Raw genomic sequence first — 72,089 nt, 5'->3', positions numbered from 1 at the left:
GATACTATCCTTAGAAGACCCAACACACTCAACCAAAAGCTTATAGAACTAATCAACAAATTCAGCAGTGTCTGCATACAAAATCATCTGGCTGGTTGAGCTTTATTTGCCCAGAAACACTTCTGCTGATCTGCTAGTTGCAATCATGTGTCTGGGCCAGCCCGACAGCGGTGGGGCTGAGAAGGATGGTGAATGCCTACGGCTCAAACAGAAGCACACAGAGCTGGGAGTGGTGTCAAGCAGGAACTTGTTTATTACTCATGCAGCACTAATTTTAAAGCACAAAACCACAGGGGGATTTCCAAAAGGGGAAAACACACACACCAATCATTTCAAAGGTCAACCGAACATTTTGACTGCATGCCTCCTTTAAGCCAATCACTCCTAAGGGCACGCGCTGATCATGAGTAAGGAAATAAATGGGAGCCAATGGGCTTATGTGGCCACATATTTGGCGGTGAAATGCATTTTGGGTAGCTCCACTCCCCTTGCATCCACCCAGCGCCATTTACAGGCTGCAAAGGTATGAGCCCGGACAATCATGTGGAGTTCTGTTATCACTGGAATGCATTCATGTATCCATGCAAGGCCCAAGCTCTACTGATAGAGAGAGTATTGTGTTCTCAGCCTGTAGTTGTGATCTTATTAACTTCTGCTTGCTCCTGACTTCCCTGCTTTCAGGGCACATATTCTGGCAGGAAGAAATTGTACTTCTATGAGCCTTGGACTTGGATGGCTCAGTCATTAGCTCTAGGGACACCACTACTTTTCTGGGCAGCTAAAATCATGTAAGAACTTGTTTTCTTCTGGTCTTGGTGCTTATGGTGCCAGAACACTGCTGAGCATACACTGTAGCCTTCTAAGCCTGAAGCACAGCATAGTTGGCTGAGTTATTTCATCCCACAGACACCAGTTCTGATTGTCCTACCATAACTGTTGGAGACCTTGCACCTTCCAAAGGGTTCCTAGAAATTTCAGCTAATTCTCATTTCCACTATCTTAGACTAGTCCTTGTCCCCACCTCCACAGGGATGATTTGCCAACTCTAAGACTTTGTGGGTCTCATCATTGCTACACAAGTTTCTATAGCCTCACAAGCTCCCTCCCACTGGTTAAGTTTATAAACCCATGGTCTAGACAAGTGTAGCTCGGGTCTCAGAAGGAAGGGATGACTTCAACTGTAGTCAGAAGAGTTTATTGAGTGGTTTGACTGATTGGCCTATAGATTCACAATGGTTTTAATAAGGTGGGCTATATCCACTGGGGTTCCTGATAGAAGATACTGTCATTTTTTGGTTTGAGTAGCTGTAGCCTTAAGATTTTGCAGAACAATCGGGTAATGGGGGGGGGGGCTGCATGTTGAGGTATTCAAGCTTGGAGAGAAAAATGAGATTGCTTTTCATGATGGTTTTCTCATTCATTGGCTCAACAAGATTCTACTTCTTCTTTGCTGGAGTTAGTCTCTGAGCACTGCTGAATCCTGACCACCATCACTCCTGGCTTGGACTTTCCAAGATGGTGCTACCTCGTCTCTCCACTCGCCAGAAAAGATGAGTGGAGCTTTCTTAATTTCTTTGTTCTTCATGCTGTGTCCAGTTCCACCATGTTTCTTCTGTTGAATTCTGACTGCTTTTCTTCTCTTGCCAAGAGGTAGTCTTCCCAATGGTTGAGTTCCAAGTCCTGGAGCAAGCAGAATGTGCTGTCTTTCTCTATTCTGTCATCTTATTCTTCATCATTAGATATTTCTTACTTTCTATTAAAAGAAACATAATATAAATCTATTAAAATTATAAAATACATAAAAATTATAAAATGCAAATCTATTGAAATTTATTTAAATTGTATTTGTTTATTTAAAATATATTAAAATCTATTAAAATAGATTTATATTTTAAAATCAGAATTACACAGTATTCTCCAATAAGAATTCACACTTATAACTCAAAGACAAAGCAAATAGGTGTAAGGGGATGGAATAAGTTACTGTAAAATTCCTTGCATTATTTGAAAAGTAAAAAACATTAAACAAAACATGCAAAATGTTTAGCAACAGCATTAACTAACTTTACTTAGTTTAACAACAGCATTAACTAACTTTTAAGTGCATATAGAAATTTCCTGAAACCAATTGCATTTTAGGTCATAAATTTGTCTAACGACATTTTATGAAATCAAAATAAAAAACAGAATGTCTTATGGTGAAAAGATAGATAGTGGATTAAAGTTATATGAAGAATATGAAAAACAAAACTTACAAATGTGATAAAAGAAAAAATAAATCTGAAGAGTACTATAACTATGAAAGAAGTTGAATATATAATGTAAAATCTTCTACACACGAGAATAACTCAAGCCTCATATTGCTTTACCAGTGAATTTTAACATTTAATTAAAAATGCTATCAATATCTCAAATATTATTCCAGACAACACAAAAAGAAGAAACAATTTGCAATACATTTTATGAAGCCAGTTTACTATTGACAAACACCTGACTAGGATATTACAATAAATTAAAACAATAGGTGAACATATTTCTTTAATATAGATGCAGAAAATTACTAAACAAATATTAGCATGAGAAATTCGCAATATAAAATAAGGCTGATACAGAGTTTACATAATAAATAAAAAGTTGGTTTAGAATTTAAAAATAAATCAATATAATTTGACACTCTACCTGAATTAAGGTATAAAAGTATGTGATTATTTTAAGACTCAAAATATTTAGTCTCCATGTCCTTACAAAAGTCTCTACAAATTAGAACAGAATTCCCTTCATTTGATGAATTGTGCCTAAGAGTAAGACCCAAATAAATGGAAGGTATAGAGTACATGAATAATATCACAAATGGTTGGTAAGAGTCTGTGTACCATTTCCCAGAAAAAGAGATTGGTAATAACGACTAACACTATATCCAAACATCATCTGTAACCCAATAATTTTATTTTGAAGTGTACTCAAGAGAAATGCATACTGAGAAGTACATAATGAGTTTATCCACACTTCCAAGTGTGAAGTCAGTTTATCATTTTAAAAATCAATTGTTGGTAGCCGGGTGTGGTGGCGCATGCTTGCAAATCCTGCGCTTGGGAGGCTGAGACAGGAGGATCGCACAGGTTCGAAGCCAGCCTCAGCTACTTAGTGAGGCTCTCAGCAACTTAGTAAGAGCCTGTTTCCAAATAAAATATAAAATAGGTCTGGGAGTGTAGCCGGGTCATAGAAAAGCCCGTGGGTTCTACCCCAGTACCACACACACACACACACACACACACACACACACACACACAAACACACACACAAATCAATTGTTGAGCTGGGTGTGGTGGTACATGCCTGTAATCTTAATACTTGAGAGGCTAAGACAGAAGGATCATAGATTCCAGGCCAGCCTCAGCAACTTAAGACACTCAACAACTTAATGGACCGTTCTTCAAAATAAAAAGTAAAAAGGGCTGGGGGACATAGCCTGAATATGGATTGTCCATGGGTTTAATCTCCAATATCAAATAAAAAGTCAATAAATAGATATTTTTTATTTAATGTGTTTAACTATTTATTATAAGTAACAAAGAGTACAGTTTCCAACACATACAACAGCATGAATAAGTCTCAAAGATGTATTTTGTATTTTGAGTAGAAGGGTTCAGAATACTCTTAGCGTGGGGGAGCATGTTAATAGAAAGAAGTGTGGTAATCCTTGGAGGTACTTGAAATGTTCTGTATATTGCTCTGCTATATATGTTTATATGGGGTAAATACATACTCTAATTTTTAAAAACCTAGAAAATTGGAAGGTAGAAGTAAACAATTTGTCCATTTGGGAACTGACTGTGTTTTGCACAGGCTGTCCTCATTTGCACTGTTTCCAACATTGATAATAAGAGTTCACATTTATGTTTCCAATTATTGTTTATTCTCTATACGAGAACTGAGCACCAAATCCTAAAAATGTATTCATCATTATATCCTCAGTACCTAACTTATTGCCTGTCATTAAATATGCATAAATAAAAAATGTCAAAGGAAAATGTGAGGAATAAGCATTATAACATATATAATAAAGGAACATTTAACCTTGTGCAATGCCATTTCTAAAAGTGTATTATTTTCTTAACTCTTCATAGCAATACAAGGTAAGTTGGTACTTAATATGAGGATTTGCACCAAACTGCTTCTGTCTTACCATAGCAAATTTTACTCTGTGAAATGCACATAAGTTTGTATTCACTCTTAAGAATATTGAATTGTTAAAGTATGATTCAAAAGATATGAGAGAACTAGTGTGTAATGGTCAAAGAGCACAAGTTTAGCCAGACGTGGTGGCGCATGCTTATAATCCCCCCTGCTTGGGAGGCAGAGACAGGAGGATCACGCAGGTTCGAAGCCAGCCTCACTGGCTTAAGAGACCCTGTTTCCAAATAAATTAAAAGAAAAAAACATAAAATAGGCCTGGGAGTGTATCCCGGATGTAGAATACCACCAAAAAAAAAAAAAAAAAGCAAAAGTTTGAACAATCTTTAGCTGTGACTAAAGATGAGCAATGTAATACCTGAAGACTAATGTTTAATTTTTCACCTTGTTTCAAATAAACATGGTTAAAAAAATAGTTAAAATCTATAATATATTTCCAGAGCTGGGCGTGGTGGTGCATGCTTGTAATCCCAGCATTCAGGAGGCTGAGACTGGAGGTTCACAGGTCTCAGACAGCCTCAGCTACTTAGTGAGGCCCTCTGCAAATCAGTGTGACCAGTTTCAAAATAAAGAATGAAAAATAAATAGAGCAGGGGGTGTAGCTCGGAGGTCGAATGCCCCTGGGTTCCATTCTCAGACCTGCAAAAAATAAAATAAAATAAAATAAAATTTCCAGGCAGTTTAGGAATGATGCAAGTTCAGTTCATTTGGACAAATCAATCATTTTAAATAAATCTGTGTGTCATAAGAGACTGATGTTCTCAGGCCAGCACTAAGTTTGTTTCCATTATAATAGTTACTAGGCTATATATAAAGAATAAATGATGTCTCCTTTGCTTGTATCTGAAGCAAGGAAAGATTGCATCTGAAAGTGATAGCTGATTAGAGCAGCTGAATGTGAAGAATAAGAGCCCTTATATTTCCTAATCAAAAGTAAATGACATATCTCCAATATGATCCTTAAATTGTGATTCACACAAACAGATATGAAATTCTCAGCACTGATTTGTTATTAAACTGCTGCTCACATGAGCAACTATATAAATTATGTTTGGGGGGTTCATAACAACAGGAACATATTTATTCAATGAAGGGAAATTATTTTCTTCCAGAGTGACTAGAGAGCTGGGCATGGTGGCACATGCTTGTAATCCCCGCGCTTGGGAGGCTGAGACAGGAGGATTGATTCTGTAGGTTCAAAGCCAGCCTCAGCTACTTAGTGAGGCTCTCAGCAACTTACTGAGACCTTGTTTTCAAATAAAATATAAAATAGGTCTGGGAGTATAGCCCGCGGGTAGAAAGCCCCTGGGTTCCATCCCTAGTAACACACACACACACACACACACACACACACACAGTTACTAGAGAAATCAGTTAATCAACAAAAAATCCAAATGACTGATGAAGAACTTGAGGTACTTATCCTTGTACTATAGGAGAAAGCCCTTGGATTATCACCAAGGGCTTAGCCATTGATGAAGATAATTTTATGACATTGGACAACTTTTTATTATATAACCGACTTTAAAAATAATTAAAAAGGAGAGTATCAAAGATATCTAGCAGAAGGATCTTATAACAATCACAATAACTTGCCTTAATTATCCATATAATTCCATAATTTGTAGTTTGCTTTGATTAAGTTGTGTGTTGCGTTTGTGTGTCTTCAAGTGAAATACAATGAATAGAGGTGATTCCTCAGCTTTGATACATCTTCATATTTTCCATTCTATTGAGATCATTCACAAGTATATTTTTATGAGTTTTACAAATAAACCAAGGATAAACATAAAAAATAACCTGGGAAAGTTATTGCTACACCCCAAATAAAGAAAATGGTAATGTATTTCCACAAGATAACACTAATTCCTACAGTTCTAAAAATGAATGTTTACATTGACAAAAATATTTGTTTTTCTTCACTTGCAATGGTCAGAACATCCTACTTCAAGTAGAATGTATGGATACAACAAATACCTTCAGAGTATTTTAAAAGGGTATAGCCTTTTTAGCCAGCTAGAATTCCAAGGCGGAAGGAGTGGAAACTTTCTCAGCAGATGGGATGGCATAATGTGGCTGGAACTGGGGATTTGCATGAATATGAATTACAAATAGCACAGATAACATGGTGTTCAAAAGCTGTTAGGAATCTTGAATGTCAAAGTCATTTAGCTGACATTTGGAGGGACATAATTACCTTAAGAACATGGAAATAGGTTGGTCTAAATTGCATGGGCAGAGAATCACAGGACACACAATGGCATTGCTTTGGCAATAATTGTGACAAGTGGGCATGGCCAAGTAAGCCAAGAATGGCGCACATTAATGCAGTGACATTTTTTCAATGTGTGTTGCCCTTTCAGAAATATGCATACGAGACCTAAATAACCCCTGACCCATTATAAAATGAGAGGAGAAAAAAATAAATCTACCATAAGCCCTAGAACTAGCAATCTTAAAAAAAAGAGTTCATTCATATCACACACAAAGACTTATATTTTTCAAATATTTAAACTGCATTTAACAATTTTAGAACCAAAAGTTTTGTTGTTCATAGGGTTTCTTGTGATTTATTGAATGGTACCTAGAATTTTTGCATTGAGAAGATCATAACAGTTTCTGACTTTTAATATGAAGCTGTTAACTAAATTTTTCTTATTTAAAATAAATTACTAACCCCAAATTACTTATGTAATTAGAAATAAAAAGGTTTTCCATAAATGTTTCCTTTATTACAAAGATGTTTGAAATGTGAGACACAATGAGATGTTTAGGAAGTGTACCAGACATAGTACATAAAATAACAACAAAACATGTCTCTCTGAAGAAGGCAATTTACCATATGTAGGAGGGTCATAAAAAGAATGTATTTTAATTCCTAATTTTTGACATTAGTGCTAGGCCTTCACCACCAAGGATAATATTAAAGGATGCTGAGAAAAAGTAATGCTCCATTAGTATTCCATCAAATAATCACATATCATTTCTGAAGTATGGATTAAAATTCAACACAAGTGATGCAATAAACACTTTAATATCTACCCACTAAAAAGAAATTTAAGAACCCTAATTAATATTTCATTTTCAAAACTGAATGAGATGCTTGATCCCTTTACTAGATCAATAGTCCCAAGGTTGTAATAACACTTGGAGCCTCAGCATGTACACTTCAATTTAAACTTCTATTTACCTCCACTGATGCCAGCCGTGCTGAACCCAGGAGCCACAAATCACCATTTCCTCCTACCTATGATAGCACCTGTGGTCTACTCCACACCTTGTAATTCTTATCTTTACTCTTGTACTATTTGCTACTCTCTCATATTTACCAACAATTTATTTTAGTTATAGGATTAATACTATATTTAGGTAATAGTTAAAGATTCACTGATAGATCAGAACAATACTGATTGTTGTGTGTTATTGAACAGAAATTTCAACTTCCTCTTGTATATTAAACACTGTGCTGAAATCTGTAATACAAAGATAAATCCCATCCAGTCTCTTCTATGAAGAAGACAAGCCGGGCGTAGTGGTGCACGCTTGTAATCCCAGCATTCAGGAGGCTGAGGCCTGGAGGATCACGGTTCGCGGACAGCCTCAGCTACTTAATGAGGCCCTCTGCAACTCTGAGACCCGGTTTCAAAGTAAAGAATAAAAAATTGGGCAAGTGGTGTAGCTCAGAGGTCAAATGCCCCTGGGTTCCTTTCCCAGACCCACAAAAAAAAAAAAAAAAGAAAGAAAGAAAAAGACAGCATTAGGAGGCTGAGACAGGAAGATCCTGGTTTGCGGACAGCATCAGTTACTTAGTGAGGCCCTTTGCAAGTCAGTGAGACTTTGTTTCAAAATAAAGAATAAAAAATCTGGCTGGGGGTGTAGCTCGAGGTAGAATGCACCTGGGTTCCATCCCCAGAACAGCAAAAAAAAAAAAAAAAAAAAAGAAGAAGAAGAGGAAAGCAGGCTGTAAAGTCAGATGTAGGTAGATGAAGACCTAGTTAGAAAGTGGAGTGATTGACAGACACTAACGATGAAAATACAATAGAAATTTTAGAAAGCAAAGCAAAGTGAAAGATTCAAGGAACTTCTGCTAATGAAAGGAATAAAATTACTCATCAGAGTAAAGCCAATTTGTTAAGCCTAGATAGAACATTTAGAACATTTCAAGGTCAAGTTTCAAGAAATTCTCAAGATTATGCAAATTAAACTGACATAACATTTGAAAGAATGATGAAAATAAAACAAATGCTGGGCTATATCTAATCTGAGTTCAACAAAACCTTAAAATTTTTTTTAAGTATTATAAGCTATTTGGACCTAAAGAAGTTGATTGTGAAACACTATTATCAGAATTAAAACTGGCTCACTTATTTAGTGACTGAATACTGGCATGAACTCTAAGCTGGGCATTGTGCAAGGTTTTGTTTTGTTTGTTTTGCTGTTTTTGTTTTTGTGGTACTGTGGATTAAATTCAGGAGATTTCTACCTCCAAGCTACATCACTGATCTTTTTATGTTTTTGTTTGTTTTTTAAATATATATTTATTGGTGCATTATAGTCAAACATCACAATGGAAAACAAAACATGTGTGATTATACAAGCACACATCACCCAATTAGCCTTTATCCAGTCCCCATCCCATTCCCTCCCCCTTTCTCGTTTCCAAGCTTGATTTAGTGATTGACTTTGATATGTTTAACTACATCATGTACTTTAAAGAGTTTCCATCTTCCCCCTCCCATTCCCTCAGATAGGTCACCTTAATTGCTCCTCTCTAGGGCCCCTTCTTTAACTAGAGTTCCTCCTATTACCCATTTCATCCTAGTTTTCACATATTAGAGAAAGCTTCTGATTTTTAAAATTTTTTGTGACATTTCCCTGTAGATGCCACATGACAGGTTCTGATACAAGCCTCGCTGGCTCCAGCACCAGCCTCATCACTCAGCAGGCTCTGATCCCAGCCTTGCAGGCCCCGGCACCAGTCTCGCCTCACAGCAGGCTCTTGTCCCAGCCTTGCACCAGCCTTGATATTCGGCAGGCACCAATACTGGCCTCACAGGCTTCAGCACCGGCCTCACTGCTCGGCAGGCTCCAATACCAGCTTTGCAGGCTCCAACACTGGCTTTGCCATCTGTTTTTGTTTTGTGAAACAGGGTCTCACTAGGTTGCTGAGAGTCGCCTTATATTTTTGAGGCTGTTCTTGCATCCAGTCTGCTAACCTCCAGTCTCATATTCTCAAGTATTGGGGTTACAGACATGCATCACCACACCCAGCTGCATGTTTTTGAAAGAGATAAAGGAGCAAGATAGACACAGCCTGAGCTGGGCTTGGTGGCATGTGCCTATAATCCTAATACTTGGCTAAGACAGCGATCACAAGTTTGAGGACAGTCTCAGCAAATAGTGAGATTCTCATCAACATAGCAAGACCCTGCTTCAAGTTAAAAATATAATAGGGTGATCCCTAGTGTCTCTCTCTCTCTCTCACACACACACACACACACACACACACACACACACACATACACACACACACTGGTTGTCCTATTTTCCTTTCAACAGCAATGTGTTAATTTTGTTTTCTTCATATAAATCTAAAATCTCAAGTGATTATAGTTATATTTTCTTGTCATAATAATGCATACATGTAGTAGAAAACAAGTGAAATTGTTTAAAACTATAATATATTACTTTAATACTTGAGATTTTAATTTTTCTTAGATATATTTTTATTTAAATATAAATAACAGTATTTTAAAAATTTAGCTCTCACTGTATATAAAATTTAAAGTATTTTGTTTGTTTTTATGGTACACTACACCAAAAGTTCATTTATTTTTTATTTTTTAATTTAGAACAGGGTTCCACTAAGTTGCTAAGGGCCTCACTAAGTTGCCAAGACTGGACTCAAACCTTCAATCTTACTGTCTCATCCTCCCAAGTACTAAGATTTCAGGTGTGCTCTCACCTGCCCAGCTAAAATATGTTTTTATATTGCTTGATGTTTTAATTTTTCTCCTGTAGGTCTTTTACAAATGTGATTACTGTTTTCCTATCTTCCCTATACATTCAGCAAATAAATACTAGAAATATACCATATTCATGATGCTAATTTAGATGCACAGGTAGAGCAGGAAACAGGCAGACAAGATATCTTGTCCTCACGAAACTTGCAACAGTTCGTGTGTCCATTCCATAATTAGTTATTTAATTCACTATTTTTAACACAGATGTATTATTTATCACCAACATAAAGAAGTAATGAAAAATTCTTAAATAATTATATTATCAAATACTACATTACTGTCTAATGATAGTCCATAAAATGCCATGTGTATACATACGTAATGTTTTTGATACATTCTGCACAATTAAAGAATAATTTTACAGATATTCACTGCCCATCTTCTCTGTAAAAAAATGTACACAGCATTACACAATGAGGGATTTATATATTTTAAGGGTTTTACAAATTTATTAATCAAAAAGTAACATCTGAAATCATCTTTATTGATTATAAAATTGTACAATTTTTAAAAAATTTATTAGTAATCTCTATTATTTAAACTGTCTGTGTAAAACACGTGCCTATTACTAGATTAATGAATTCAGAAATCTATATCTATACCACATTTTATTATAAATAATCTATAATATGAATATTTAGATAAATATATTTGTAATATATGTGTAAATATATCTATATTTATTGATTTGTATGCCTTTCTTTAAAATTTTTATAAATATTTTTATTGTTATAAGATAGATTTGTAATGGAAATGTGCCTTCCTATTATGTTAAACACTCACCTTTGTTCTATAGATTTATATTTTTTATGAACTATTTCATTCTCTATTTTCTCATTCATATAACACACAAATAAGCATCTAACTTAATTTTCTCCCATATTCTCAGCATTATTAGCACCAGCAGTATCATAAGCTTATCTCTTTATGTCCAGTAGGTATGTATTTTTTTATGACAATACATTAGGTAGAAATTCTAAACCAGTATTCATAATAGCGAAAATAGCAGGCAGGCTGATCCAGTTTTTATTTAAGAAAAATTACAAAGGTGTTTCACCTTAAACTACAATGTTAGGTATTGACTTATACACACACAAACACACATATCTCTTTTACTAAAGCTAAGAAAAAAATTTTCTATTCTTATTTCCTCAAATTTTACTTTTCTTAAAAATAGGAGTAAGCTTAATTAAATGACCTATAAGCTATAAGCCTTTATTTAAAATACCATAATGTTTTATTTTTATTTGTTAGTAGAACATATTATTCATTTTTCTGAAATTAAAATTCTATTTGAACATCCTAAATAAGTTCTTGTTAAAATTGATTACAATTTATTATACTGCTAGAATTTATTTTCTGCTATTCTATTTTAAATTTTTGGTTCCTCTATTCCTACTTGAGACTGGTCTATAGTTTTGTTTTTATGAAATGTCTTTATGAGGTTTTAAGATTAGAACTTTTAGAGTTTATGTAATAAATAAAAATGAATTCAACCTTCTTTACATTTGACTACAATTTAAATGCTAATGGTTTCCATTGGTCATAATTCACTGCCTTAAGAACATATTGATTTTATTTGCGAAATTTTTAAAAAATAGTAGTGCCTGAAAATATTTGATAGAATAGCAAAATTCCATATGGCTTATTTTCATGATAGAAAGAATTGGTATTAGTCATTTTCTGGTTTTTCTTACAAGTTTCTAAAAACCATTTAGATCATTTATCAAGATCCCCAAGTCACTCATCAAATATGACGAGCATGTTTGGATGCCAAAGAAATCCTCCACACCTAGAAAGTCAATAATTGCTGTTATTTAAAATTCATAAAGTATTATTTTGTATGACACAGAACTATGTCTCAGGAAATAAACAACCACAATTGCAGACATATATATATTTTTTTAATTCACATTGGGTCAAAAGTGTCTCTTTAATGTTGATTCAAACAACATATAAAAGACATAGATTAACAGCACAGATTTTACACCTGCCTTTTCTTGCCAACATAATATTCATGAGTTTTTCTTGTTTCTAATCTTGTGTGGGGGGGTGTTCTCTTGTGTTCCTTATTCTGTCAGTGAACTAAATATTGTAGCACTTACAGCTTGGAATTACAATAATTATTTTTAAAAAATACTGGTTTACCATATTTCTTTTAAATAACTAATATGATTTGTACATCCTATAATTGTTACTTAGCATTATTCCACAGAAATTAATTACTGTGAATAAACAATTAACAAACCAATGTGAAACTGAGGTGTCATTTAAGTAGTAGGCAATTATCTTTAAAACTAATAATGCATTTATTCAACTATTTGCATTCATATCAAGGTACTACATTCTTAATGCCTTTAAATCTCAGATAACTATGACTTCAACTGGGTGTGTGGCTGTGGCATGACAAATTTAATTAGAAAGAGGAGATATGGTGCTGTTGAATTTAGTGAGCACAATATTTTGAAAGTTGAAACTGGTGACTTATGACCTTGTGAAGAAAAGACACTATTGCATTGTTTGTCTTGCAGATCATGGGCTGCTTGCACAAATTGTGCGTACATGACTGACGTCACTTGGCTCAGTAAACAATATGCCAAGTTATTCAGCATCCATGAGAACTGCATCTATGGTATTCATTCAACTATTTCCTTTTGTATACATTTTCTTGGAATTTTCTTCCACTTTCATAAAGTAGAATGGTTTTAATTTTTTTACTTTGGAATTTTTCTGTTTGACTTGACATTTCCTTTATATCTTTTGTGTCTCAGTTTCTTCTCATGTAAGTGGGTTCAGCTGAATCAGATGACTTTTCAGACCTAATCCCCATATAACAACAATAATGTTGTTTATAGAAGGCATTAGCATTGTAGATCACACTGATGAGCTGAATGTGATTTCAGGTCTCTTTATCTGCATTTATTCATAACTAACTTAATTAAATCTTCTTAGTTTTTAAAATAAAAATAAGAGTAATGGACCTAATCTTCATAGAAAATATTTGTTTCATAGTAACTAACACGTGGTCGATGCTCATTAAATGTTAATGTAATAATTATTATTACTTCTTTTGGCATTGCGAGAGATATTTCTAATAAAGTACTATTATCAAGAAAGGCAGTGTATCCTACACTATTTTAAAAAAGAAACCACAATAATAGTTTGAATCTTTTTGTTATTTAAGTATTTTATTCATCTGTGTTAAAATTTCTCATGTGCACAATTTTCAGAATCTTTGAAAAACTTTTATTGTTATCTCTGCATCTTCACAGAAAATTACTCGAATATTGTAGGCATATTGTGCCTGATTTTTAATAAATCATTTTGATATTCTTTTTATTTTATCTTGAAAAGGTTAAAACAATGAGGGCTGAATTAAAGTTAAGTGGTTTCTCAATAGGATAATAGATTATTTTCAACGAGGTATTACCTAGAAAGCAATGTCCACATAGAAGAAACACTCTGTAAAACACTGTTAAAACTTTAAGTATTAAAACTGGGTCAATTCTTTAAATAAAAAATAGTAGACATACAAATCAAATTCACAGGTAGCACAATTGGATATAAATAGTAAAAAATGTGCTAGAATTATTGTGCTATAAAAATTGAAAAAAATTGTGCATGTAAGATGTATCAGGGGAAATTAGATACCAAAAGCAGAAACAAAATCTGATGGAAAACTTTTTCTATCAGCTGCACATGTAAAGAAAATTTAAAGTTTGGATTTCCTATAAGCTCAATAGACAATGAAGCTGCCAAAAATGTAAGACAGCCTTAAGTTCTATTTTAATTGGAGAATAGGAGGTAGAGGAATCGTGTAAGAAGCCTTGATATTATCTAGAAAGAAAAAATGAATCCACACATTATTACCTGTATGTGATAAGCTCAAGCATTAGCTGGATAACTATTTTTTCCCATTTTGTAAGACTACATTGAGGATATGTATAATACAATACTTTATCTCCATGAGACATCTCTTCAGAAAAAAAAATGTTATTATTGATAAACACTTTCAACCACCATCAGGTAATGTTTTTATTTAAATTGATAATACAATGTGTTTAACTGATCATAATTTATTCTCACATCTGTCACTTAGAAACTCTAACACCCATCCATTTATGCAATGAGTGTTTATTATGTCAGCTCTTACTCTGTTACAGGTATTGAGAATGCATCAGTGAAGAGGATGGGAAAGAAATCTCTCCTGTGGAACATTTATGCTGGTGGCCATTGAAAGCAGAAAGAAAGACAAAACAAACAGCAAGGAAACCCACGGGGAAAATAATTTAAGTAAAAAGTGATTTTACAAAGGAAATTACATTTGTTGACATGATTGAGAAAGTCTGATAGACTGTACATTGGAGTTAAATCCTGACTAATTCAGAATAATTGTCAAACTCTAGAATCTGATTGTGTATTAAAGGGAACAGCAACTACAAAAGCCTTCAAGAAGACAAGAACCTACACTAGTTGCAAAAAATAAAAATGCTAGGAGGAGGTTACAGAAATGGCAAAAGTGTAGTGAACAAACAGAAAAGTCAGGGACAGTGCAGAATCAATATCTATAGTTCTTCAAATGTTTCTCATCTTGGACCCTTCATAGGGACTTCTGTAAATAGTCTCTCTACAATGTCCCATTACGCAACAATTCTTCTTGATAACCATTAGATAAAAACAAAGGCAATGTTCAATATATTTAATAGCAATAATATAACTGTACTAATCATTTGGACAGATATAAAAAGCAAGATCTTGAAAGCCCCTGACAGCATCTGGCTTTAACATCGTAGCTGGAGGAAAATTAGAAGATAGGAAGGGTCCTGGGAGAGAGACCCTTTTTGAGGTAAACTCTGGGAAGTAGCTACTCACCAAATGATAACCTGTTTTGATGCTTTAGTAATTAGTAACAATCCTACTGGTATGTAGAAGCTGACTTTCAGCCCTGCATGTAACCACATAAATATTCTGTGAACCAGGAAAGCCAAGCCAAGTAAAATCAAGAATTTTTTTGTCTCTACAGCAATAATGAAAAAATAAAAATAAATCACATTCTTATAGATGACATATAAAAGATATAATTTTAAATTCAATATAAAGGCATATTCTATCTTAAGTAGGATTCTAACACATTTTATATTAAATGTCACTTATTCATGAAGAAGTTTCTGACCTCATTAAATATAAATTAAGCTTTCCCAACTTTTCCTGTTTTCTTCTTTCCCATTCCGTGTCTGTTTCCTTCAAATTATATATTACCACTTGTACTTTCTTATTTGCTTTTGTTTTTGTTGTTTAAATATCAGTGTTGTGGATTCACTTTTACATGTGTGTGTGTGTGTGTGTGTGTGTGCATGTGTGTGTGTGTGTGTGTGTGTGTGTGTTCATCCTGGTTTGACTAGAATCCAGGGTTCTTGAGACCAGCACTTTTGCATTGTACATATTTGCATTCATACTAGTTGGTACACAGATGATTGATGATTTGTTAAATAAAATGATGAACCTATATGAATGACCAAATGTAATGCTATGATCTACACTCTCACTGTGATGATCATTTACATCTCAGTTGACAGTTACTATTGTGTGCCATTTATTAATGATTTAAGAGAGTAGGGGGCACCTTTCCTTTGTCTTTCTACTCCATTCTATTAGACAGTACTAGTCGCACAGATGGAAGTATCAAATGTTAGATTAAAATGTCAATGGTAGACACAGAAAACTGCTGCTTTCAAACAAAGATGGGATTGTTCAGGCAGAGTTTTAAATGCTTCAGCACTCAAAGACTACATTTCAGTTTCAAAAGATGGGATTTATTTCAGCATCATATGAGTTATGACGACACAAGGAGAATGGAATGTAAACCATCTATTTCTGCCTGCTAGTATGATCTTATTCTAAAAGTCATATGAAAAACCCAATGGTCACTGACAAAAAAAAAAGTTCCTGAAAAATCACAAGAATTGCTGTGTGATTATGTATTTCAAACACTGAATTAGGAGTCAAAGAGATAGTAAAATGGCCATAATCTGATGTGGCTTCTACCTACTGTGAAGTTGGGGAATCAATTAGTTTATCAGTCTGAGGAGCATGCAGGTTGCTTAAACCTTTCTTCACCTCAAGTAATCAAAAGACACTCCATTCTCATTCAAAGTTTTAGTTTGGGGACAGATAAGAGTGTTATGTGTTTTTTAACAGTTTTACATGGTACAGCATGTATAATAATGTGAATGTGATGCATTTATAACAGCACAATTAACAACAGCCAAATTACCAAACCCACCAGGATGTCCATCAATGTACGAATGGAATACAGAATGATGGGATATGCACACAACGGAGTTCTACTCATCAATCAAGAGGAACAAAATAATGTCATCTTTAGGAAAATGGATGGACCTTCACAACATTATGTTAAATGAGATTAGCCAGTCACAGAAAGTGAAGCATCAAATGTTTTCTCTCATATGTGGAAGCTAGGGAGTGATTGGGATACCTGAAGGATGCCAGATAATGAAGGAAAAACTCTCAGGGAGATGGTCTAGTGAAGGTGAGTGGGCTAGGAAGGATCAGTGAAGGAATCACTTCCATTGACATTATCAATGTCAATCTCAATTCCCTGTATGTGGAAGGTAGGGAGTTTGGGAGAAAGCCCACCAAATGTTGCGGGCCTCTATCTCACCATCATCACTAACAACTACATTATTATGTGAGGTTATAATGCACCAATAAAAATATTTTACCACACACACAAAAATGTAGTCATAACATGCATGCTGTGCCATAACTTTCTATCTTGCCAAAATACACCATAATTACTGTTTCAGTGAATGAAGATCTTTATCATTAATGGTGTCATAATATTCTCTTCTGGGGTTAACTATCATTTTGCTAAGTAACTACTGAAGAACCGTATACTCTGAAGCTTTGCAATTATGAAAGTTGTCTTCGAAATGCCACTCTAGGGCTTTTTCATTTTTTGTTTTTCTTTTAAAAATTGCATTTTAGTGTAGAAATAATGAATTTTTATTCTCATTAAATATTGCCAATAGATGGGCGTGGTGGCACATATCTGTAATACCAGTTCTTGAGAGGCTGAGACAGAAGAATCACAGTTTCAGGGACAGTCTCAGCTACTTACAGAGACCCTGTTTCGAAACAAAAGTAGGGCCGAGTGTGTAGCTTGGAGTTGGAAAACCCCTGGCTTCAATTCCCAGAATGACCAATGTATATATTGTCAAGCATTTCAATCCTATCATTGTAATAATCAATATCAATATAATATTCTTCCAGGGTGTATTTTATTATACTTACATGCATGTGCACACACAAATATGTGTGTATATACATACAAAAAGAAAATTTAGTGCCACTTTATTTTATGCATATATATATATATATATATATATATATATATATAATGTATTTGGGGTCACTCTGAGGATTAATTAAGAAGTATAAAATGTCAGAACTGTTTCTAATATTAATATAGTGATATTTATATAGTAAGTATATATAACATAATATATAGTAATATTCATATACTAAATATCTAATGGGTGTCATAAAAAAGTGTTTTAAAAATAGAATGTGATGAGTCCTTGAGACTTCTACCTGGATGGGAGTGCTGGCAGGTAAAGTCACTATGTGGTTCCCCAACTGCTGCTATCACATGCTTATTGGTAGCAGCTGGTTCTTTGCACTTCAGTGGAGGGTCAATGAGTATATCAGTTCTGTTCATATCAAATTGTCCACATTCTTTGAAAAGATCTGAAAGAATAATAAGCAATTTTCTTTTAACCTTTGAGTTTTAGACAATTACATTGTTTCTTCAAAATATATAATAAGCTGGTGGTTATGTGGTTGCAGATGGATTGTGTACCTGGAAAACACCAGATTAAGAAGACCAGATTTAGCAAATAAAAAGGCATAAATAAATGGATAAATTTGAGTTTCTATGAAATGTATAAATATTTAAAGTTATTTGCTTATCTGAAATGCAATTTTTTTGTGGTACTGGGGTTCCTGGAAGCCCTTCTACCTCTGAGCTACACTCTCAGACTTATTTTTATATTTTTGTTTGGAAACAGGGTCTCTTAAGCCAGAGAGACTGGCTTTGAACCTGTGTGATCCTCCTCCTTCTCTGCCTCCCAAGTGCGTGAAATTCAAATTTAACTGAGAGTACTTTCTCGTAATTAACTAGTGATTGTGTCTCAATTTTAAATTTTATTTTACAACCAACAATCATTTGCTAGTTATTTAGATAGTCTTATTTCTCTAGAAATTAAAAGTAAGCTTATTTTTATTTTACATAGAAAGTTTTTTTCTCCACTATTTTTTGGTGTTGTAAAACATACCTAAAACAAATTTTACTATTTTTGACATTCTATTTTATATACTTTTATTGATGAATTGTAGTCTCACATTATAATGTAGTTCAGAGTAGTAGAGACATACATGCACAAAGCAAAGATGAGATTTGGCTCCCTCTCCATTCCCTTCCTTTCTTCATATATGATACCTAGTTTGGCATTTGGAAGCCGGGCATGGTAGCACACGTTTGTAATGTCAGTACTTGGGAGGTTGAGACAGAAGAATCAGAGATTTGCAGCCAGCCTCAGCTACTTAGTGAGTCCCTTTGCAACTTAGTGAGACCCTGTTTCAAAACAGATATAAAAATAGGACTGAGCTGGGTGTGGTAGAACACACTTGTAATCTAAACAACTGGGAGGCTGAGATAGGAGTATCTGAACTGTGACGCCATGGATCTTCTTTTATCCTGTTTATCTTGTTTACACTTAATGCCTCACTATTGTCCTTTGGTGCTTACACTGGGTATAGGGTATAAATACTGATGATGGAAATTAAAACTTTGTCAATTGCATGGAAGGCAGTTGTCCAGTGATTCTTTTCAGATTCCTCTCTCCCAGGTCCCCGGGGATGAGACCCCACACTTATGGGGGCTTGAAGGAGCCCTTACCTGCTAAGAGAGAGGAGTCGCTGCAGGTATTAACCCCTGCAGGACTGTAACCGACACTTGTCCATCTTTCTGAGGATTTCGGCCTCAAACGGACTCAGTTTTATTGCCCCCCAGGACTGAGCAAGATCGTTTCAGCAATTAATTTTCATTGTTATTCAAGTTCTTTGATACTTTCTTTTGCCTGCTCAACCTCATTCCTTTGAATTACTGTTCAAGTTTTTCCATTTCAGTTACTGTAACTTCCAGGTCCAAAATTTCTTTTTAATTTCATTTTAGATTTTCTAAACCTTTACTATTATTTTCATTTAGTTTATACATCATTTTTACTATCTTCATATATTTCTTTTTTTTCTTCTTCCTCCCTCTTTTCTTTATTTTATTTATTTTTAATTGGTGCATTGTAGTCAATCATCTTAATGGAGTACAAGATGGTAGAGGCATACATGCACACACCACTCATTTAGCTCTTGCTTAATTGCCACCTCATTCCCTCCGCCTCCCTTTTTCTCATGTTTGGCTCATGATTGTCTTTATTGTGTTTATAAATGTATATCATGCATATTAGGGAATGTTCCTCTTCTCTCTTCTCATCCCCCTCAGTTAGGTCCCCTTATCTTCTAATCTATATGTTTTTCTTCTTTGTCTAGAGTTCCTCCTATGACCCCTTTTCTTCTTAGCTTCCACATATTAGGGAGAGCATACATTTCCCTATAAATAATGTAGTTGTGTTTTCTTTATGGCTAAGAAAAATTCTGTTGTGTACATATTCCATAGTTTCATAATCTATTTCTCTCTCTCTCTCTCTCTCTCTCTCTCTCTCTCTCTCTCTCTCTCTCTCTCTCTTCATTTACTGGGTATTGAACCCAAGGACATTCTATCTCTGAGCTATATCCCCAGCCCTTTTAATTTTTGGTTTGGAAACATGGTCTTACTAGGTTGCTGAGAGTCATGATAAATTCCTGAGACTGGTCTCGAATCTGCAATCCTCCTGTATCAGCTTCCCAAATATTGGGATTACAAGTGTGCACTTCTACATCCAGCTTATTTGAACATCTTTAAGGCAATATTTAAAAAATATGTGTCTAGCAGATTTTCTATTATACCTTTTTAATGGACGGTTTATTTGAATAGACTATGCTTCCTTTTTTATTTTGTTCTTTGCAATTATTCAACTTCTTTTTTTATAATTTTTATTGGTGCATTATAGTCATACATCTTAATGGGATAAAAGATGGTGGAGACATACATGTACACATCACCTAATTAGCCCTTACCTAATTTCCGCCCCATTCCCTCCCCCTCCCTTCTTCCCATGCTTGGCTTAGTGATTGACTTTGATACATTTAAGTATATCATGTGCTTTAGAGATATTCCTTATTTTCCCCTCCCATCCCCTCTGTTAGGTTGCTTTATCTGCTCAACTATAGAATCTCTTTCTTCATCCAGAGCTCCTCCTATGACCCATTTCTCCCTAGCTTTCACATATTAGGGAAAGCATCCGATTTCTTATATTTTTGTGACTGACTAATCTTACTTAGCATAATGTCTTCCAGTTCCATACATTTCCCTGTAAATGATGGAATTGTGTTTTTCTTTATGGCTGAGTAAAATTCCATTGTGTACATATCCCACAGTTTTGTAATCCACTCATCTGTTGATGGACATCCTGGCTGGTTCCATAGTTTAGCTATGGTGAATTGTGTAGCTATGGACACAGATACATGTGCATTAATTTGGTAGTTTGGTTTCCTTCCTTTTGGGTAGATAGCCAGAAGTTTTATTGCTGGATCAAATGGTAAGTTTGTTCCATTCTTCTGAGGATCCTCCATACTTTTTTCCAAAGTGATTGCACTAATTTGCAATCTCACCAACAGTGTAGTAGAGTTTCCACTTCTCCACATCCTCATCAGCATTAGCAATCAGAGAGATTCAAATAAAAACTATCCCGAGATTTCACCTAACTCCAACTAGAATGGCAATCATCCTTATTTCTTTTTATGCCTTGAAAATATTTGTTGAATGCCGGGCATGGTGGTGCATGCTTTTAATTCCAGCTTTCGGGAGGCTGAGACAGGAAGATCGCAGTTCGTGGACAGCCTCAGCTACTTAGTGAGGCCCTCTGCAACTCAGTGAGACCCGGTTTAAAAATAAGGAATAAAAAATAGGGCAGGGGGTGTAGCTCAGAGGCTGAATGCCCCTGGGTTCCATCCCCAGACCCTCAAAAAAAAAAAGAAATATTTGTTGAAAATTGGATATTTGAATCCATTGATGTAGTAACTCTAAAAATCATATTCTATCTTTTCCTAAGGTTTATTATTTTTGTTCTTATTTTATAATTTTGCTTTCTTTGCTGTACCTGTTTTTCTATTCTGAAGAGACACCTGATGTGTAGATTTAAGGTCTTCTTGGGACATTTCTGAGCCTGCTCTTTCCCCTGGATGTGAATGATGACTTTCTATTATCTCTCATTTATGCAGTGGGTTTTGAATGCTTCATATTCAATGTCTGATTCCAACAATGGAAAACAGAGAAAAATGAAGGCAGAAAAAAGTGATAGTGGATTAAATCTCCTGGAGTCACTTTAGCCAGAGGCAGAAGGGCTTACAATAATGGGTGATGTTACAATAACAATAATTATCATATATTTGTCTGTACTTTTGTAATTATAAACAGAAATCAGGGACTAGAGCATATTTATTATTTATTTATTTATTTATTTATTTATTTATTTATTTACTTTGTGGTACTGGGGCTTGAACCCAAGGGTACTCTACCTCTGAGCTGCTGCACCTGCAGCCTATTTTACTTTTTAATTTTTTTTTAATTTGGAAACAGGGTCTTGCTATGTTGCTGAGAGCCTTGCTAAGTTGCTGCAACTGTCTTTGAACTTGTCATTCTCCTGTCTTAGGTTTCCAATTACTGGAATTACAAGCATCTACCACCATGCCTAGCTAAGAAACTTAATTTATTAGCCAAATGAAAGTATTTTGTGTACATATTTTGAAAAATAGCAAACCATGGTGATGTATACAACTAATACTTTAAGAAATGATTTTAATTTTATTAAGGAATTAATAAGTATAGGAATGAAGAGGAAGAGAAGATGGCAGCGTCCATGGTCTCCATGACTGTGGCCGCCGAAAAGGACATGCATTCCTCGGAGAAGCCTTGGACACCAGATTTTGGTTTAATATTTGATTGGGACAACTTAAGGAGACATTTGCAGCCGTGAATTCCTATCTAGAATACAGGAGAGAGAGAGAGTGGATAATGGTGGAATTAGAAGCAAGATGACAAGGAGTCGCCCGTCACACAAGAAAAGTGATTTTCAGAAGAACATCCCAGAAGAGATTAGAGAAAAGACCACTTCAGCTGCACATGCTGGGGAACTCTTACCAACATACCTTGTAAGAAAAATGATCTGGATGTGGTGGAGGGAACCCAGCAGTGCCAGGTGGAAAGCCCAGTCGTGCATCCCAGGGAGCTCAGCACACCTGGCCACTGAGCTCCTCTATGCTGCGCTGGGGGCCGTGGTGTGCTCAGAACAGCAGATCTTGCTCTACGCAGTGAGGCTGTGGGCCTCCACTCATGGCGGGTGAGACAAAATTCATTGCTGCTGAGTGTCTGATTTCACAACCTCTTCAAAACACACATACTGTCTTCTCTTACTAAAAATTATTAGAGAGGGGCCAAGATGGTGGTGGTGGCAGCCAGGATTCAGGAGATGCAGACAAATCCTATCCAATCTACCTTTAACTTTGGGGAAAAAAATCTCTGTGAAGGAGACTGCTCCTGCCACACATGCTTAAGAATTCTGGACATCATATTACGTAAGGAAGGGGCTCAGCAGAGAACCAGGAGGAAGGCAGTGGTGGCAGGGGAGGCAGAGGCCAGTATTTTGGAGAGGCAGAGATTTGATCCAGTCCACCTTGAACTTTCGAAGAAATTGCCCCACAGGTAGGCTGCTACAGCCACACATGCTTAGGAATTCTGGACAACTTGCTGTGTGGGAAAAGTAGGAGAGAACTGAGATGGTGGTAGTGATACCAGCAATGGCTGCGGTGACAGCGGCAGCAGTGGCAGCATCAGCTGTGACATTGGCAGTGGCTAGTATTTGGGAGAGGCAGAGATTTGATCCAATCCACCTTGATCTTTTGAAGAAATTTCCCCAAATGTAGAATGCTACCGCCACGCATGCTCAGGATTTCTGGACAACATCTTGTGTGGGAAAAGTGATTAGAAGAGAACTGAGATGGTGGAGGCAGTGGCAATGGTGGCGGCCAGTATTCAAGAGAGGTAGAGACCCAATTCAATCCACCTTGATCTTTTGAAGAAACACCCCAAAGATAGAATGCTACCACTGCATAAGCTCGGGAATTTGGGACAACATGCTTGTGAATGAGGTGCTCAGAAGAGAACTGAGGCCGGGCGTGGTGGCGCACGCTTGTAATCCCCGCACTTGGGAGGCGGAGACAGGAGGATCGCTCAGGTTCGAAGCCAGCCGTGCTGGCGTAAGAGACCCTGTTTCAAAAAATATAAAATAGGTCTGGGAGTGTAGCCCGGAGGTAGAAGGGCTTCCAGGAACTCCAGTACCACCAAAAAAAAAAAAAAAAGAAGAGAACTGAGATGGCTGTGGCAGCAGCAGCAGTGGTCAGTATTTGGTAGAGGCAGAGATTCAATCCAATCCACCTTAAAATTTTAAATAAATGTCCTCAAAGGTAGACTGCTGCTGCTGCACATGCTCAGGAATTCTGGAAAACATACTGCGCAGGAAAGATGTTCAGGAGAGAACCGAGATGGTGGTGTGGCAGTGGGAGTGGTGGTGACCAGTATTTGGAGGGACAGACAGATCTAGTCCAATCCACCTTAAACTTTTGAGTAAATCTCCCCAAAAGTAGATTGCTCCTACCACACATGCTCAGGAATTCTGGACAACATTTTAAGTGGTAAAAGGGTTTGGGGGGTTTCAGCGGGAGTCCCTCTGAGGCCAGGATATGAACCTATGAAGCAGCGAGGCCGGTATGGGCCACCACACTGTGTGTTCTGGGAGACTTCAGCCCTCATGGCCACTGCACTCCTCTGCACAGAATGGGAGGCCAGGGTACACGTGGAGCAGCAGAGCCTGCTCTCCAAAGTGAAGCTATGGTTCTCTGCCTTTGGAGGGAAGACAAAATTCATTGCCACTAGGTATTTGGGGTCCCAGCTTTTGCAAAAGACATGTACTTCTTTCTCATATTTAAAAAAAAAAAAAGAAAGAATGCTGGGTGTGGTGACACACACTTGTAATCCCCGCGCTTGCAAGGCGGAGACAGGAGGATCACGCAGGTTCGAAGCCAGCCTTGCTGGCTTAAGAGACCCTGTTTCCAAATAAAAATATAAAAACATAGGTCTCCAGGAGTGTAACCCAGAGGTAGAAGGGATACCAGGAACCCCAGTACCATCAAATAAAAAAAAAAATGGAAGAAAAAAGAGAACATCTGTAGACGATCTGCTCAGCAAGGCTGGTGCCAGGGTCTCTGAGGCCAGGATAGGAACCTATGGAGTAGCACGGCTGTTGCCGGGCCCAGTAAGGCCAGGATCAGAGCCTGCCCTGCAGTGAGGCCTGTGCTGGGGCCAGCAAAGCCGGGATAGGAGCCTGCCTTAAGGCAAGGCTGGTGCCGGGGACAGTGAAGCTGGGATCAGAGCCTGCTGAGGAATGAGGCCATTTGCTGGGGCCTCCGAGGCCAGGATAGGAGCCTGCCGAGGGGTGAGGCCAGTGCTGGGGCAACAAGGCTAGGATCAGACCCTGCCATGAGGCAAGGCCAGTGCTGGGGTCTGCAAGACCAGGACTGGAGCCTGCCGTGTGGTGAGGCCGTTGCTGGAGCCAGCTAGGCTGGGACAGGAGCTTCTGTGAGACAAGGCCAGTGCTGGAGCAAGCAAGGCCGGGATCTGAGTCTGCCAGGTGGCCAGGCCAGTGCTGGGGCCTTCAAGAGTGTGATCGGAACTTGCAATGTGGCATACACAGAGAAATATCACAGAAAATAAAAAAATCAGATGCTTTCCCTATTATGCAAAAACTAGGAAGAAATGGGTAATAGGAGGAAATCTAGTTGAAGAAAGGGCCCTATGGAGGAGCAGTTAAGGTGACCTTTAAAAGGGATGTGATGGGGGAAGATGTAATCTCTTTAAAGTACAAGATGTACTTAAATAAATATATCAAAGTTAATCACTAAATCAAGCATGGGATCAAGGGAGGGGGAGGGAATGGGATGGGATTTGATAAAGGCTAATTGGATGATGTGTGCTTGTATATCCTCACAAGTCTTATATTCCATTGAGATGTTTGACTACAATGCACCAATAAAAATTTATTAAATAAAAATAATTATAGGAATAATTCTATAATAAATTATATTATATAAAATTAATAAAGAGCAGAGATTATTTTGTAATAAAGTAAGTGTGCCCCAGCTTAACTATTCATCATCTATTCAAAAGAAAAGGGTTTCTTTGCTTCCCATTTGATCTTTTCTATTGATTAGTGTTTGAGTTTAATTTTTTCTCTAATCAGTTTTCCTGCTTTGTTTGTTTAAATCTTCCATACATGTTGGAGGAAAATCATTGAGCACTTCAAAAAGAATATAGAGCTCTATTTTTATTGACCTACTTATTATTCTGCATAAGAAAATAAGCTACTCGAAGAACTCTTTTCCAAATATAAAAAAAGATTTAATAATGACCACCTCTTAAAAGGAGAATCAAATTGAACCTGCAATATTAACAAAGAATCAGACAGGAGTTTAGTAATAAAATATCATGGTCTCTTTTGTTTATAATTGCTAATAGAAGACATTAACACAGTTCATCAGTAAAATACGTGTCTTATAAACCAGTTTCTCAGTTCCTTAGGCATCAATGTGACTTTTATTTATAATTCCTCCTTTAGCCATAAATCCCTATGTGCTCCATTTAGTAAACCTGCTCTTTTCAAGCTATATAGTAATAACATAACCACAACCAACTACAATATCATGAAAATAGTTCTGGAAGTGGGATTGAAAACATACATTCCATTTTAATTTACCTGCTTATTGATATACAAACTTTATAATAGCATTTTAGTTTTCTGAACCTCATGAATAAGAATAACTATCCTACAGAATTGGTGTAAAGTTAAATCTACAATGTGTTGGAAATTTGCCCCAGATATTGTAAGTACATATTTTACTTATAATATGTGTGTATAAGTACACATTTTGATTATGAGCCTCTTTATCCTCCCTTTTTGTGATATCTAAGATTTAACCCAGAGGCATTCTACCATCAAGCTATACCACCATCCCTATTTTGAATCAGAGTCTCAATAAGTTGCCGAGGCTGGCCTTGAAAGTGCAATCCTCCTGTCTCAGCTCCTTTAATTTTTGATGTACATAAAGATAAAAATGACTTCTAATGAATGCTCCATCCAGATAGAGTTATAAGATAACCAAGAACCAAACATAAAACTTGAAAAACAAAAATTCATAAATCCTAGAGAGTATAAATAAAAACTAAACAATGCTAATAGATCCTTCCTTAATAAAAATAGAAGGTCTTTTTCCTCTGTAACTTATATAAGTACAGGTTTACAAATCATACTTAAGGATGCTTATAAATATTTTATAAAGGTGAGAAATCACTGTTGACACTGACAAAAGCATTTTGTAAACATGGAGAGTAATAGACAAGAATAAACAGGGATAACAGCATTTGTAATGAAGTGCATGCCACATTACTCCTTTCAATTTTGTTTCTCAATGTGACCCATAGAGAAACAAACACATTTTTTTCTGCCACTTTTCTCTATAGATACAAGTTTCTATGAGAATTATTCAGCTTCCTACCTACCCCATCATACAGAGCACTCAAAGAGGATAAAAAACTAACCTGCAAATTTTTAACATTACTAATTGTCTCTGTACCCCTCTGCTAGACTCTAGTATCAAAGACAGGATGATATAATACTCCCCCCATAAAAGCTTTGACTGATAAAACTCACTCAGTTAAAGATAGATTTATAAGCTGTGCATGATAGTGCTTGCTAGTAATCCCAGTATTGGGGAGGCTGAGACAGGAGGATCTCAGTTTGCAGAGAGCCTCAGCTTAGTGAGGGGCAACTTGTTTTAAAATAAAGAATAAATTCAAAGTTCCAGGGGTTTCCTTTGGTTAGCAATTTGTGTTAGTACCTGTTTTATTTCTAATTAGTAAAAACACTTCTAGAAATTAACAGAAGCCTTTTTCCAAAGTTCCTAACAAAGTAGTCACAATCCTTTGGAAAACTTTCACTGCTTATTACTTCATTATTTATGAATAGGGATCAGCAGTGTTATTAAATAAGAAATGTGATTTTGCCAAATCCGAAAAGTCTCATCAGACCCTTGACTTGTTGAGTGAAAGGTAACTAAGAGATAAAAATTATTTATTTTACAGTTAGAAAGGTCCTCTGGCTTCTCTAGTCAATGTAATCCCCCAAAATTTTATAATCTGAGCCAAGCCTAACATTTTACTTGTGATTTTTTGTTTGGCTCAAGAAATTCAACAAAAAAACTAACAGAATGGGAGAAAATGTTTGTCCTCTAAGAAAGGACTAATATTTAGAATATACAGAGAACTCAAGAAACTCAGCACTACGAAAACAAATTACCCAAGCTGGGCATGGTGGTGCATGCTTGTAATCCCAGCATTCAGGAGGCTGAGACCAGCGGATCACAGTCCACGGACAGCCTCATCTACTTAGTGAGGCCCTCCTCAACCTAGTGAGACCCTGTTTCAAAATAAAGAATAAAAAATAGAGCAGAGTGTGTACCTTGGAGATCACATGCCCCTGGGTACCATCCCCAGATCTGCAAAAGAAAAAAAAAGAAAAAAAATTACCCAATCAAAAAATGGGCAAGTAAACTAATTAGACACTTCACAAAAGAAGAAATTTCAATGGTCAATAAATGTATGAAAAAATGTTCAACATCATTAGCAATCAGAGAAATGCAAATCAAAACTACCCTGAAATTTCACCTAGCAACAACTAGAATAGCAATCATTCAAAACACAAACAACAAATGCTGGTGAGGATGTGGGGAAGTGGGAACTCTTAATACATTGTTGATGGAATCGCAAATTAGTGCAACCACTTGGGAAAAAAGTATGGAGGATCCTCAGAAGAATGGAAATGAACCTCTACATGATTCAGCAATACCACTTTTGGGTATCTACCCAAAAGAATGAAAACCAAACTACCAAACTAACGCATGCATATCTATGCTCATTTGCACAATTTACAATTGCCAAAAATACATTGACACATTTTCCAATGTTGCATGTTGTAACTTCTTAAATATTTCTTTTGCTAGAAAAATCTACCAGTATCCCTATCCTTCATATTAATTACAAATATTATAATAGAAATTAAAGGAGAAGCCATGTCAGTGTTACTGATACAGATATATAGGCTTTATTATATTGTTCTTTGCCTTATGATTCCAAAATACTGTATAAGAAGAGAGCAAATTCTCTCATGATACATTGTAAAAATGTCTGCATATCCATATACATTATGCATTACTTATTGTATGTTTAACTATCTAGTAAGCATTTACAGTATAATTGGCAAACTGTTTATCTTTTCCAAAGCATCAGTCCCTGGTTCACCACCTTGCACATAGTATATGCTTAATTAGAGTATGATGAAGACCCTAGAGATTTTTTGAAAAGTATTGAAATAACTAAAGCTTTATTATTTATCAATGCCATTGTGTAGGTAATCTTTGGATATGAGCACAGTGTTTTTAACTCCAGGATAAATATACTGTTTAATTTCATTCCAGACATAAGTTATCTTTGATTATTTTGACTTTGATAACTCATACACATGTATTCAGAAACGTCTTTATAGGAAAATCTTACAAGGTCATTTGCTAAGACAAGCAGAATGTAAATCTTCAGTAATTTAAATGCTTTAATTTTAATTTAGCTAGAGAGAATCTCACTGAACAAAAACAAAATTGTTGCTAACTGGTTCTATGCCAATTTGGGTGTTGACTTTAAAAGCTAGTTAAGGAACTAACCGCACAGTTTAGCAGAGACCATGTTATCTAAGATTTCTGAAAATTATTCTGCCCTAAAATAGAAATGTTGTGTTGGACAGAATCTCTGCTCAGTGACACAAAAACACAGGCTTTACATTCTTCTCCTTTGCTTTCACTGAATTTAAGCTTCTCCATGAGGGAAGAACACATGACTGGCCTAACAGATGACTTTCAGTTGTTTTAATGCCTGTGGAATTCAAACCACTAATCTAAGCTTAGTGTGACTAAGGATATAATTTAATAACATGTAATCCACTTGAACCATTAATATACTCAGTGTCATTTTCTACAAATGATTACAAAAGATTAATAATTATAACAATTTTCTTGGAAAAATAGAGATGCTTTTAAAATGCTCTCTCTTCAAATTAACCTAAATTCCTGCTCTTTATTATTTAGATATTTGATTCTTATTCTTTAATAAATGACAATTATAAGACTTCAAAAACTGGAGGTGGTTTAGGGAAAGGATCGAGGAGAAAATATCAATGAAGAAAATATCAGGAAGTATATATGTGAAAATATCTATGTTAATTTCAATATCCTGTATGAAAGGGGGATTGGAGAGGAAACAGGGGGAAAAACCACCAAGTACTGTGTGTATGTATGTCACCATCACTGTGAACTATATTATGATGTGAGAAAACAATACACCAAGAAAAGTATTACAAAAATGGGAAAAGGAAGTCAGTCCTTTTATCTTGAGATAGGATCTAAGCATTGACTCTGAGTGTAAGAGCACACCAATGGCACTTACTAGTTTTTATTATGTTAACATCTTATACACTTTTGAATAGAACAATTCTTAATTCCTCATCAAGTACTATTCCTTGGCTTATTTCTTACTTATTAAAGCTGTTTCTTTAGCTTGAGAGTATGTTACTATTTAGATATAATTTATGTAATTCAGTATTATAATTTATCTAAGGGTATTTGAACATTTTCTATTATTAACTGGTAATAAGTAATTATTTTTAATTAATAGACTTTTGGTTCATGCTACATACAGATAATGTAGGCAAATATTTTAGCCTTAAAAACATTTATTGACCTATCATCATGCAAAATTATTGTAAAGATTTCTACCAAATAAATTATAGAAAAAAATTTCAGTGGAACAAGGATTACTGTACATGGATTTTAAAGCTGATTTTTTGTTGTTGTTGTTTTTGCAGAATTGAGGATGGAACCCAGAGGCATTCTACTTCTGAGCTATATTCCCAGATGAATTTTTTATTCTTTATTTTGAAACAAAGTCTCACCAAGTTGCAGAGAGTCTCACTAAGTAGCTGAGGCTGTCCTTGAACCATGATCCTCCTGTCTCAGCCTCCCATATACTGGGATTACAAGTATGTGCCACCACACCCGGCTAAGGCTCATTTCTGACATGTACTATAACTGTACTGGATATGACCTTTAAGCCACTCCATAGTGGTAGGTCAAGGGGAGATGTAAGCACATTTTTTTCTTTGTATTATTTGCACTAACTCCCTGCATTAGGAAACACCTGTAAGTTAGAAAATGATTCCAACATGTGTAGTAGGAATTACTAGTGGTGGTCAGTTTACAGGTTTCATAATATAGCATGCCATTTCATATTTTTATTTTTCTTCAGTGTTTGAAATTATTATTTTAAAGGACTCTGAGTAATATTCATTCAATGTTTTTACCTTTGACAAATAATAATGAAAGCATTATGTAAAATACATTTCAGTTCACTAAGACAGTTATGAACTTCAACACTTTGTATCTACTTTAAGATAACTACATTGGATTTATTTACTTAAACTAGTATTGATTAATGTCAGCTTTCTGATGGGTACTTTTATCTAAGATTACTTGTCCCGCAATATATATTTATCATATCGAATTTACAGATGAGGAACTGAGATTCAGAGAAACAAAGGCACTTGTTCCTTTAGGCAAAGCTGTTATAGTTTGTGACTTAAATGTAGTACTGTTTCCATTCCCCAGCCTTGTTGCCCTAGAAAGTTGTGTGTAGGACTCAGAGCTGAACAATCTGAGATAACTGTGGGAATTGAACAACAAAAGCGTGATGGGCAAAATCTACATTTTTTTTCTTTTTCTATCTGCATAATGCAATACAGTGCATTTATTTATACCTGTTTAGATGTGTATATATGAAGAGATTATATGGTTTTTTTAAATAACTTTTTAAGACAAGCATTTTATTTTAGGATCATTTTAGAACTAGAGAAAACTTGCAAAGATAATACAGTTTCCATATGTCCTTCATCCATTCTTTTAATGTTAAGACACATTACTTTAGTACATTTGTCAAAGCTAAGAAACCAACATTGTTTCATTGCTGCTAACTTTATACAAAACATAAAAATTACTATATAATTAGATCTTGCCAGAATAATGACAAAAACTCTAAAACTACTAAAAACCCTCTAAATATCATTGTATATCCACTGCTTTTCTTTTTGTGTGTGTGTAGTACTGGGGATGGAAACCAGTGGCATTCTACCTCTGAGCTACACCCCTAGCACTATTTTTTATTCTTTATTTTGAAACTGGGTTTCACTAAGTTGCAAAGGGCCTCACTAAGGAGCTGAGGCTTTCCTTGAATGAAATCCTCTGGTCTCAGCCTCCCAAATGCTAGGATTACATATGCTACCACACAGCTATCCACTGTTTTTCAAAATTAACATTACCTTGCTGGGCATGGTGGTGCATGCTTGTAATCCCTGTGCTTGGGAGGCTGAGACAAGAGGCATGCACAGGTTTGAAGCCAGCCTCAGCTGGCTTAAGACCCTGTTTCCAAATAAAATATAAAATAGGTCTGGAAGTGTATCCCAGAGGTAAAAGGCCCCTAGGTACCATCCCCAGTACCACCAAAAAAAAAAAAAAAAGAAAGAAAAAAAAATTAACGTTACTCTAAATAAATAAGAAGTTTGAGATATGGATCAGTGAGTATGTGAAGCTACTAGAATTATCAAAGCATTTTAAAATTATGTGCCCAAAATTTGAAGATAAATGCCCACTATTTAAATCTATGCAGTATTCAATTTAGAACTTCACTAAATTTTACAAGATTAATGCTGAGAATAATTTGTTATATAACATAAATTAATCACAAGTGATACATGGAGTCAAAATATTGAACCTAGATCATAAGTAAAGAAGTACATAAGAGGTAAAAGAGAAATGACCTTCATGAAGTAGCTCTATTACACCATGCAGTTTTTACTAATACTGCTCTATAGTATAATTTAAAGTCCAGGATTGTGATGCCTCCTAACTGATTTTCATTGCTGAGGATTGCTCTGACTATTCTGGGTCTTTTCTTTTTCCATATAAAATTCATGACTGATTTTTCTAGGTCTATGAAGAATGTTGTTGGTATTTTAATAGGAAGCGCATTGAATCTATAGATCACTTTTGGCAGAATGGTCATTTTGATAATATCTATTCTACCTATCCATGAGCAAGGGAGGTCTTTTCATCTTCCAAGGTCTTCTTGAATTTTTTTCTTTAATGTTTTATAGTTTTTATTGTAGATGTCTTTTACATCTGTGGTTAGGTTTATTCCCAGACATTTTATTGATTTTATAATTATAGTGAATGGAATTGTTTTCTTTATTTCTTTCATTGTGAATTCATTGTTGGCATAAAGAAAAGACTGATTTCTTTAGATTAATTTTGTATCCTGCTACATTGCTGAATTAGTTAATCAGCTCCAGTAGTCTTTTGGGTGAGTTCTTTGGGATTACTAGATAAAGGATCATGTCATTTGCAACTAAGAATAGTTTTAATTCTTCTCTTCCTATTTGAATTCCTTTGATTTCCTTCTCTTGTCTTAATGCTGTGGCAAGAGTCCCGAGGACTATATGGAAAAGGAGTGGTAATAGTGAGCATCCTTTTACTTATTCCTGATTTTAGAGGAAATTCTTGCAGTTTTTCCCCATTCAATATGATGTTGGCTTTGGGTTTATTGTATATTGCCTTAAGGATGTTGAAATTCATTACTTTTATTCCAATTTTCTGTAGTGATTTTAACATAAATGGGTGTTGTATTTTGTCAAATGCTTTTTCAGCATCTATTGATATGATCATGTGGTTTTTGTTCTCAGTTCTATTTATGTGGTGAATAATATGTATTGATTTACATATGTTGAACCACCTTTCCTTTTCTGGGATGAAACCAACTTGGCCGTGGTGTACAGTTCTCTTGATATGGTTTTGAATGTGTATGGCTCGTATTTTGTTTAGAATTTTTGCATGTATGTTCATCAAAGATATTGGTCTGTAATTTTCCTTTCTTGAGGTATCTTTATTTGGTTTGGAAATTAATATGATACTGTTCTCATAGAAGGAATTCAGGAGAATTCCATCTCTTTCAATTTCCCAAAACAATTTTTGAATTATTGAAATTAGTTCCTCACTGAAGGTTTTGTAGAATTCGGCTGGAAACCCATCTGGTCCTAGGGTTTTCTTTCATGGCAGAACTTTTATTACAGTTTATATTTCTTTGCTCACTGTTGGTTAGTTTAGGCTTCCTATGTTCTCTTGGTTCAATTTAGGTAGGCTATATGTGCTTAGAAATCTATCAATTTCTTCCATGTTTTTCAGTCTATTGGAGTATAAATTTTCAAAATAGTTTCTGATAATCCTTTGAATTTCCCCACTTTCTGTGGTGATGTCTCCTTTTTCATTTCTGATTTTAATAGTTTGAGTTGATTCTTTTTTTCTTTTGGTTAGGTTGGCCAGGGTTTGTCAATTTTATTAATCTTTTCAAAGAACCAGCTTTTTTTTGTTGTTGATTCTTTGGTTTGTCTTTTTGTTCTCTATTTTATTTATTTCTGCTCTGATTTTAATAATTTTCTGCCTTCTACTGGCTTTAGGATTACACTGTTACAATCTTTCTGGGTCCTTGAGATGTGTCATTAGGTTTTTTACTTGGCAACTCTGTTCCTCTTATGTGGGCACTCAATGCTATAAACTTTCCTCTTAACACTACCTTCAAAGTGTCACATAATTTTTGGTAAGTTGTTTCTCTATTTTCATTTCATTCCAGAAATTTCTTTATTTCTCCCCTAGTTTCTGATCTTACCCACTCATCATTCAATCATTTATCATTCAATCTCCATGCATTTAAGTAGTTTCTTTTGGTTTTCATGTTGTTGATTTCTACTTTCATTCTATTATGGTCTGAAAAGATTCAGGGAATTATGATACATCTTTTGAATTTGCTAGTGCTTGCTTTGTGGCCCAGGATGTGACCTATTTTGGAAAAGATTTCATGGACTGCTGAGAAGAATGTGTATTCTATTGTTTCTGGTTGAAATATTCTGGATATGTCCATTCGGTCTATTTGGTTTATAGTTTTCTTTAATTCTGAAGAGTCTTTATTCATCTTTTGCCTTGAAGATCGATCTAGTGTTGTGAGAGGTGTGTTAAAGTATCCCAATATTATTGTGTTTGTGTCTATTTAAGATCTGATTTCCAGAAGAGTTTGTTTTATGAAGGTGGGTACCCCACATTTGGGGCATAAACATTTACTATAATTATATCTTTTCAGTGGATTATTCATTTTAACCAAAGGAAGTTCCCTTCTTTGTCTCCTCTGAAGTGTTTTAGATTAAAGTCTATTTTGTTGGATATCAGCATTGCTACCCCTGCCTATATTTTGTCTCAATTAGCATTATATATCTTTTTTTTCTTCCTTTCCTTTCAGTATGGGAATGTCCTTGTCTTTAATGTGAGTTTCTTGCAAATAGCATATATTTGGATTATGTTTTTTAATTCACATTGCCAATCTTGTCTTTTGATTGGTGAGTTAATTTCTTTGACATTCAGAGTTATTATTAAAATATGATTTTTGTTTCCTGTCATATTGTGTTCTGTCATCACTTTGGAATTCTGTTATTCTTCTTTTACTTAGATAACCCCCCTCAATGATCAACTTCATCTCTTCTCTGGTTCTGAAGTCTGCTTCTTTTTTCTTCTTTATGGTTTATTTCTGTAAGTATTTTCTCTAGTGTTCGCTTTGAATTCATGAATTTTTTGAGATTCTGGTTATGTTAAGACACTTTTGTTTCTCCATCAATTTTGAATAATCTGCTGGAGATAGCAGTTTTGGTTGGAAGTTGTTTTCTTCTAGGGTCTGGATCACATCATACCATTCTCTCTTGGCATTCATGACCTGTGTTTTATAGTCTGGGGTGATTTTTATTGTTTTGCCTCTATATGTCACCCGTCCTTTTGTTCTTAGTGATTTTAAGATTCTTTACTTGACCTCTATGTTGGTCATTTTGATTATTATATGGCATTGGGAGGTCCTTATTTGATCTTGTCTTAATGGTGTTCTGTAGGTCTCCTGGACATGTAAGTCCAAGTATCTTTCCATGTTTGGAAAATTCTCTGAAATTATTTCTCTAAAGAGATTAGGAATGTCCTTGGTCTATACCTCTATCCCTTCTTCAATTCCTTTTATCTATAAGTTAGGATGTTTCATATTGCCCCATACTTGTTGGATGTTTAGGTTTTGTTGCTGTAAAGACTTTTGTATGCTGTTGACTGTCCTTTTGGTTTTGAATGAACTATCTTCTAACAGTGATATTCTACTTTCCATTTTATCTAATCTTCCAGAATTGCTTTCTATTGCTGTCTTAATTTCATTTATTGACTCTTTCATTTCATTCCAGACCTCTTTCTGGTTCTTTCTCAGTGTTTCTATTTTCTCTTTCATTTCCTGCAGATTTATTTTAAAGCCTTTCATTATATTGTAGATCAGGATTCAGAATTACCCTTCTTGCATTTCTTGTATGTCAGTATTAGTGATTTCCATTGTCTCTTCACTCTTTCTAGTTTTCATATTTTCAAGGTTCTCAGGTCTCTTTTTCTGATGTCTTCCCATTGTTTGTAGTATTTATAACCCAATCTTATTAGTAGAAATTTAGAGGTGTCAACAGGTAAGCAGTGCTTTTTCCAATGGTAAAGGTTGGGTAATGGGAAAGGAGCTGGGTTTAGATAGTAGGAGTCTTGTAGTTAGTAGAGTATTTAAGTATGGAGATATGAAATACCTTGAATACTTAACATGGAGATACAGTAAGGGAAAATAAAGTTATGAGAGAAGAGAGTAGATAGGCTAGTGTGAGGAATTTTGTAAAAGGAATGTGCGGGACAAGGGGCAAAAAACATGAATAAAGTAACAAAGCAAGATTCAAAAGGTAACAATTATACCTCAAATACAAAAAAAAAAGAAAAAAAAACAAAAGAAAAAAGGAATAAGAGACAAGAAAAAAAAACATAAAGGACAAAAATAAAATAAAATATAAAGAACTAGCAATAGTATGAGACAACAACCAAAACAAACAACCAAACAAAAAAAATCCATAAAAACAAATAAAAGAAAGGGGAAAAAACCCAAAACAGGACAAAAAAAAAAAAAACCCAATGAAATTGTAAACATCACTATTCTTGTACTTTGAGACCATTATAAATGGATGTTACTTCAACACCAGTACTGCAATACTCCTGCAGATGATCTGATAACCAAGATGGCTTCTAAATGACCCCTAAGCTGGTAGCATATACAGTGTGAATATACAAAACCAAGGGATGAGTGATGCCCCGGTGGGTCAACATGAAATTTCTTCATTCTACTCAAAATAGCACACAATTTAAGAATTAAGTTGTTTTTTTTTTTTTTTTTCAGGGCTAGGAACTGAACCCAGGACCATGTGTATGGTAGACAACAATGAGCTACATTCCAAGCCTAGCACACGATTTAAAACTCATTAATAGCTTATTTATAGATTTTTCCATTTAACATTCTTTCAGATCATAGATGACTACAATTAACTAAAACTGTGGAATGTGAAACCAATGGTGGAGGACTATTATACATAGAATTATTAATGTCTGTTAATACTAAGTGTTAGCAAGTTTGTGAGTCAATAAGCAATCTTAAGCACTACTGACAGAATTATAAAATGATAGTATCATTTTGGAAAACAATTAAAATTTTCTTATAAATATTCACACATCCTATTACCAGCACTTCCCTTTCTAGATATTTACCATAAAGAAATAAGAATATATAACATAAGAATAGATACTATTTTGGTTTTTGTTCTTTAGATATAATGTCTTTAAAAGCCAAAATTATTACAGATTTTCATACGCAAAGTGTAAAGAACATTAAAGCATCCTGTAAAATTTAATTTCTAAACAAGTAAATATTAATCTTCAAAATCCACTGAAGTAAAAAGTCTTCTGGAGTCTTTATTTTTATTAAAGAGAATGAAGTCTTGCAGACCTAAACGTGAAACAGCCATAATGGGCCACACCCAGCCATGACCTTGCCATTTATTACTATGACCTCACAAGAAACTACTGTGAATGAGTCTCAAGTACCAGCTATATAAGTTTTTGGCCACACTGAATTTTTGTCCACAAATACAGGGAGCTATTGGTTGGTGACATGTCAGATTCAAATATAGTTAGCTCATTTGATAGTTTTGGTGACTTTGGATCTGATTTGTTGGTTTGGGCTTTTTGGTTTTGTTGTTTTATGTATGTGTTACTGTTTGGGTTTGTCATTTTGTTATATGTTGATTTGTTGTTTGTTTTGTTTCTGAAATAGTATCATTAGTTGTTGTTGTAGCTTTTCATGGACAGTGATAGGAGAGAGAGAGAGTAGTGAAAGAAGGCCAGTCCTCTCTGCCAACTCTTCCTGTGAGGATGCCCTGAAGGGCCATTATAAGATCCTGAAGAACACTGGTAGGGCACCTTTGCCCAGGTCAAAGTAGCCTGCTATATTCTTAGGAGGACCAAGGTGGCCATGAAGGCAATTTCCAATTTCTTCATTCTGTCCGAAATGGATATGTGGAGGATGTATAGCACCTGAATGTGGTCCAGCTGTGTCAAATTTTAAATACCACTGATTACATATATCTGGTGATGGATATAGATTACATATATCTGTGTGCAGAGGACACCACTGTCCCCCTGACATAGGGAGGAGAAGGCCCAGCAGATGTTTAAGTGGGTCCTGTGTAAAGGGTGCTACTGCCATGAGGAGGGCTTTGCGCTCAGGGACCTGAAGCCAGAGAACATCCTGTTGAACAAGGAAGGCAATGTCAGAGTCATAGACTTCAAAATGAGCTGCAAGATCACAGATGGGTGGAAGATGAAGGTGTTTCATATGTGTGTTAAACAGAAAAAAATTAAAAACTTTTGACAAGTATTTTATAAGATCAAAAAAAGAAAACTCCTAAAAAAAATCTCAACTAACAGAAGAGTGGGTAAATATATAATGGTATATCCATAGTGATATGTCAATCTTCAGTTAAAAAGAAAACTATAGCCGGGCATGGTGGCGCACACTTGTAATCCCAGAATTCGGAAGGCTGAGACGGGAGGATCCCAGTTCATGGACAGCCTCAGCTACTTAGCAAGGCCCTTCCCAACTCAGTGAGATCCTGTTTCAAAAAATTAAAAAAGACTAAAAATAGAGCTGGGGGTGTAGCTCAGAGGTGGAATGCACCTGGGTTCTATCCCTGGTACCTAAAAAGAAAGAAGGAGGAGGAGGAGGAGGAGGAGGAGGAGGAGGAGGAGGAGGAAGAGGAGGAGGAGGAGGAGGAGGAGGAGGAAGAGGAGGAGGAAAAGGAAAACTATAAAACTATAAGCCAGAAGTTATGTTACACACAAGTAATATGTGTACTTGGGAGGCTGACACCAGCCTCAACAACTTAGAAACACCCTCAACAACTTTGTGATGCTCTGTTTCCAAATAAAAAATAAAAGGACTGGGGATGTAACTCAGAGGGGAAATACCCCTGAGTTCAATGCACAGTACAAAAAAAATTAAATTCTGATGCAGGATTTTACATACAACACCTTGGGTACAATTTGGAAATACAGTATTAAAAAAAAATAATTCTAGTCACCGAAGCCTACTTATATAGCAGGGATATCATTTTTGTGATTGTAGTAGCCTAGAGATCTGAGAGAGAAAAAGAAGTTCCTGTATGTATAGGGTTGGTCCTCACCAGAATTGCTCTGTTTTTTTGAAGCACTTTAGGAGATATTCTAATAGGTATACACATTTATTGTTATATACACATATATAAAAGACCAAAAATAGGCTGGGCGTGGTGGCACACGCTTGTAATCCCAGTGCTTGGGAGACTGAGACAGGAGGATCATACAGATTTGAAGACAGACTCAAATACTTAGTGAGGCTCTCAGCAACTTAGTGAAATTCTGTTTCTAAATAAAGTATAGAAAATAGGTCTGGGAATATAGCCTGGAGGTAAAAAAATCTCCTGGGTTCCACCACCATTACCACACACACAAAAAAAATGAGACCAAAAATAAAATAAGAAAATAATTGCACTAGAATCACAGGTACATATATTAATAATCAGTTTGTTATTGTTACAATAAATCATGCTGATAATAGACAAAGGGTGTAAACAGAAGATTCCTCTTATTATTTCTTACCTTAATTTATAGACAGGGTCTGAGCTATCTTTATTTTGGCAACCACGGAATAATTTTATAGATTCCTGCTCAATTTCATGGCTTAGTATCAAATAGGCAGCCAAAAGTAATCATGAACTCTGATAGTCTTTGTACAGCAATTATGTATTTCAAACTAAAATTTACATTTGAAGATTGACTTTATATGCATAAGTTTTCAACTACAGAGAAAGTACCTTTTTAAATATATATAATATATTGTATATATTATACACACACACACACACACACACACACACACACACACACACACAATGTCCCCCTTGGTGTAATTGGTATAGGACAGCTTTTAGAGAAATTAGAAAATAAGGAGCCATTTATTGGGCATGTGTAGTGACTGTGGTGCCTTGCCACAGAGAGGGACACCAGCTGGATAGAGATAATGGAGTTGAAGTACCCAGCTCTAGAGCCAGAAAACACCATGATAGCCAGTCATGTGCTTTGGTGTAATTGTATTGGATGCCTTTGCCACTACAATTATTCTTTCTAGAAATGTAAGAATGACAGCATCTATTTTCAGGGCAGAAAACAATCAAAAGCTGCCATCAAGTACAACTACTACCCTGGCCTTTGTATCAGTAAGAAAAAGTAATTAATCTTGTTCATTCTCTAAAGATATATTGTCAAGGGGAAAAAAATGTAATCTCTACAATGAAAACAAAAGCTCTCTACTTTCTCTGATTTATCCTCCAAATTAGTGCTTCTGACCTTTTCGTAAAACTTTAAGCATCACAAGGAAATCACTGGGAAGGGCATCATGTGCTGACCAAGTTGTTAAAGGGCAGAAAAATTCACTGATGTGAAAAGGGATTAGTGAAGGGTGGAAAAGAGGACCGGCCCCTCCCAGTTTGGAGAAGCAAGTTTGGGATTAGTTATCAGGAAAAACAACATATAATTAACAGCTCTGACATCAGGGGACAAGCAAATAAAAGCCACTGAATTCCAAGGAAAGTTCAACAGAAAAAATCTTTCAGAGTTTTAAGGTACTAGAGAGAAGCTTTATGGAGATGGATGGATTCTAGCCAAAACTCTACTAGGATTGAAGATTATATTGACAGAAACTGACTTGCTGAAAATCTGCTCCCAATTCTCACTTCAGATCTTGTGTTGTATTTTATTCATGGTGGTGACCTGCGGTGGTTAATGCTTTTGATATGTGATATCCAGGATAAGTTGACTATATATATATATATATATATATATATATATATATATATGAAATGTAAAATAAAATAAATTACTTGGACAGTGAATTTAAGTATATGATATATGTCAAATTTTTAAACATATATGATATGTATATATATATATATATATTAAAATCCAAGTATATATGGATTTCGTTTTGAAGGTAAGTTCAAAAGATTATATATATATATATATATATATATATATATATATATGTTTGAAGATATATGGTTTTCAAGGTAAGTTGAGAAATATTGCTGTTTAGCAATACTTTAAAAAACTTACATAATTCTAATTTGCTTTTTTTTTTTCAGCTGGATTTTTATCTTTCTGCTTTAGTCTCCTCTATGCTAAGGGCTACAGATCATATCTGTATCCTGTGTCCTTGTCTCCTGTAGAATGAAATCTTACAAATTCTCCCATCTTGGATCTGTCTTCTTTCTTCTGCTGCTGCTTCAGGAAGTCTGGGCTCAATTCCCACGCGAATGTGCCACAGCTGAGGCTCTGAGAAGTGGTGTGTGCTGCCCAGACCTGTCCCCCTCGTCTGGGCCCGGGACAGACCTCTGTGGCTCATCATCTGGGAGGGGCAGGTGCGAAGAGATCACAGCAGACTCCCGACCCCATGGCCCCCAGTATCCCCATGATGGCAGAGATGATCGGGAGGGCTGGCCCCTGCGGTTCTTTAACAGGACGTGCCTCTGCAACGGCAACTTCTCAGGACACAACTGTGGTTCTTGCCGTCCTGGGTGGAGTGGAGCTACCTGCAACCAGAGGACTCTCACAGGTAAGCGAGCATACAGAGGGGTGCACACTGCCCTGAGGGAGACTCAGGTTTCTTAGAGTCCTAGGAGCTAGAGGAGCACCTGCTAATCAGATAACTCTAACTTCTCTCATCAGTTGAACAAACTGAGGCTTAGAAATGTTAGGAAGTTTGTTGGTTTAAATAGTTGGTATCAAAGCTCAGAGCTTCTAACTAATAATATTTCCTTCTGAAACATTTGTTGACCAACCACTATATATATGCCAGAGACTACTAGATGGTTAGGATTCAAGAAATTTCTGTTAATATAAGTTAGAAAGATTCAACCCACATATCTGGTGCTTGGTAAGCCTGGAATTCACACTGAGATTTGTCTTGATTTTCTGGCTAGAAATTTCCCATTGTGAGGATCAAATTCAGACATTTGTAGATAAAGATATGGACTTGCAATCTAAGTAACACTGTATCAAAAGTATTCAATAGTAACATCCAGCAGTACTCAATAGTAGTAGTATTCAATAGTAGTATCCAGCATTCATTGTTTTCTGTGTGCAAAATAGTGGACCAACTGTTTAACATGACATTTATTACATTTTCATTATGAAAAATATCATGGTCTAATTGCTTTTATGTGTGTGTTCTTTGATCTTTACAACTCTGTACAGCACATATTATTTTTATCCATATTTTAAAATAAAAAACTGAGCTTAGAATATGTGCTCATGTGTCATAGAATAAGTTTCTGTTCTTAATTATTGTACTACACCACCTACCTTGCTCTTGCAAGATTTATGGTGCTAAAAAGTAGACAATTTTGAGAAAAATGTCAATGGTGATAAAAAATAAATATATCAGGATCAGAGAATCATAAAATCCACAAATAAAGTTAAAGAAAGCTAATAGAAACCCTGGGGTAAAATAAAGAGAGAAAGGAAAAAGTGGGAGTAGGGAAACAGGCTGAACAGAAGAGTTTATGTTATTGTATATTAAAAAGTACACAGGTTGAGCATACCTAATCACAAATTCCAAATCCAAAATGCTCCAAAAGCAGAAACTTTTAGAACCCCAACATGATGCTATAAGTGTAAAATTTCATACCATAAAGTTTGTTTTATGAACAAAGTTATTAAAACTACAATGCCTTCAGGCTAGGCGTATAAGGTGTACATAAAAATTAATTTTGTGTTTTAGACATGGATCCCATCCTCAAGATATCTCATTTTGTATAAGTAAATATTTCAAAATCCAAAAAAGGAGTTGCAAAAAACATCTGGCTTCAAACATTTTGGATAAGGGATGCTCAGCTTGTATAATAATTTAAAACAGATTCTAAAACATATTTTGTACATATAACGATCAACAGATAAATGGGACATCATGTGTTACAGCGTGGTTGTACTTCTTGTTCATCCCTACAAGGCAAATGTTTTCATGTCTAAATTTTTTGTCCATAAAGTGAGGAGAAATCTTCTGGACTTAAATACGGAAGAAAGGAACCACTTTGTCCGGGCCCTCGATATGGCAAAGCGCACAATTCACCCTCAATTTGTCATTGCTACCAGGAGATCAGAAGAAATACTGGGACCAGATGGCAACACACCACAATTTGAGAACATTTCCATTTATAACTACTTTGTTTGGACGCACTATTATTCAGTGAAAAAGACTTTCCTTGGGGCAGGGCAGGAAAGCTTTGGTGAGGTGGATTTCTCTCATGAAGGACCAGCTTTCCTCACCTGGCACAGGTACCACCTACTGCAGCTGGAGAGAGACATGCAGGTACGCCTGACACAGTTTAATTAGTCGGGTGCTTTATAGATGGTATCTTCTGTTTGTAAGTCATATTAATTCACTGTGTTCCAAATGATCAGAACAAGTAGTGACAAAGCAATTTAATGTTATTAATACATTTGACATTCAGTTAAGTTTCTCCCCATATCGGTTACTTATTTATTAATTACATTTGATCCTTTGTCAAGTGAAAAGAAAGTAATATTAATCATAAAAAAACCAAATGAGACACTTTAGTCGTGAATCAAAGGTTTGGAGATATTTCACAATTTTGTAATTTAAAAAAAAAACTCATAAAATGTGAAAAGAATCTCATCTTACTTCCTCCTGCTGTACTGAACCTAAGCAGATGCCCCCTCGTGGTCTAGGTGAAATGAGTGTATTTATACTTCTCAGTCTTCCCATGTATCTCGCCATACCAGTTGGAAATTTTCTTCCAATATGATAGAGTTTAAATTATGAAAAAGTTCTTTTTGATATTGACTGTTATATTTTCATCCAACTATGATTTTGCCCATGTTCCCTATCACTTTAGGGATTACAACAGATACTAACTAAAAACATACATCACCATATGAGATGTTGAGTATGCTAATTTTTTATTGTGGTAGTCATTACACGTATGTTAAATACAGTTGTATACCTGAAATATACAACTATATAGTTGTTAACCTTAAATATTAACAATTTACTTAAAACAATAAACATTACATCGTTTAGGTATTATTTTTAATTAAAAGAACAAGATTTGTTTTATATAAAGTAGATCCTACTCAAGCAGTTACTCCATGCTTACCATCCTTATTAAGAAAATACAATAAAAATACAATAAAGTACCAAGTAACATAGACACTTGTTGTTTCTTTTACCAACTGTACTATTTCTTGAGAAAAGTATTATAATCTCAAGCTAAAATTTTAAATAACTCAGCCTCAACTAGGAAATTCATAAGCTAAACATATTTTCTGTTTGAAATAGCAGTAATAAATCCCTCTCCCCAAGTAGAAATATAAAAATTAGCCTAAAATGGTCTGAACAGAGATAACATGTATAGGCTAATTTACTGATCTGCAGGATGCCACTATTATTTCAAGAGAATAAAAAACTTTAGAAGAGAGATAATTCATCTGCTAAAATACAGAATAAAATATTTGTTTGATAGTAGTCTATTCTGACAGTTTGAGTTATTAAATGAATTCACCTGGTGTCCCAAAAATCATCTTTACAGCTCTGACTGCAAGTAGCACTTAGTAGATTATGAGTAGAATCTGTCATTTGTAATTGACTCTGGATCATCATGCCTGCAAGTCCCAAGGGCACACCAAAAAGAAAGAACAGGTGAAGAGTTTCTAAAAGCTTCCATTTTGCCTATGTAAACTTCAGCCTCAGTGACTTACATTTTTAAAGCCTAACAGCATTAATCGTCCAACAAATCACAATCTAAATGGACTGCGGTTGAAATGCCACATGAATGTGCTCTGGCTCCCAAATGCCAGTTGCTGAACCACAGTCTGATTCTTAATGATCCCTGAGAAGCTGTCACTAATTTTTATGAACCACAATGCTGGCTTCTAAACAAGCAGTGCAAATGCTTGGAGATCAATAATTGATGATGCCTAGAAAAGCTTTTGGCCCTCTAAAACACCTAAGGAGAAGGCAGCACTTCCTAGAAAGGGGTTTAAAGGGAAAAAGCAGAAACGTACGGCATGCTGCAGAGGTAAGGCAATCCTAATAGTTAAATCTCATCCTCTCAATCTAACTCCCCAAAGGCCAGAACTAAGAAGTAAAATAAATATATGTTTTAAGGATCCTGATAAAATAAGGATGTGATTTTTAAAACTTTTTTTTTATTGATGCACTGTAGTCATACATCTTAATGGGGTACAAGATGGTGGAGACATACACGCACACATCACCCAATTAGTCCTTACCCAATTCCCGCCCCATCCCCTCCCAACCCTCCTTCCCGTGCTTGGCATAGTGATTGACTTTGATGTGTCTGTTTAAGTACATCATGTGCTTTAAAGAGTTTCCCTCTTCCCCCCTCCCATCTCCTCAGTTAGGTTGCCTTATTTGCTTCTCTGTAGAATCTCCTTCTTCATCTAGAGCTCCTCCTTTAACCCATTTTTCCCTAGCTTTTGCATATTAAGGAAAGCATCCGGTTTCTTATTTTTTGTGAATGACTAATCACACTTTTCCTGAATTTTTAAAAAGGTAAGAATAGCTATAAATGGAAACTAAGTCATTGATTTAAAGAACAATAAGTATAAAGATTTATTCTGCCTCTGATTGGCATTACTGCCTTATATGAGTTGCAGGCAAAAGCCTGAGGCTTGATGGTTTTAGATTCTGGAGCAGGATTCTCTAAACAAAACACCTTTAGTGCCCAAGCAGATAAGTATGAAAGAGACCTTGTGGCCTGTTACCAAACTGGAAGCCAAGAGACTATCGTTATTCAAATTAAATTAAAAACAGAAACAAACAAAATCACTGCTCCCCAAATCATACTTCCATATCAGATTTACCACCAGGCTAGAAGTTAGTGATACTTATGTTAAAAACTAGAAAGTGGGAAAAATTGAAAATGTCAAGGAGTGGATGTTATTGTAATTTTTGGCATAACCAATAGGGGGAGCATTTTCTCCCCAAATGATTTCAGAAGTTCCTCCATAATGATTCGAGTTTTATTCCATTGCCCACATAGTTTCCCATAGTAAGTGTCAAGTATTGTTAGTGTTTAACCCCTCCAGGACCCTCAGGCACCAGGGATACACTAACTGGTTCCTTAGTGGCTAAATAATTTGATAGAGATGGGCAGTCAGAGAAAAAAAAGAAGCAAAAAGGGAACGCAGAGATAGAAGCAGAAGCTGCTAACAAATTTTTTTTTGTGGTCTAGGAAATGTTGCAAGAGCCTTCTTTCTCCCTTCCTTACTGGAATTTTGCAACTGGGAAGAACATCTGCGATATATGCACAGATGACTTGATGGGGTCGAGAAGCAACTTTGATTTCACGCTTATAAGTCCCAACTCTGTCTTCTCTCAATGGAGAGTGGTCTGCGAATCCCTGGAAGATTATGATACTCTGGGGACCCTTTGCAACAGTAAGTTTCAAATGACAACCAGAAATCAGAATTCCTCCTTGGGGAAAGAGATTACATATGCTGCCTGGGAGGGCCTTCATTCTACTAAGGGCTTCAGAACGAAATCCACTATTATTACAGAGAATCAGTGTACAGACACTCACTGAGTACATAGGATATTTAAGGTAATCTACAAGACGCTCCCAGAAAACAGAAAGTACCTATAAATTTTCATATAATTTTTTCTTGAATAATTGGGTAAGCACTTTGCTAACTTCCTTATTGTTAGAAATGTCTAGATGTATAAATCCTCTTAGTATGCTCAGTACTGCTTAGTAGTCATGTGTCTTGGGATGGAATTTCACAGAGAATGTTTCTCATGGTAATCTGAAATATGCAAAAAGAGTTAGGAATGTCCTGGAAGGGTAGAGATGAAGAAAGAAAGGAAGAAATTTAGTTACGTCTAAGAGTGGGCCTCACCAGGTGTCCTAGCATCCTTCCTCCAGGGGTCTGATGCCTCTGTCAAAGGCAGTTTTCTAGTGTGTGTGAATCTGTTCCTGAGGTTCCTATTCTCTTCTTGGATGATATCATTTGTCTCTGTGTTATTGGCCCAAGGTCTTAATTATTAGATCTCTCACCACATCTTATTCTTCTTATTCAAGCATTTCTATCTGTTTTGAGCATTTACTCTACCATATAAAAACTTGAAGTATAGAAGTTTACTATTTATATTCATATATATTATTATGCACATAATTTCACACATCAAATGTATAATTTTAAAAAAATTAAAAAGGGCATAGTCTCAGCTTTTACTCTCTGAAATAGAGAAAAAGGGAGAGGGAAAGGGAGAGGAGAGAGAATATTTTAAATAGATCAGAAGTAACTAGGTAGGTGCATTATCTTCATCATTAGATTATTTAGCTGTCTATAGGAATAAGAAGTGTAATAGTGTATAGATATTTTCCCTGTTGAAATTTAAAAATTAGAATAATTTTTGGTTGTTTGGCATGGTGAATGAAATTGAGGAGTGGGAAATCTTCAAATACCAAACATCCATTTCTTTCTGGCCAGGCTGTTATGTTTGGTATTGAGAATTTTCTAGATACTTTCCAATTATATTGATGATTAGGTACCAAAATTAAACACAGTTTAAATGGATAAATAAAATTATATAATAAGGGCAGAAATGACAATATTTTGCTTCCATCATGTTTTTTCTTGTCTCATAACTCAGGCCCATAGCTTCATGGAAAATTAAAGATTACTTATTTTAGATTAAATGAATTTTAAGTTTATCCTTTTCTCAGTTCAAACTATAAATGCCAAGCATATTACTCATTAGGTGTTTTATTGAACGCATATGTCTGATATTTTGTGAAATGCCTTACTAGGGTATTATACTCAATCTTCATAGCTCCTTTTTTTCTTCCCTCTTCTTTCCCTCTTGGAAGATCTTATCCTTTCCTGTAGTTTCATTGATCATCTTTTGCAGGAGATCCATACATGTACATCCTAAGATGAATACTTCTGTACTTTATATGCTCTTATACTGAACTTGGTAAATTAAAAAGTTAATTATTGATACCTAATAATCTTTCATCCAGTAAAATATCATCTTTGATTAATCATATAAAATACTATTCTTCATAATATTTCTCACATCTATTTCCTCCTTCTGACATGTGGAACTTTCCATTCATCCCATGGGGAAATTGTACTGGATCCAAATCTATAGGGTCCTAATATATCAAATAGTAGAAGTTGTCCAAACAACCTTAAAAAATCTCTGGGATACAATTTAACTCCCTTAAACAGTTTCTTTACTATCAGAACTTTCTAGTATGAAACTCCACAAGGACAAATTAGGATGTAATATTTCAAAACACAAGCAATCAATACATTTTTCCCCTTAGGAGTTATTGGTAACTCCCTAAAACAGTAACCCAAAACACAAGCTTTAATGCTGGTAATGTCTGAATGTTTGGAGACATAATATACACCCAAAGATGCAAATGCACTTTTCAGTCCCAGGAGAGGCAGATGTTTTATTTACACATTATATTACATTCATTATTATAACTCATATGGTAGTAATCACATTAATTATTACTCATGTAATATAGGAAGTGTTATGGACAATGTACAAGGAAAATGAGTTGAAGCTGTAGTAGATTATTTTTCTTGTCCTATTAGAGCTCATATATTTCTTTCTGGAGATACTGGGATGCTCCTAACCAACCTCTTCTATAGATCAAAGATTTTTTCTCTACTTTGTAATGAATGAAATATAACTTTCCCTTCTTGGTACTTGATTGCTTAGCCACGTGTCTCAGCTCTAGCCTCCCATTGTGCTTACAGGGTTTGCTATGCTCTGGTGTTCTAAACAACTTCAGCACCTGGCCAGTGCCATGGAGTATGCCAAGACCAAGCAGTAAGCTGGTGGGCTAGGAGAGGAGAATCCTTGTTCTGATGGGACTTTTAATAAATAGAAGGAAGCTTGCTATTTTTCATTATTTTCTCTGCCTAAAATATTTATCTTGTAAAATCCCTCCTGTTTCTATGGAAATTCTCCTCATCCATTAGTGTTCTATATAAATCTATTTTTTTAGGAAGTCATTCTGAGAACCATCTAACTGGAAGGGATCTTTATCTCTTCTGTCTGTCTCTTTCTCTCTTTTGTCTGCTGTCTGTCCTGCCCCCTCCCAATTCTCCTATTACATGATCTATGTCTATTATCACAACTCTTTACTTGTTTGTTACTGCTCTTCAAAAACTTTATCACGTTATAATGAAAATGCTGAAAATTCCTTTTTATTGAAATGCATATCACTTCCAAGGAGACTTGGGGTTTTGTTTTTGTTTTCTTATTGTTTTGAAGGCTTGAAACAGATGACATTTGCGTGTAAGTATATATTTACATATATAATATGTGTTTATGCATATATGTATGTATAGTTAAATATGGATTTCAGTTTGAAATTTAGGTTTGTGAGAATATTTTGGCAAAATGTAATTTTCCATGGAATTCATGTATTGACCTGTTCTTGTGCAAATAAGCATATGCCAATTTAATAAATATCATTTGCTTTATATGTTTTTATGTATCTCATATCTCCACTGAATGCATTTTTTAATTTGTTTTTGCTAATGAGAACCTATTTTCCAAGTCTAAGTTTCAATGTTCAAGTTATATATAAGTTTCAGAGAGCAGTGATAAAATCTGTAGACACTATATAAATGTTTGTCCTCCCCATTCTTCCCCCAGGCACCGAGGGTGGGCCCATCAGGAGAAATCCAGCAGGAAATGTAGCAAGACCAATGGTGCAGCGTCTTCCTGCACCACAGGATGTCGCTCAGTGCCTGGAAGTTGGTGTATTTGACACACCTCCTTTTTATTCTAATTCTGCAAACAGTTTTAGAAACACAGTGGAAGGCAAGTAAATGAAATCAGTATTTTGAATTGATCTAGCCAGAAAAGTAAGTCAGGTTTCTTTAAAAAGGCTTTGAATAGCATATTGATCCTGTGAGATCGTCTGAATTGTGTCTATTGTAATTTAGTCCCAATTTTATGCTTAAAAAAAAAAAAAAAGAGCTTTTCTTGAAGTATCAGACCATGAAACTTTCTCTAAGTACTATGGAGGAAGCCATTGGAAATTATTCTTCCCTTAGAACTTATCTATTTTAAGTCAAATTTCTGGCAGCTTGCTGGCCAATACATGTTAGTTACATGTAAGATTTTACATGTTAATTACATATCAGGATATGTATCAATACATGTTAGTTACATGTCAATATCTACATGTAATGTGATAGTTACATGTCAAAATAACATGTGTTAATGCATGTTAGTTACATATCAAGATCTAACATTCGTAAATGATACTCAATACTTTTAACTTGTAAAAATTTTCTTTTAAACAAAACAAGGTAACAGTTCACAGAAACTTCAAGAAACTTGCTAACATTCTGTAAAGCCTGGTTTGGGCATGTTTTATTTGGGTTTTATCACCCCATGATGTCTTTAAAGTTTTAATAGAAATTAAAATGAGCATCTACTGATTTTTAATTTGCTTTTTATTATTTAGCAACACTTTACAAGTGTCCGCAATATAGAGTAACTGAAATCTAAAGAGATAAAAGGACTTTCCAAATATTCAGCTAGAGAGTAACAAAACACAGATTCAGATCCAAATTTTCTAAGTCAAGCATCGTTAAAAAATAAATATTGATATTCTAAATTATGATTACATTTAGTTTTATTATAAGCTTTTTATTGTCAAAATTCCCCTTAGTATAGCATTGTACTTGTTAAACATACCCTGCCACCCCCTTCCAAATGAAAATGGATCTTTCTGTCCTTTGATCTGAGATACTCTATATATAAATAAAATATTAGTTTTAATCCTCTCACTTTTTATTATCAAAACCACATGCTATTCTTAGATATTTTGTTTTGATAACTATGTAACTGTAATCACTTGGAGATTATTTTAAAAATAAATATTTTTATTAAACTAGAACCTCTAAACTAAAGCTATAAGACTACTTTCTAAAAGAATGTACAGATTATATTTTATTAATGCCTAATAAGAAGATAAATTATACTAATTTCCTGACCACATGTATGAGAAGACTGGTATATAGCCACATTCCATGTATGCCATAGGCAAATCTTTAAATGTTTTCTGAACCCAAAACAGGAGAATAAATGTATGAATATTGAGTAAATTAATGAATGAAGGGCTGTAACTATACAACGGTCTTCCAGCCAATTAGGCCCATTTAAAGTGACATCCCACATCATCAGCCCTTGGATTTTATTTTCATCTCTTCAGTATCTCTCCTCATCTTCTTCCTAATATGTAGAGGTACTCAGCAAAAGCTCTATAAATGTTTTAACTATAGGCTTTCCAGATGTTTAAAACTAGTACAGCAATGGCAGGAAAATGCTGAGAAATTGGAACTTCACCACAAAAATAATTTTCCAAAAATAAATATGCTGACAGGCATTCACAAAGATTAAGGTAGGCAAGGAAAGTAACATCTGGCAGCTTCAGTTCCAGGACAGTCAGGGTGGTGATCTCCCATTTGTGTCAGCAGTTCTGAGCAAAATCTGGAGATTTCCACTATCTTTATCTCCATGTAGAACAGGGTATGCTTTGTCAAAATAGAATGTTTTGTCTATTTGGGCTGGCATTTTCTGCAGGTCATTATTTTTAACCTAGAGGCTACCTTTAGAATATTATGTCACTCTCTTAAAACTAACCTAGTTCTGAGCATAGCAAGCAAATGTCACCAACCATTGGTACAGAAAAGTTTGCAATGACACGAAGGCACAATTTGGACTGACAAGCTTCGGAAAATTAGCTTCCCGAGATAGCCACTGCTGTTGATTTGAAAAGTGAGCTATCCCCAACATTTTCCACTGTTCTAATCTTTTACTTTTAAATCTAGGTTACAATGATCCCACAGGGAAGTATGACCCTGCTGTCCGAAGTCTTCACAATTTGGCCCATCTGTTCCTCAATGGAACAGGAGGACAAACCCACTTGTCTCCTAATGATCCTATTTTTGTCCTCCTTCACACATTCACCGATGCAGTCTTTGATGAATGGCTGAGGAGATACAGTGCCGGTGAGACACTTTCCATATGTTTCCCAGGTTATGCTGAAGAGATTGCCGTGATGGTTAGACTAGCATTTGACACACATAAAATACATGTCAAAATAAAGATAAAATTGCTATGTTAAGCTGGATGTGGTAATGCATACCTGTAATCGCAGTACTTGGGAGGCTGAAATAGAAGGATCGGCGGATCCAGGCCAGAAGTTTGAAAACTCAGGGAGACCTTATTTCAAAATCAAAAATAAAATCTCGGATTGGGGTGTGACTTAGAGGTAGAATGACCCTGTTCAATCCTTAGCACCACAGACACACATAAGACCTAGGCCATCTAGCCATTGCTAAATATTCAAACCCACTTCAAAACTGCAAAAGTCTCAGAATAATTATAAATAATTATAAATAATTATTAATGTTTTAACTGTAGGCTTTCCAGATGTTTAAAACTATACAGCAATGGCAGTAGTTTTATCATTCACTAGGACTAACCAGATCATCCTTTCTTTTTTTACTATGAAAAGATGACTACCATGTTTTCCCAATTTTTTTTCTTCCATGTCTTCCAACCAACATTCTTTTTGCTTTTTAGTATGAATGAAAAAACTTTACAGAGCTCTTCCATAATACCACAAAAGACTGAAAGTTTCATGGTCTAAGATTTATTTTTATGGCCTCACATAAAGGAAAATTTTGTTCATCTTGAAAATTTAATGTTAGTATTTTCACCACACCATAGAAAATCTCTTCTAAGTTCATTCCAATACTACTTAGCAGATTTACCTCACCTTTTTTTTTTTTGCGGGTCTGGGGATGGAACCCAGGGATATTCGACCTCCGAGGTACACCCCCTGCCCTATTTTTTATTCTTTATTTTGAAATTAGGTCTCACTGAGTTGAAAAGGGCCTCACTAAGTAGCTGAGGCTCTCTGTGAACTGCGATTCTCTGGTCTCAGCCTCCCAAATGCTGGGATTACAAGCGTGTGCGCCACCACGCCCGGCTTACCTTACTTTTTTTTTTTTTTTTTTTTGGTGGTACTGGGGTTCCTGGAATCCCTTCTACCTCTGGGCTACACTCCCAGACCTATTATTACATTTTTATTTGGAAACAGGGTCTCCTAAGCCAGCGCGCGTGGCTGGCTTCGAACCTGTGCGATCCTCCTGTCTCTGCCTCCCAAGCGCGGGGATTACAAGCGTGCGCCACCACGCCCGGCTTACCTTACTTTTTAAACCATGAAAATGCTTCCACTGTCTAATGCATCATTAATTTTCATATTTTGAATGATTTTTAAGTTTTAAGTTCTGTGCCTTTACTTCATTATGCACATAAACATGATGTCAGATGTTAACTATCTTCTGATTAATCTATCCAGTGAAGCAAGTCTTATATTTCCATGTGTGTTTGTGTGTGTGTGTGTGCATGCATGCACATGTAAGTAGTGGATTGATTGGTGAATAGTTTATTTTATTAGAAAGTCATTTAAGAATCAAATAAATTATACATAAATATTAGTTCCATTGTCAACGAGTTATGAATTCAGACTAGACTTCCAATTCATATTTTTGCGTATTTACACTTTTGTGTATTTACACATACACTTTACTCTTTAAAGTGAAACAGGTAATGAAGACATTTGAGATGCACTCTGAATGCAGTTGTATATATCCCCATGCTCCTTCACCCTTTACAATCACCTTGCCCACTGCCTAATAAATAGCTACATTTCGGGCATTTGTTTTTCAACAAATTCTTCCAAAATGCTTAATTTATTTATTATTGAAATGATCTCTCGTCTTTATAATTATCACTTGATATAAGTTCAGCAAGATTACATTTGTTATAGTAACACATAAACTGGAATTAATAGGTTAGGAATTAACAAAGCCAAACTTTGCTTAACACACCCTTCTGAGAACTAGATAGTAACGTACAAGTTATCTTTATCCAGCCATTCACAATATCATGAACATTAGCAACTTTCCAGAGGAAATGAAGAATGTTAGGTAATCTGACAAAGTTCCTAAGTGGAGTTTTCTTTCAGTTGTGAAAACGTGGTTTTTTGTTGTTGTTGTTGTTGTTGTTTTTTGCCTTTCACATCTTATTGAAAAAATAATTACTTCACATTTGTAACCATTTATTACAGGTTCTCCAGATTTTAATGTAAAGGACATGATGAACCAGAAAAATCACTGTGCTTCAGATTTTCCTCCTGCTCTTCGTTTATACTCTATGTAGCATGCGTTTTCTTAATAACTTGTTAGGTAGTTGGGAAATAAGTACCAACTAAAAAATAGAAAATTGGCCAGCAATGCATTTGTTATAAAATGTGGCTATGAAATTATAGAAAAACTCATTGTAAATGCTTAAACCCATTTAGTCTCCTTCAAAAATATTCCACATATCTGCAAATATTTCTTTGAAAACAATGCTATAAAACAGCTATGTTAGGGAGAAAGAAATATAAAAGTATTGAAAAAATGTCTAAAACTGTTCATAAAGCAGAAGTCTTTTTGAAAACAAGTCTAGGTGCATAGAATGGAATTATTTTCAAATATATAGAAGATTCCTATAGATACTGAAGTTTCTTCCAAATTTATAGGATTAATTATTTTATTTAGATTGGAATAACAATTAAATTTTATAGCTAAAGCAAATTAAAGTCCTTCACATTGTAATGCCCATTGCACAATTCTATTTTTAGACATGAAATAATACAATACAGAACATTTACACCCCAGTTACAACAAAGTAAATTTCTATTCATTAACATTGTGGATCCATTTAACATATACTTTGATTCGCCATTTTTTCAACAAAAAATTATGAGTTAAATTTTAACAAAATAGCCTAAACATTCGGTGCATTTTTCAGAAGCAGCAGTTTAAACATTTCCCAGAATGATCATTACTTTACTTCTTGAACCATGAAAAAAATAAAGTAATCATACACTCAGGCAAATCTTTATACAAATGTTCTTTGGGAGTACCTACTATTTTCTGGGCAATAGTCTAAGTGCCAGAAGGAGGATAAAAAATACAGACCTGCCTGTGGTAGAAAAACCAGTAAACAAATGTAAATAAATATAGTGTGTTTTATGGTGGAAAATCTTTGTAGATAAATTTAGAAAAACAAGACAGGAAGTAGTATGCAAACATGTGGAGGAAGATCATCCCAAAGCAAAAAGCAAAAAGGAACTCAATGTGGCTGGATCTGAATAGAATGGGAAGAGATGGTAAGAGCAGAAGGGAGACAGAGCAGATACTCAAGTTGGTTAAGATGATGTAAGAGAGAGGATCTCACATAGAGAAGGCACATCACAATCCAATCGCCATTGTTACTTTTACCATTCTTCCTCCACTCTTTTTAGTACACTTCACTTAATCAGCCCACAGGAACTAAACTGGGTTAAGGCTCCTCAAGTCAAAAGTCAGTAGAAAAATGAAATAGTTTAAAAATTTGGCTGAATTATCAACCTTAGTGTATAATTTCAACAAATAACTAATAATAATATATTAAAATGTGAGTTCCTTAAAAACAGGATTTTTTGCTGTTTTGTTCAGTGTTATCATGCCAGTGTTTATACTAGGACCTGCCACTAATAGTTACTCATTACGTTTTAATAAGTAAATATTTAACTTACCTTAGTACATCGTAAATTTGAAGTCATAAATATACAAACACCCCCTGCCATGTTTGTGATCATTTATTCTTCAAACTAGATGCTAATGCATCTTTCTGTCACATATCATAGTGACTGGTCAGGTAATAAACCTGTTGCAAATAGAAAATCTAATACTTGACTGTCCTTTTGGCATGTTCCAGCCTTTATAAATATACTTTTTATTACAATCCTGCCCAAAGCCAATTCCAAATCTGATTTTGTGACATTCCACTTTTAATTAATTGTCCTCACACAAATATTGAACAAATAAGAAAGCAAGAACAAACTTTTGCCAGAAAGAAGCTTTTAACCCTGATGACATTTAATTTTAAGACTCATAAGTATTAAAGACATATATAAAGGCATATATAAAGATATATAAGCCTTATATGTAAATGACTTTTATTTAAATGAAAAAGAAGAGGTGGAAAGAAGCAAAATAGATTCCAAAAAGATTCTAAATTTTAATTATTTTGTGGTAATTTGTAAAAGCCTGAGAATAAGACTAATATTAATTTCTTTAAAAGTAAGCAGAAAAAAATGAAAAATATTAAACAGCAGTATCAAGAGTTAAGGACAACCTTCAATAATACACCATCTCTCTGGTTTAATTTACAGTTTATACAACAGAAAATGACAGCCTTTCATCACTTTGACTTTGAAAAAAATGAATCTCATTCAAAGTATCTCTCATCATTTTAAAAATAAAACAACTGATGAGCATCGAGGATAAAATGCTATAATTCCTCTACTTTTAAATGTTCTCTTTGCATTCAGTGATATACTGGTGTGCATTCAAAGCATCTGAACTCTGTTTTATGTAATTCCCTGTTTTGCTTTATGCCATTATTCATTGTAAAACATGAAGATTATGTTTTCATGTTCTCTTTGAATACTAGGCACCATAAGAACATAATAATGACATTAGTATTAACATTGTGTCTATTAACAAGGTGTCTTTGGAATATTTTAGATATATCCACATTTCCACTGGAAAATGCCCCTATTGGACATAATAGGCAATACAATATGGTGCCATTCTGGCCTCCAATTACCAACACAGAAATGTTTGTGACCGCTCCCGACAACCTGGGATATGCATATGAAGTTCAATGGTCAAGTGAGTACTGGAAATGTGATTTTACAAATGTATTTTAGAGATTCAATTCTTTCCCATTCGATTTTAAATATTTTTCTCAAAAATGCAGTAGGGCAGAGTTGAAGAACACGGGATTTATATTTTGAAAATCCTGTGCTCCAAAATCAGTTCTATTTCCTACTTACCAAATGACCTAAATCAAGGGGCTTAGACTCTAAGCATTATTTCTTCAGTCTAAGTGGTGATAACAGTAACCATTCCAATAGGGTATACTCACTAAAAGAAAGTAGAAAGAGACTTCAAGATAACAGGCAGTGTGGCCAAAAATAATAAAATAAGAAAGTTCCTACTAAAGTTTCTGGAAAAGCAACTAAACTTAAGATCTCCACTTTTTGCTGATAACTATTGTAATATATTTTACTCTTGCTTTACTTCTCTAATAGGCCAAGACTTTAGTACATCTGAGATTGTTACTATAGCAGTAGTTGCTGGCTTACTATTGGTTGCGGTCATTTTTGTGGGAGCATCTTGTCTGATTCGTTCGAGGAGCAACATGGATGAAGCTACTCAGCCTCTCCTCACTGATCAGTATCAACACTATGCTGAAGAATATGAAAAAATCCAGAATCCAAATCAATCGATGGTCTGAGAGCAAGAGATCGATTCCCTTTTACATTAGTATTGGGAAACAACCTGTTTGAAATTAATAGATTGAATTATCAACTGCATTTTCTTTTACTTTGTTATTTTCTTTCTTATACAGACATGTGTTGGAATTAAAGCATTTTTAAGACCTGAGAAGAGTAATTCAGAATCATTTCCATGGGTTCTAATCAAGTCTTTATAAAATGGTAGACTACATCACCTTATTATCTTTAGCATGCTTAAAAGTTTCACAATATAATGTAAATAATCTGCTATGCCTTGTTTATATATATAAAGGAAAACAGAGTTTGATAGTATATTTATGTTTAAAATACATGAGTAAACACTTCTACAATAATAACTGTCACCAGGCATGTTGGCATACACTTGTAATCCCAGCATTCGGGAGGCTGAGACAGGAGGACCATGGTTTGTGGACAGCCTCAGCTACTTAGGCCATTTGCAATCAATGAGACCCTGTTTCAAAATAAAGAATAAAAGTATATATATTAAATGTGAATGTATTTTATTATTGAAATTGATCACCACATTTATTAGTTAAATAAATTATGTGGAGATATAACTAAATGGGATTTTAATTAACTTTTTCAAAATGATCTCGTTTGGGTTCAATGTATATTATTTAATCTCAGGTTCAAAGCCACAACAAAATCACAATCTTGGTCACATTTTAAAGAGGTAAAAGCTTCACTTTGATAAGAGACACCTGCTATTTTCTTCTTGCAACTCTATTCCCTTGCATCTCAATTCACTGAAGAAGGAATTCTAGTCCTTGAGAGGCTGAGACAGGAGTATCACAGGCTCTACACCAATTTTAGAAACTTAGAACCTGTTTCAAAATAAAAAATAAAAAAGGCTGGGAGGAAGCTCCAGGTAGAATGTCCCTAAATTCAATCCTCTAATACCAAAAAACAAAAACAAAAAAAAGAAAGAAAATAAACTACATTTTCATACATTTCATCTCCTAATGCCTTTTCTAGCATTTTAGAGGTCCTCAAGGAAGATAAAGATAGAAAACATGCTTTATAGTATTAAACGGATAGTATTCTATTCACTATGTTTCACTTAAAAAACATTCTGTTGTCATTTACTACGTTTTTATGCATTTTTAAAATAAAAGATTAATATATTATTTCATTGGAGCTGGTATGATAGCACACACCTGTAGACAGCAGGATTACACATTAAGGCTATCATCAAAAATTTAGTGAAATCATGTTTCAAAATAAAAAAAAAATTAAATTGGGCTGAAAATGTAGAGCAGAGGTAGAATGCCCTTGGGTTTGGTCACCCAGTATCATTAAAAAAAGATGTTTATTTCATTGGTTCCTGCCCCTATTCAACTCTATAGAAATGCTGCTTTTAACTTGTTTTATCATGAAGCGTTTTTCCTCTTTTTGATCTTTTGCTGTGAAATAATACTTCCAAGATGTACTAGATAAACCCATCATTAATGAATACACATTTTAATTAAAATTGGTAAAAAGAAATAATAACTACAGTAACCCTAACCTGTAGAAAAAAATGGCTAATTTGATATTCTCAACTCAATATACAGAAAAAAGGCTAGTTATATGTCCCTGAGTGGTTATGGGGTTTCTATATATTAAAGAAGCTTAAGGCTGTGTAGAGAAGACAGAAAAAATATATTAAAAAGCATGATACAAAAATAGTATTTGAAAGTTTCAAATAGCACTACTCAATTGGATTTCTTGGAATACATTTGGATTTATTAAAATATTCATTCATAAATTTTCAGAGAAAATATTGCATAATAGAAGATTTCTTCCTACATAGAACAATAATAAAATTAAACACCCCCCATTTTGTATGTTTGGAGATTTGCTAATCACTCATTTCAGAAACACTTATTAAGCACATACTAAATTTCAGTGATAGTTTAAGGCACTGTGGATTTTTGGAAGAGAAAGTCGACTGTAAAATTGAGAAGGTCATATTTGACTTGGGCTTCAAGGAATGCCAATGGATTCACCAAATATAAAAGTAGAGAAGGGCATTCTATTCAGAAGTGACAACATGAGCACAAGCACAGAAGTTTGAAAGAGCATGGAACATTCAAAAATATAAAGTAGGTCAGTATGGTTAGAGCACAGTTTTCACAAGGGGAACGGAAAGATAAATTAGCACTGGGACCAGAATGTCTTATAAGCAACCCTAAAAAATTTTAGAATTTATTGTATAGAAAGAGAAACAGGAAACATCATAAATAAACTGTGTTTTTAAATAGTAACAGTGGGTCTGGGATGTAGCCCAGTGGCAAAGTGTTTGCTTTGTGTGTTTTGTATATGCAACACCCTGGGTTTCATCCCCACTTCAAACAAACAAAAAAACAAGCTAAGAATAAAACAAAACTGAATGATAATAGGGGTAGTTCATTTGTAAATATGGTGGAAGAATGTTTAGAATAGAGGCTAAGACTACCAAAAATGTAATATTTTATGGGAGAGAGGAGGAGGGCCTGTTTTAAAATATAAACTTTAATCATAAATAACTTTAACTAGAAAAGAGAGCTATACTCATCCTTTTTTTTTTTTTTTTTTTTCAGTACTGGGGATGGAACCTAGAGGTATTCTACCTCCGAGTTACACCCCCAGTTCTATTTTTTTATTTTGAAACAGGGTCTCACTGCATTGCAAAGGGCCTAAGTGGTAGCTGAGGCTGTCCACAAACCAAGATTCTCCTGTCTCAGCCTCCCAAATGCTGGAATTACATGCATGCACCACCACTACTCAAAATAATGCTATATGTTTCATTTTATTTTTCTTACATTCAAGGGCTTTATTTATTTATTTATTTATTTTGGTGGTACTGGGGTTCCTGGAAGCCCTTCTACCTCCGGGCTACACTCCCAGACCTATTTTTTATTTTTGGAAACAGTCTCTTAAACCAGCGCGGCTGGCTTCGAACCTGCGCGAACCTCCTGTCTCCGCCTCCCAAGCGCAGGGATTACAAGCGTGCGCCACCATGCCCGGCCAAGGGCTTTATTTTAAATATACTTTAATCTCACATCATAATGGAGTTCAGAGTGATAGGAACCTACATGCATACAGTACTTGGTGAGCTTCCCCCCCCCCATGTCACCTGCTCCATTAGATTCATGAGTTATCTACTCATTTGCTGTCTTGAAATTTTTGCACTATACTTAGTCCTCCAATTCTCTTACAAAGCATAATAAATGAGATTGTTATACACTCACTAGAATACATATTACACACCACGATAAGTCCATTTTTTCCTGTTTAATAAATACCCTTTACATGCTTATGCCACGAATTGAACTATGGTCTATAACTTTAATGGAGTGAGTAAAACTCCCTGCCTGGACTTTGCTATACAGTCAAGAATGAAAAGCAGTTATGTTTGTGGCCCTACTTATATTTAGTCTTTATTCCCAGAAGCAGATTTCATAGATGTTATCAATTTATGGCTCCTTGTAATTTTAAAAACTGGGTGGCTGTAGGAGTTAAAATAAATATTTTTTATATTGATAAATATTTTTTATATTTTAAAAATTTAATAAAAATTTTTATATTGAGGCTATTAAAATAAATGTCCAAGGTTTGGTTGTGAGATATTTGTCCTGATCTCAGTTGTAGATACCCAAAACTGCTTTGCATTGTTGTGCTTTGAGATGTTCTGATCAAAATTTTCATCACACAATGGAAGATCAAGTTGGGGAGTGAGCTAATATTAAATAGAAAAAAAATTAATTTTGACAAAGACCCTGATAAGAAAGATGAAATTTAATAAAAGAATGCAAAACACAGCAATTCAAAAGCATGATTGCAAAGTTAAAGGATAGAGGAAAGCAAGATCTAGCAAGATTCTTTACAAAATAACCAAAAGATTTTAGTGGATTTAAGTTCAATATAAACAAATAGTGCAATTCAATAAAGGGGAGATTGGTATGCAACTGATAGGTATATTGCTGATGTGCTGGGTTTCATTGATACAATAATTTGTAATGTCTGAGTGACATCTGGAGTATTTATTCAACTGTAAGGGCAATTTGTAGAAACTTGGAGAACTTGAAATGTGCACCTTCATCTTTCAAGTGATATAATTACCCGCATAAGAGAGAAATTTAGATGACACCCTCAAATTCTACCTTGTTTCCCAATTCTTAGGTCCAATTAATATTTTTGCTAAGACAGTCATTATCTATTGGCTACTATATACTAAACACCAAACTCGTCATCTAAAGCCATGATTCTCAGCTGGAGTGTAATTCTGTCTCCTGGGGACATGTGGCAAGATTGGAGACACATTCATCTGTCACAACAGGGATTGGTAGTGGTCCTGACATCCAGTGGTCAGAGGCCAGGGATGTGGCTTAACAGCTGCAATACACAGGACAGCTCCTACATCAAGATTTTACCGAACCAAAATGTCAGTAGTGTTCAAGTTAAAACCTGGTGTAAAGCTGCAGGGATAAAGAAAGTTAATAGTTCTCCTGATCTTAGAGATCTTGGTATTTATTTGGAGAAACCAACAAACGCTGAAGTTTGAAAGACACAATGAGGTGGGTGAGGCCGTGCCATGATTCTTTAAGGGACTCAGGCTCTTTCTACCATTTCTCTGCTGCCTTCAATGTGTAGTTTTGTTTTTGTTTGTTTGCTTTGTTTTGCTTTTCTTTTGCTCTTTTATTTGTTATGTGAGGGCTATTACGTAGCTGCTGCATCTTTATACCACATATTCATCCAAGCAGAAATTTTCCTTTATATTGATAAATGATCTTCACATCATTTTTTCTTTTCTTTTTTTTTTTTTTTTTTTTTTTACTATGTATTGAACCCAGGGACATTCTGTCTCTAAGCTATACCCCCAGCTCCTCCCGCTCTCCCTCTCTCTTCTCTTCTCTTCTCTTCCTCTCTCTCCCTTCTCTCTCTCTCTCTCTCTCTCTCTCTCTCTCTCTCTCTCTCTCTCTCTCTCTCCCCTCAATTTTTTACTATTTATTTTGGAATAAATTCTCACTAAGTTGCTGAAGCTGGCCTCAAACCTGTGATCCTCCTGTCTCAGTCTACAAAATCCTTGGATTACATGTGTTTGCCACCATGCCTGGCACTCCCCAAATTTTTATTACACCACATTGGAAATTTATTATATGGCAAGAGAATATTTTTAAAAATTGAGTTTGGTTGGTTTATTGTTAGTAGGTTGGATATCGTCCTGAATAAAATCAGAATGCTAATAGCAAGGGATAAGGGAGAATGAGTCTGGGATGTGCCAACAAGAAGTATTGCCACAACAGATAAACAAGAAAATATCTGAAATACATAATTACAGCAGTATAAAGTGAACATGCGGGATTCTTCCTTTTAAACATTTTTGACAGGGGAATATAACTTGTGTCCTGACTAGAGAAAGTAAGATGGTAAGATAAAGAGGTATAATAAGGCTAGATTCTAGATGATTTGAAAATGCTGAAAAATTTTAACAAAATAAAGTTCTAAGCAAAGAAAAGAACATGCAAGATGATTCTGCTTTGGAAACAAAAACTTTAAAACCACTTTATTGAAGTACAATTGACATTCAAAAGGCTGTGCATATTTAGTGTATACAATCTGATGAATTTGTAGATATGTATACACCCATGAAACAAACACCACAATCTATATAAAAATATATTCATCATGCCCAGAAGTTCCCTCACTCCTTTTTTATTTAGGTTTATCCTCTTAGCAAATTTTGAAGTATGTGGTACCATTTTGTTAATTACAGGCAATATGCTATACAGTAAAGCTCTAGGACTTCTTCATCTTGCCAGAGCATTTTGGGCCTTTTAACTAATATAACCTCTTTTTTCCTCTCCCTGAAGCCACCAGAAATCACTATTTAACTCTATGAATGAAACATTTTTTTATCTTCTTTTTTTTTTTTTTTTTTTTTTGGTGGTGGTACTGTGGTTCCTAGAAGCCAGCCCTTCTACCTCCAGGCTACACTCCCAGACCTATTTTATACTTTTTATGTGGAAACAGGGTCTCTTAAGCTAGCGAGGCTGGCTCCGAACCAGCGCGATCCTCCTGTCTCTGCCTCCCAAGCGCGGGGATTACAAGCGTGTGCCACCACGCCCGGCCGAAACTTTTTTTTAAGTACACATATAAGTAAAAACATGCAGTGTCTTTCTGTATCTGCTTTATCTTTCTATAGCTCAGTGTCTTCCAGGTTCATCTCTATCACAAATGGCAGGATCTCTTTCCTTTTTAAGAAGAATATACATATACACTTGTTATCTATTCAACTGTGGGTGAATATTTTTGTTAGTCTTAAGTCTTAACTATTGTAAATAAAGCAGAAACAAATGTGGGAATGCGAATATCTCTTTCAGACATCAAGTCAAGGGAAAAAAAAAACAGGCATTTGTGTCAGAAAAAAAATGTCATTTCATGGCAGGGGACTATGTAGTAAGCCACAAACAAAAAAATTTCATGATAATTGCATGTTGATTTAACAACAACAAGTATGATATGTCTAAAAAGGACATGGAGGCAAGGGAAATGTAAATATACTGGTGGGGGAAGTGTAAATATACTGGTGGGCAGGGCCACTATAAAAACCAAGTCTTCATTATCCATAGTAGACTAATAAATGTACTCTCTCTAAACATAGAAAAGATAAAAAATATAAATTTAGCTACACTATTTAGGAACAAAGAGTCAAAATCAGAAGAAACGACTTGAAGCACTGAGAATAATTGTATCAGGTATTGTGGTTTGTGTGTCAGGAAGTTTGGGACAGATGATCTTTGTAATTCTTCATCAACTTTAATTTTAAAGAGAGAATTTTAAAGGAAAGGGTAATTCATCTGGCAACTCCAGTGAAGAATTATATATTTTAAAATTTGTAATGCAATAAAGAAGTTTATTCTTATTTTTTTTTTTCTGTTACTATGTAGAATGTTTTAGACTTTTAATATTGGGAAGAAAGAAAAAGGACCATGAATAAAATTTGTAATGGCTTCCAAATGGAGAGCAAAATTAATAAGCACTGTTATTAATTCACTGAAATAAGTCAATTACACATAAAAGTTGCATTGGCCTTTTTAAAAATTTAGGTTTCACGCCAGGGCGTGGTGACACACCCTTGTAATCCATGCGCTTGAGAGGCGGAGACAGGAGGATCCCGCTGTTCGAAGCCAGCCGCGCTGGCTTAAGAGACCCTATTTCCAAATAAAAATATAAAATAGATCTGGGAGTGTAACCCAGAGGTAGAAGGGTTTCCAGGAACCCCAGTACCACACACACACACACACACACAAAAAAAAAAATTAGGTTTCTGACATTTAATAAAACATATTTCTGCATTGCTAGTTTTTTTCAGTTTTCAGATTTAGCCATATTTTCTCAATAGATCTGCTAAAAATATTGACTATTACCACAAGATGGCACCTTAGAACATATTTCAAAATGTGAATTATGAACATCAAATGTCTCTAACTGAAATGACCAGTGAAGACATTTTCTATTCCTTCTTTGTGCGTGTTAATTTTTGAAAGCAGAAGAAAGTCAATTTTCACTTTAGTGGAAGAGTTTGTGAAATTAATAATCTCCACAGGTCTGAAATTTCCAACTAAATAATAATGACAAAAATGTTCTTCTTTTTTTACTAAAACTTTCTTATATAAATCATCCCCCTTCACCATAATCAGATGATCATATTCTTCCAGGCCACAGAAATGAAGAGTGAGTGGCCTATCACCCAAATGGTTTCGCATACAATAGATGATTATGCCAGTACCAAGGACACTGATAATTTGTGACAAGAGCAAAGGGGCTGGCCAGCCATGGGAGTTGGCTCCATCCAGACACTAAGAATACTGATCCTGAAAGGAACAGCAACTTTTGTACCTGTATGCCTCAAGCTTTCAAAGAAAAACTGGTATAATAGAAACTTTAAGAAATAAGTCATTTTAACTTTCTTTGAGGTAATTTTAATTTATGGAATATTTGCAATAATATAATAGACTCCTGTATACATAGTATCTAGATTTAACAATTTTCAACAATTCTCACCTTTGCTTTCTTCTTCTATTTGTATGTAGAAGTATGTATATATTATTAGTCTTTCCTGAATATGATTAAAAGTAAATAGATAACATGGCCCTTTATCCTTGGTATACCATGTGCCTCCTAAAAACAATGACATACTTTTACACGACCAGTGTAGTGTAACTGTCAGGAAATTTAACATAGGTTCAATACTATCTACTAGTATATAATCTATATTACAAATATCGCCACTTGTTCCAATAATAACCTGTAGAGTGGGTGTTTTTTTTAAATAACAAACTCAATACTTTGAGGAAGAAATTTTTTTAAAAAGTACAACATGGAAATAGCAACATAAAAACTGCCTTAACTCAAGCTGACTAAAGCTATATAAACTTAAAGTTAGAAAAGAGGTAGGGAGAGGAGAGGACTTTCTAGAAAATTATCTTTAAAAAACAAAGTCAACATCTGCTTGTGATAGTCAATATTAAAGGATTACCTCCAGAGCCACCCAGATCTAGGTGGGCTTCCTGTCTCTTCTACTTATTAAAAATGTGTCATTCAACAAGTTCATCACTTCCCTAAACCCGTGTTCCTGTCTGTGAAATAAAGGGAATTTTTTCAAATGAGGATTTTTTTGAATATTAAAAGCAATAAGGCTCAGTAAGTATACCACCCACTTTCAACACCTCAAATGTAGTAAGTATTTAGTACATTTTAACTTTGATTCCTAGAATCGTGAAAACTTAACTCGTTTTTGACAACTGCTTTTAAAATTTGGTTTGGCGGAAAAAGAATTTATGCTCCCGAGTTAAAGCTCTTGGTCTGCCATACCATGTTGCACGCTGGTTTCCAAATGAATGCTCTCATCCCGCCGCATCCATCGAGGGGCATGTCACAGCTAATTATCTGTCATCACGCCCTGTTGCCTAGGCAGTACCTTGCCTGCTGCTGCTGGGACCTCTGCGCTGTCTGTTGATTCATTTGCATTGCCTCCTGAGTGTCTCTGCTGTGTATGGATCACACAGAATGAAGCCCAGGGGCCAACTGGCAGGCCCGTCTGAATTGTGGAACACAGCGAAGTCCCCTCCTCATTACTTAGAGAGTAATGTGGGGATGTTCGCTGGTTCACACACACTGGCAGTGTAAACGCTCATCTGCTGCTTCATCTGCTTCTATGCGTCTGGGGTGCAGGACCAGATCGGCTGAGGAACTTTGCTAGCACTTATGCAAATAGCTATGGGAGCTCCTGCGTTTGCCAACACTCCTTTCAAAAGCCTCATCTGTGGCTATATTGGCTGCCTCTTTTGTGCTTTCACAGCTTTGCAAGGCGACCTCAAAATAGATCTTGCCCATACTCAAGTTGTTTTTACATCCCTTTGCCCTGGAAAGCCAGAACTCCCCAATATTTAATCCTCCCTGTCCAGTGTCATCATGGTGGTGATGTTTCCATTTAAACTCTAAAAGAATATATATTTGGGCTAAATCAGATTATGCATATCTTGTTTTCCAATTTAAAAGGAAAATGAGTTTTTAATTGATTCCCCAATTTAGATTTCAAATGCATAAATAAAGTTTTACAGCATGTGTAGACCCAGAACAAGTCCCAAACTGTTAGGCATATATGTGTAATGTCATAATTTTGTTCTAATATAAACTTAATTTTTCATTTATATTGGCTCATATATACTTAAAAAATAAAATAATGTTTCAATACTGTTCAATTACCTATTTCAGCAAGTAATGATAGAATCTGGGACCAACATTATCAGGTGGCAAGGACTCAGATTTAACCTTGGTATGAATGCTTTTACCACTAATGGATAAAATCTACTATTTTTTCCTTGTCTTTTCTCTACACTGTGTTATACTTTTTAACATAAAATTCTTTCATAGAAAATAAGCTAAAAGTCCCAACCATAAAAAATTTATCTACAAAGAAACTGCAAAAACCACTGGAAATGCTTAAAGCTGATTTCCTGTAGATGTCAGTATAGTCCTAGAACTTATAAACCTCAGTTTTCATTTAAAAATAAGAGCACAATAAAATAATGTTTATTTCTAGTCCAAACTATTTATACATTTGAGTGATTTTTCTTTTGAAAACTGAACTAAATGTGCGACTGTGAATGCTCATCTGCAGATTTTGTACTAAAAGGAATGGTATCTCTGATAAATTTCTGCAAATCTCACATTGTTTTCTGTATCTCTTTTGTTATTGTACAATCCTATCCTTCATTGTCAGATACCATAACGTACCCTGTCTTAGATGGGGACATTAACATTTTAAAAGCTCAATAAATTTTAGATATCAATTAATATACTTTACAATAATTGGACTCAACATGTCCATTGCATGGAGTCTTGCATTACATATCTATTACAAAAAATGCAGTTTTGTTTAATTTGACTAACTTAGAGTTTTCAAAGTAATACAACATGAAAATATTCTGATGAGTGTTTAGTTCATATTTGTCAAAACACATGCTCTATTAAAACCCTAGGATCACCTGGGCATAGTGGTAAATGTAATCCCAGTAATTGGGAGGCTGAGACAAAAAGTTCACAGATTCAAGGACATCCTCAGAAACATTTAAAAAAAAAACTGTTTCAAAATAAAACAAATAAAATTTAAAAAGTTCTGGGGGTATAGCTAGACAGTAGAACACACACACACACACACACACACACACACACACACACACACACAATGGAATCTCCATTCCTCCAACAATAGGGAATCCTTCTCTGTCTTCTCTCCTAATTAAGTTTCTTCAGCAGGCTACTTAACAACTGCTTTTCTCCCAGTGATAAGACTAGATAAGCAATAGTGGCATGTCTGAACCTTTAGATTTTGGTGCATTTCAGAATTCATTAAAACCTATATCTTAATTTTCTTCACAACTTTATTTTGAAAATTGCAATATTTGCAGACTGGGCGGAGCAGCACAGACTTGTATCCCATTATTTGGGAGACCGAGACAGGAGGATCGCGGTTCATGGGCAGTCTCAGCTGCTTAGTGAGGCCCTTTACAACTCGGTGAGACCCTGTTTCAAAATAAAGAATAAAATAAATAGAGCTGGGGGTGTAGCTCAGAGGTAGAATGCCTCTGGGTTCTATCCCTAGTACTCCCCCCCCAAAAAAAAAGAGAAATGCAATATTCTCAGAAAATTGAAAAATTACCTGGGCATGGTAGTATGCACATGTAATCCCAATACTTGGGAGGCTGAGACAGTTAAGTTCCGAGTTCTCGGCAAGTCTCAGCTAATTAGTGAGGCCCTCCAACTTAGTGAGACCCTGTTTCAAAATAAAAATATAAGACTGGGGTGTCACTCAGAGTTAGAAGGCCCCTGGGTTCAATCCCTAGTACCGCAAAAAGATAAAAATAGAAATAATAAATAAATAATAGGAAATATTATTTGTCAAAAACTTAGATAATGTAAATATTTCCTAAAAGTCCTCATGATTCTTATTGACAAATAAAAATGTGTTATTAGCTAGGTGCAGTGATACATGCCTATAACCTCCGTCTCACAGGAGTCTAAAGTAGAAGGATTGCAAATTCTCGGCCCTGATATTTCAGGAAAACCAGGACCCAAAGAAACAGGAAACAGTGGCTGAAGTAGAAAGAAGGTTTCTTTATTTATTAGCGAATGTTGAGAAAGCAAAAGCTTTGAGTATAGCCCCAAGCCCCCAAATGACAAGTTCTATATTCATTTGGTCACATATTTGCAGAGAGGAGGGATAAGCATGACATTTATTACACCTAGCATAAGCAGGATACAAATGCAGAAAAGCCATTACCTATATACATATACATATGTGTGTGTGTGTGTATGTGTATGTATGTATATATATTCTCTCTTTCTCCCTCCCCCCATATTGTATCTTATCTTGCAGATTGCCTCAGTAGATTCTGCCTTGTTTATATTAGGGGAGCTGGTACTGGGTTGTACCTCTCTAGTGGTCTAGAAAGACCCAGCCTGTTATGTGTCTTATCTCTAGCACTCACTGCCTGTTAATATCTGAAAGGGGTTGGGAGTAGTGAAGAAGCTTTATTCTTTTATTTAAATTTTAAGCTTCTAGCCAAAACAAGCTCCAAGGACCCAGCCAGGCCCCTACCTCACTGAGACACCTGTCTCAAAAAATTTAAAAGGGCTTAGAGTATGGCTCAATGGTAGAGTGTTTGCCTAGCATGTTCAAGGCCCGGAGTTCAATCCTCAGCATTAAAAAACAGAAGAAGAATGTATATAATGTACATATGACTTGCAGATCCCAGAAAAGGCTGGAGATATAGATCCATCAGACCATCATACACAGGCCAATCAGGAAGCAATACTAACATGATAGGATCTTTTATTTCTCTTTGGCATCTCTGAATCTATTTACCTTTGCTTCTGTCATCTGGAATTCTCTGCATATTGTTGTCAAATCTCTTCTGCCTCCATTTTACCAAGAAATTTGTGATCAAATTAGGGCTCACCCAGAAAATCCAAAATAATCTCATCTCAAAGTTCTAAACTCATCACATGAGCAGAGTCCTTTTTTATCACATAAGGTAACATTCATCTCCAGAAATAAATTAGGACCTGGATATTGGGGTGGTGGTTAGCCTACCACAAGTTACTTATTCTGTGTGGCCATTTTGAAAAGCTGGCTCACTTATTACCAATAGAGAAAAATAAAGCCAGTTCCAAATTTATTTTTCTTTATAAAACGACCATGAAATGTTTATCCTTAGTCTTTGTTCTGACAGGGATAGAAATCAATAATACAAGATAACAAAACTAATTGGGAATTCTGCTTTACAAGAAATCTTCAATGAAATTTAGTGTTCTCCAAATGTTTTTTCTGCTCTACACTTGGAATCTTTATTTTCTGCTGTTTCTACTCAAATGACCTCTATAATTAGCATAACAAAGAATTCAAATTCTATCCCTTAAACCTAATTTGTCTTGCTTTTCCTTTTTTTTTTTTCAGAGACAAAAACAGAGCTTTATTTAGAAAAATGAGGATATATGTTCAAGGGAGAATACTGGCCACCTCTAGAGTGTGACAGAAAGCAAGAGATGTAGTGGTTTTTATAGTTCTTCTTTTATAGAACCCCTGTGAGGGGGTGGGTAGGTCTGAAAAGCATGGAAGGAGGTCTGGACTGTCTCATAATCCTCAAGAGGCATGGGTAACTAAAGTGGTGGTCAGTGCCCTTCTTCCCAGATGGCATGAATCATGGTACCTTTGAATAATTTGCCATGGACCAGCCTGGGTTAATATGACTTTATGGTTCCTTTCTCTAGTTCATCAACCATTTTTAGTCAGTTTATATCCACACTGACTTGCCCATTCCTTTTTAACTTCCATTTAGGATGGGCTTGTATTTAAGTTTGGGGTAAAAGTGATTAGAGCCATTTCTGAAATGGTTTGGAGTGCTGCTCATCTAGCATTTTATAAAAACTCAGAAGTTTTATGCATCATTGCCATTTTATATTTTTTCTGTGAGCCTAAAAGCAGAAGTATCATTTTAAATTATAATGTATAATATAAGAGGAAGCCAAAGTTAGAAGATAGTTGGTTAAATTATGTGCTTGGTCTTTTATATTATTATTTATTTATTTATTTATTTATTTATTTATTTATTTATTTATTTATTTGGTTATACTGGGGTTCCTGGAAGCCCTTCTACCTCCGGGCTACACTCCCAGACCTATTTTTATATTTTTATTTGAAAACAGGGTCTCTTAAGCCAGCAAGGCTGGCTTCGAACCTGCGTTATCCTCCTGTCTCCACCTACCAAGCGTGGGGATTACAAATGTGCGCCACCACACCCAGCTATGGGTGGTCTTTTAAATGGCTCCAGGAGTATGATTCTTCCTTTACCCTAGAATAGTATACTTGTTTTTGGTAATACATTTCTTCTGGGTGTTCAAGAACAAGTAGTTACCCAATGTTGGGCAAACATAAATTATAATTTTTTTGTTGTTACAGTCATTCAAGGCTCCTCAAGATTACTCCTAAGAAAACTTTGAGTGAGGTTTTTCCTGTTCCAGTTGTGCCATCTGCCAGGATGGGTCATGGTCTTGCTGACCATTTGCTTTGCTTTAAAGCATAGCGGATATTTTCTGTCCAGTGATCCTCCTTTTTGCAGAGTATGTGCTGTTGGCTCCCAGTCCTGGGCTCTTCATGATCTCCCTGTTTAAAGAGGTCAGATGACTTACCCGAGTTGTAGGGTACTTAATGAAGTCTTGCCTTTGAAGGACTAGGACTAAAATATTGGTTTTCCTCCTTTTTTGATTTCCTGATTATTCTCCAAGTCTCAATTTTTGAGCAATAGACAATCAGTTTCACCAAGTTTTTAATTAATATAGTCTTTTTTTTAGGTGATGGCTATTAAAACATTGT

The 72,089-nt window shown here is 35.2% G+C and overlaps 1 protein-coding gene across 1 annotated transcript; it reads left to right on the top strand.

Moving 5' to 3' along the window:
* Positions 1–41,402: 41,402 nt before the first annotated feature.
* TYRP1 (tyrosinase related protein 1) lies at positions 41,403–57,666 on the top strand (the record flags this gene model as incomplete). Its single annotated transcript, XM_080708980.1, has 7 exons — positions 41,403–41,787; positions 43,220–43,542; positions 46,451–46,655; positions 49,903–50,070; positions 52,092–52,271; positions 56,892–57,038; positions 57,461–57,666. The coding sequence occupies 7 exons, from the start codon at positions 41,403–41,405 to the stop codon at positions 57,664–57,666; spliced, it is 1,614 nt and encodes a 537-aa protein (XP_080565106.1).
* Between the last annotated feature and the right edge of the window lie 14,423 nt (positions 57,667–72,089).

The sequence above is a fragment of the Muscardinus avellanarius genome, assembly GCF_963383645.1.
Source record: "Muscardinus avellanarius genome assembly, chromosome: 13".
In the NCBI taxonomy this organism is placed as follows: domain Eukaryota; kingdom Metazoa; phylum Chordata; class Mammalia; order Rodentia; family Gliridae; genus Muscardinus; species Muscardinus avellanarius.
Note: the sequence above shows the minus strand (reverse complement) of the source record. Positions and strands in the feature narration are given on the sequence as shown.